The sequence below is a fragment of the Choloepus didactylus genome, chromosome Y (genome assembly GCF_015220235.1).
Source record: "Choloepus didactylus isolate mChoDid1 chromosome Y, mChoDid1.pri, whole genome shotgun sequence".
NCBI lineage: Eukaryota > Metazoa > Chordata > Mammalia > Pilosa > Megalonychidae > Choloepus > Choloepus didactylus.
In genome coordinates, this window is record NC_051335.1 from 34788867 (window position 1) to 34860141 (window position 71275).

Here is a 71275-nt window from a genome sequence, read left to right on the forward strand (position 1 = left end):
CCTTTGCTACTTCAGGCTTACAGAATATAGTGCTTTTGTTATCATCAGAGTCTCAGGTTCTTTCCAAGAAAACCCTAGGTAAAAGAGAGAAAATGTGCTCCAGAATAAACTAATCAAGAAAATCAGATGCTTAGGACAGCTAAAAATAATGAGACATACTAGGAAAATTGAAAATATGGACCAGCAAGGAACAAACTGACACTTCAACTAAAGATACAGGAATTGAAAACAACGAATTAATAATCAAACAAAATTCCTAAATCAATTCAAAAATAAAATCAATGACCTGAGGGAAACTCATGGCAAAGGAGATGAAGGATAGAAAGAAGATACTAGGTGACCATAAAGAAGAATTTGCAAGGTTGAAACAACAAATGGCAGATCTTATGGGAATGAAAGGAAAAAATAGAAGAGATGAAAAATACAATGGAGATATACCACAGTAGATTTGAGAGAGAGAGAAAGGATCAGTGACCTGGAAGACAGGACATATGAAATCATACACCCAAAAGAACAGATAGGGAAAAGAATGGGGAAATAGGAGCAGGGTCTTGGGAACTGAATGGCATCATAGAGCACATTAATATACATGTTATGGGTGTCCCTGAAGAATAACAGAAGGGAAAAGGGGCAGATGGAATCATAGAAGATATACTGAAAATTTCCCAACTCTTGTGAAAGGCATACAATTACAGAGTCGGGAAGTGCAGCATACCCCAAATGGAATAGGTCCCAATAGACCTACTCCAAGACATTTACTAATCAGATTGTCCAATGTCAAAGAATAAGAGAGAATTCTGAAAGAAGTGAGAGAAAAGTGAGCCATCACATACAAGACAAGCACGATAAGACTATGTACAGACTTCTCCACAGAAACCTTGGAGGCAAGAAGCCATTGTATGATATATTTAAAATACTGAAAAAAAATACTGCCAACAGGATTCTATATCTGGCAAAAATGTCCTTCAAAAATGTCAGACAACCAGACACTGAGAGAATTTGTGAATAAGAGACCTGCATTAAAAGAAATACTAAGAGGAGTGCTACAGGCTGATGGGAGAAGACAGGAGAGAGAAGTTTGGAGAAGAGTGCAGAAATGAAGACTATCAGGAAGGGTTAAAAGGAGAGAGAGGAAAAGTAGGATATGACATACAAGATCCAAAAGACAAAACGATAGAAGAAAGTACTGCCCTTACAATAATAATACCAAATGTTAATGGCTAAACTCCCCAGTACAAGACATAGACTGGCAGAAATGGATTAAAAACAGGACCCATCTGTATGCAGTCTACAGGAAACTCACACAAAAATAGGCTGAAAGTGAAAGGTTGGAAAAAGGTATTTCATGCGTTACCACAAGAAGAAAAAAGTGGTAGTAGCTATGTTAATATCAGACAATTAAACTTTCAAATGTGAAACAATTTAAAGAGACAAAGATGGACACTATATATTAGTAGAATAGCCAATTCATCAGGAAAACATAACAATCATAAATAAGCACCAAGCCAGAGTGCCCCAAAATACATGAGGCAAACTCTGACAACACTGAAGGGAGACGTAGATACCTCTACAATAATAAGTTGAGACTTCAATACACAGCTGTCATCAGTGGATAGAACATCTAGATAGAGGATCAACAAGTAAAGAGAGATGTTAAATTGTACAATAAATGAACTAGACAACGGAAATTTATAGAATACTACACCACACAATAGGATACATATTTTTCTGAAGTGCTCATGACTCATTCTCTAAGATGGACCACATGTTGGGTCACACAGCAAGTCTCAACAAATTTAAAAATATTGACTTTATACAAAACACTTTCTCAGCTCATAATGGAATGAAGTTGTAAGTCAATAACAGTCAGAATGTCAGAAAATTCACAAATATATGGAAGCTAAACAACACACTCTTAGACAACTAGTGTTATAGGAAGAAATTGCAAGAAAAATTAGTAAACTCCTTAAGCCAAATGGCAATGAAAACACAACATATCAAAACTTATGGGATGCAGCAAAGGTAGTGCTGAGAAGGAAATTTATTACCCCAAATGCCTATATAAAAAGAGAAGAAAGAGCAAAAATTGAGGAATTCACTGTTCACTTGGAGAAACTAGAGAAAGAACTGCAAACTAACTGCAAAAAACAGAAGGAAAGAAATAGCAAAAATTAGAGCAGTAATAAATGAAAATGAAATCAAGAAAGCAGTAGAGAGAATCAAGAAAACCAGAAATTGGTTCTTTGAGAAAATCAGTAAAATTGATAGACCCTTAGCTAGGCTAACACAAAAAGAGAATGGTTGCAAATAAATACAATCAGAAATGAGAAGAAGGGGGCATAACTACTATCCCCACAGAAAAAAGGAGATAATGAGAAGATTACTATGAGCAACTATATGATAATAAACTTAGACAACTTAGACCAAACTGGGCAACTTCCTAGAAAAGCATGAACAAACAACATTGAATAGAGAAGAAATAGATGACCTCAACAAACTAATCACAGGTTAAACAGAATGAGTCAGTCATCAAAAAGCTCCCCCACAGAAAAGCCCAGGACCAGATGGCTTCACATGTGAATTCCACCAAGCATTCAAGAAAGAATTAATACCAATCCTGCTCAAAACTCTTAAAAAAAAACTGAAGAGGAGGGAATATGAAGCCATATCACCTTAATACCAAAGTCAGACAAGGAGACTACAAAAAAAGAAAATTATAGACCAATTTCTTTAATAAATATAGGTGCAAATATCCTCAACCAAATACCTGAAAGTTGAATCTAGCAGCACATCCAAAGAATCATACACCATGAACAAGTGGGATTTATTCCAAGTATGCAAGTTTGGTTCCATAGAAGAAATCAATTAATGTAATGTACCACAACAATAAATCAAAGAAGAACATGACTGTCTTGTTCAATGCAGAAAAGGCATTTGACAAAATTCAACATCCTTTCTTGATGAAAACACTTCAAAGAATAGGAATAGAAGGGAACTTTCACCATGTGACAAAAGTAATATATGAAAAGCCCACAGCTAACATCATACTCAGTGAGGAAACACTGAAAGCTTTCCATCTAAGATCAGGAAGAAGACAGGGATGCTCATGGTCACCATTGTTGTTCAACATTGTGCTGGAAGTTCTTGCTAGAGCAATTAGGTAAGAAATAAATAAAAGGCATCCAAATTGGAGCAGAAGAAATAAAACTTTTGCTGTTTGCAGATGACATGATCCTATATGTAGAAAATCCAGAAAAATCTACAGCAAAGCTTCTAGAGCTGATCAATGAATACAGCAAAGTGGTAGGCTACAAGATAAAAAAATCAGTGGTGTTCCTATACACAATTAAAGAGCAACAGGAGGAGGAAATCAAGAAAAAAATTTTATTTACAATGGCAATCAAAAGAATCAACTATTTAGTAATAAATTTAACCAAGGCCACAAAACACTTATACACAGCAAACTGCAAGAAACTGCTAAAAGAAATCAAAAAGGACCTAAAAGGTGGAAGGACATACTGTGTTCATGGATTGGAAAATTAAATATAGTTAAGATGTCAATTCTGCCTAAAGTGATTTATAGATTGAATGTAATTCCAATTAAAATTCCAACAACTTAATTTGCAGAAATACAAAACCAAAAACCAAATTTATTTGGAAGGGTAGGTTGCCCCAAAGAGCCAAAAATATCTTGAGAATGAGGAAAGAATTGGGAGGTCTCACACTACTAGTCTTTGAATCATACTACAAAGCTACAGTGGTCAAAACAACATGGTATTGGCATAAAGATAGATATACCAACCAATGGAATTGAATTGAGTGCTCAAAAATAGACCCTCGCATCTACAGAGAATTGATCTTTGAGAAGGCAATCAAGCCAAAGCAACTGGGACAGAGCAGCCTCTTCAATAAATGGTATTTGGAGAACTGGATATCCATTTACAAAAGAACGAAAGAGGACTTCTGCTTCACACCTTATGCAAACATTAACTCCAAGTGTATCAAAGACCTAAACATAAGCACTAAGACCTTAAGACTCTTAGAAGAAAATATAGGGAAATATCTTAAAGATCTTGTGATAGGAGGTTGTTTCCTAGGCCTTACACCCAAAGCACAAGCAATCAAAGAAGAAATACATAAATGTGACCTCCTCAAAATTAAACACTTTCGTACATCAAAGGACTTTGTCAGAAAAGTAAAAAGCAGCCTATGCAATGGATGACAATATTTGGAAATTGCATATCAGATAAGGTTTTAATATCCAGAATATATAAAGAGATCCTACAATTCAACAACAAAAGACAGACAACTCAATTTTAAAAAGGGGCAACAGACATGGACAGACAGTTTTCTCAAGAGGAAATACAAATGTTCAAAAACATATGAAAAGATGCTTAACTTCACTGGCTACTAGGGAAATCCAAATCAAAACCACAGAGATATCATCTTACAGCTACTAGAATTGACATTATTAAAAAAACAGAAAATTACAAGTGCTAGAGAGGATGTGTAGAAAGAGCCACACTTATTCACTGTTGATGGAATGTAGAATGATGCAGCCACTCTGGAAGGCAGTGTGGCAGTTCCTCAGGAAGCTAAGTATAGCATTGCCACATGCTCCCTCATTTCCATTGCTAGTTATATACTGAGAGGAACTGAAAGTTAAGACAAGATGGACATTTGTAAACCAATGTTTATAGTGGCATTATTCACAATTGCCAAGAGATGGAAGCAGCCCAAATGTCCATCAAAGAACAAGTGGATAAACAAACTGTGGTATATACACATGATGGAATACTACACAGCTGTAAGACAGAACAAAGACATGGAACATGTAATAACATGGATAACATGGATGAACCTTGAGGATGTTATGTTGAGTAAAGTTAACCAGAAACAAAAGGACAAATGCTGTATGATTTCACTAATATGAATTAACATTAATGAGCAAACTTGAGAGTTAAAGCCGAGAACACAGGTTATCAGGCGATAGAAAGAGGGTAGAGATCAGGCATTTGATGCTGAAGGAGTATAGAATGCTCAAAAGGATTGATTATATAGATCCAGAAATAGATTGTAAGTACACTGAACAAAGATGTCTGTAAGTAAAGCTGAAAGAGGAGAGCTAAGGGCATGTGTGACATCAGAAGAAAAGATAGACAATACGGACGGGGACTATATAACTTCATGAAAACTAGAGTGGTCAATGATTGTGACAAAATGTACAAATATAAAAATGTTTTTACACGTTGGAGAACAAATGAATGTCAACCATGAAAAGTGTTGGAAAAGAGTTGGTATTAGGGAAAAATATCAATGCAAACTGGATTCTATGGCTAACAATATCATTGTAATATGCTTCCATTAAATGTAACAAAGGCAATATACGAAAGCTAAATGTCTATGAGAGGGGTATACAAGGGAGGGGTATGGAATTCTTGGTAGTGGTGGTGTTGTCTGACCTCATTATTTTATTTTATTTTTTTTTTTATCTTTTTTATTATTTAAGAATTTTTTTTGGAGTAATGAATATGTTCAAGTGATGATTTTGGCGATGGATGCACAACTATATGATGGTAGTTTGAACAATTGATTGTGTACTGTGGGTGACTGTATGGTATGTGAATATATCTCTGTAAAAATGCAGGGAAAAATATAAACAGAGGGATACAAGTGCTGGAGAAAACGTGGGAGAAAGGGACGTACCTATTTACTGTTGGTGGGGAAGTAGAACGGTGTAGCCTATCTGGAGGACAATGCGCTGGTTCCACAAGAAACTAAGTATGTTGGTGCCACAAGGCCCTGAAAACCTCATTGTGTGGTATATACTTGGAAGATCTGAGAACAGAGACATGAATGGACATTTGCACACTGGTGTTTATGGTGGCACATTCATGATTTGCAATGGATGGAAGTGGCCTAAGGATACATTGACTGATGAACAGAATGGTGAACTGTGGCGTATGCATACAATAGAATATTGAGCAGCTGTAAGAAGGAATGAAGCTGTGAAACATGCAACTAGGTGAATGGATCTTGAGGACACCATTTTGAGTAACATATACCAGGAACGAAAAGACAAACTATAATGCCTCACTAATATGGACCGACTGTTGTGTGTAAACTCTGAGGGTTGAATCTTGGAACACAGCTTATTGGGGGAATGCTGATTGCAGCATTCTGTAGATTGTAAGCTCTTACAGCAGTAACATCTATTCCTGAGTTATAGTGGTTGTCTCCAAATTCTGGGATGCTGAGCTCTTTGTGTATGACCTGGTTGTCTCTGGAACTTTGGGTATCTGTGTGATACCTGAGACTCAGAGCAAGAGCTCAGCAGCTATGATTGTCAGTATTATCTCATACAGTAAATGTTCAAAAAGCTGGAAAGGAGTTCAGGCTTCAATTAGAATTATGAATGAAGTGGATCTAGTTAGGACTAAGATAAACCAGACTAAAGGGAAAAGGATGTTATTGACTGTGTTTTAAAACTTAAACTTCTGTGTGAGATCAAGGGAAGAGTTGTTTATTTGTATAGGATATATATTTTCTGCAGCACACTAAAGAATTTAACTTGTACAGTCAGTTTATTCAAACAGCATAGTTGCACAGAACTTTACAGATTAGCTTGAAATCCTGATACATCCCAAAGTAATTTGGGCAAAGAATAAAAATATATTTGCAGGGCCCCCCTGAGGAACTGGGAAAAAATGTGGAAATGTTGGGCTTCCCCACCTGGGTTATTACTGAAATTCTCACAAACAATTAGGACTAACAGTTTAGTAGGCCGAGCTGCTGATCTTGTGGCTTGCCCTCATGAAGCTTGTTACTGCAAAGGAGAGGCTAAGTCTACTTATAATTGTGCCTAAGAGTCTCCTCCAGAGAACCTCTTTTGTGGTCAGATGTGGCCTCTCTTTCTCTCTGTAAGCTCACTTGACAAGTGAACTCTCTGCCCTCCCCTCTACGTGGGACATGACTCCCAGAGGTATAAATCTCCCAGGGATGAGCCTGGACCCAGCACCGTGGTATTGAGAAAATCTTCTTGACCAAAAGTGGGAAGTGAAATGAAACAAAATCAAGTTCCAGTGGCTGAGAGATTTCAAATGGAGTCGAGAGGTCACTCTGGAGGGAATTCTTATGCACGATATAGATATCCCTTTTTAGTTTTTAGTGTATTAGAATAGCTAGAAGGAAATACCTGAAACTGTTGAAATGCAACCCAGTAGCATTGATTCTTGAAGATGATTGCATAACTATGTAGCTTACATGATGTCACTGTGCAATTGTGAAACTTTGGGTCTCACACTCCCTTTATGCAGTGTATGGACAGATGAGTAGAAAAATGGGGACAAAAACTACATGTGGAATGGAGTGGGATAGGGAAGGTGGAATGCTTTGGGGGTTATTTTTTACTTTTACTTTTTTTCTTATTTTCATTCTTTTTGGAGTAAGGAAAATTCCAAAAATTGATTGGGATGATGAATGCACAGCTATATGATGGCACTGGTAACGGCTGATTGTGCTCTATGGATGACTGTATGGTCTGTGAATATATCTCAATAAAACTGAATTTATACACATATATATAAAATAGCCAGGACTATAAGACTGTTAGAAAAAAAATGTAGGGAAACTCTTCAGGACCTTGTGTTAGGCAATGGTTTCTTAGACCTCACACCAAAAACATGACCAGCAAAAGAAAAAATAAATAGATGGGACCTCATCAAAATTAAACCCTTTTGTATATCAAAGGACTTTATGAAGAAATTAAAAAGACAAACTACAAAGTGGGAGCAAATATTAGTAAGGGTTTAATTGACAGAATCTTTAAAGAAATCTTGTAACTCAAAAGAAAAAGATAAACAACCCAATCACAAAATGATCAAAATACTTGAATAGCTATTTCTCCAAAGAAGATATACATATAACAAAAGAGCACATGAAAAAAATGCCCAACATCATTAGCCGTTAGGGAAACCATAATGAGATACTACTTCACATCCACTAGAATGGCTACTATTAAAAAAAGAAAACAAAAAGTAAGGTTTGGAGAGGATGTGGAGAAACAGGAACACTCGTTGGTGGGAATGCAAAATGATGCAGCTACTGTGGAAAAAAATTGTGTGGTTCCTCAGGAAGCTAAATGTAGACTAACCATATTACCCAGCAATATCACTTCTAGTTTTATACACAAAAGAATTGAAAGCAGGGAATTGAAAAGAATTTGCACACTAATGTTCATGGAGGCATTATTCACAATTGCCAAAAAGATGGAAGCAACCCAAGTGTCCATCAACAGATGAATGGGTAAGCAAAATGTAGTTTATACACACAATGGAATAGTATGGAGCCATGAAAAAGAGTGAGGTTCTGATACATGGGACAACATGGATAAACCTTGAAGACATCATATTGAATGAAGCCAGAAACAAAAGGACAAATATTGTATCATCTCATTGATATTAAATAATTAGTATAAGCTAATTCTTAGAGTCAGAAACTATAATACAGGTTACCAGGAGCTAGGGCGGGTTAGAGAATGGGGAGTTAAAGATTAATTGGTACAGAATTTCTGTTGAGGGTGATGCAAAAGTTTTGGTGATGATGGTAGCACAATATCTTTAATGTAATTAACACTACTGCATTATATATCTGAATGTGGTTAAAGGGGGAAATTTTAGGTTGTATATATGTAACCAAAATAAAAATTTAAAAAAAAGAAGAGATCGAAAGCTTTTTAACTGACCCTACTGCCTTCAGCCACCAGGATTCCATCCATGAAGCATGGAGCAATAGAAGGAACACAGCCTTAATCAGCAGGAATATAGCATTATTCAAGTACCAAATTTGTAAAAGCTTCTGTTGAAAAGTTAGTAGTTGGTGTTGATGCGATAGCAGTGAGATGGCTGGTAGGCACTTTTACAGGTGCCATCTTTTTATCAGAAATTTAGTCTATGTGTCAAGGACCTTAAAAATATTTACAGACTTGCTTCAGTAAGCCCGCTATTGTACATCTCTTTGAAGGAGATGGTTTGAGATTCAGACAAAGGTTTACATACAAAGATTTTATATCACATTTCTTTGCTTATTAAAATTTAGATCAAATGATTGTATATACACAAAACAAGTTGTTTTATAGTCATCATATACCATGTTTGGAAAATTTTTAAATATTAGTAAGAAAGCTCAGACCACTTAATGTCAAATAAAAAAGGAATACATCCTGTTATTTATAATGTATGGTTTCAGTCATTATATTCAAAAAATAAAACCTTATAGGAAAAATTTTTTGAATCCCTTTTATCTAGCCCAAGAATAAACCAACATGATCGTGTCCTCTACCCAAAGCATAATCCCCTCCAAACCTCTTGACCTGGCCTTCCTCTAAGGGGAAGCCATATAGATCACATGATTGTCTTCCCCTAATTAGCAATTTTACTTAGACATGGCTTTTCTCATTTCCATATGATTAACATAAAGGGGCCTAAAATAGGGGCATCTGGGTGTGATATCTGTATACTTCAATCTTGCTTGGATACTCTGGCTGAACTCAAATTGTGTTCTTGTCTTATTCTTGGTCACAGGAAAAAGAAAACACTGCAGCCTGCTTATGGACTTGTCTCTTTCTCTCTAGGTCTCTCTCTTGAATTCATCAAATTAACACATTCTGTTTTTTTAACTAAGTTTTCCCATTTCCCTTGTCCATTTCCATTACACTTCCCTCTGATTAGCACTGCCTAATTAGGTGGACTCTTTCTATCTTAAAACTCAAGCCTTTCTCTAGCTCAGGACATATTTAGTTCATTATTTATTTGATTATTTCATTCCTTCCACTCTCTGTTTCCTCCTACTGGGACTTCTATTAGATAGATATTTGCTCTTTTAGATATGTCTTGAAAGTCTCCTAACTTTTCTGCCATAATCTTCCTATCCTTTTCTTTGGCACCATATCTAGGGATAAGGCTTCCAATTCATCCTCTAGTTCACTAACTTGGGCTACATATATGCTTATTCTGCAATTCAACCATTCTACTGGGACTTTTACAGTAATTATTGTTCAAAGTAACTGGTTTTTCTAAGTAATTCTTTTTCAAAGCTGGCAACTCTTAGTGGATGTGTGTTATCCTCTTACATTTTTTGAGAATCAAATGACATCTATTTTTAATTTCTCTTTGTTTTCCTCAGGGGTTGGTTCTTTTTGTGTCCTTGGTGTCTTGCATTTATGCTATTGGTTTTCCCTAAATATCTGGTGATCCTTGATTTTCTGTTCACAGATGTGTGAGGGTCTAAATCTGGTTCTCAACCTTGGTTGCTCATTAGAATAACTTTGAGAGTATTTTAAAAACTTTGATGTGTAGATCATACTATAGACTAATTAAATCAGAATTTCGTGAGGTGGGACCCAAGCACTAGAATTTTTTGTTTTATTTACTTCATTTTTGATATATTTTACATACCTTATAGTGCACAAATTGTAAGTGTATAACTGAATAGATCTTTACATATATATATATACGAACACATGCACCACCACTAAGATAAAGATATAGATCAAAGATTAACAAACTTTTCTGTAAAGGACCAAATATTTTTGGCTTTGTGGTCCAGCCAGACTCTGTCGCAAGTACCCCACTCTGTTGTAGTATAAAAGCAGCCATGGACAATACGTGAATGAATGAGCATGGCTGTGTTCCAGTAAAACTTTGTTTAGCAAGACAGGTGACAGTTGTATTTGGCCAGTGAGCTGTAATTTGCTAAGCCCTGATATAGACTATTTCTAGCACCCCAGAAAACTCCCTATTGCCCCTTCCCAGTTAATGCCTTCCCAAAACTAGCCCCTATTAAGTCAGTATTTTAAAGCTGTCTGAGTAATTACAATGTGGAGCTAAGGTAGAGAATCACTAATCTAGACTGATCGATGTTACTAGCTGTGTGTATTACCACAACATAGTAAAATTTCCTGTTACTTAGGCTTACAGAATATAGTGGCTTATGTTATCATCAGAGACTCAGGTTCTTTCCACTTTTCTATCCATAGGCTTCATCCTATGGATGGTTCTTCTCAGGTTTAGGATGCCTTTTTCTTTCAGGTGGGCTTAGCTGTTTTCTCATTTGCAATCAGAAAGAAGAAGAGAGAGCCTGGTGGAAATTCTTCCAAAAGAATGACTGAAAACTCTCCAAGAATCCCTTAGCCAATTTCTCATTTCTTGTTTGCATTCCTGAACTAATTATGGGCAAAAGGGGATGGATTATCTCAGACCAATCATGTCTGTTCCAAGAACTGCAAAGGGTAAATTTCACTCAAGGCATATATGATCAGTGTGGAAGGAGTGGATTCATAAACAAAACCCAGGGTTGTGTTAGAAAGGAGGAAGGGAGAAATGCATTCTAGGCAGGAAATCAATAATACCCACTCCATCTGAGCAGACATTTCTAAGTGGTATAAGTTAGGAAATCTATTAGAGAAGGGCAATGTGATTGAGTAATTCAGAGCCTGTAAAAAGATAGGTAGACTTGTGCATATTGTTTTACCATTCTATGCCTCAGGTTCTTCATCTGTACCTACCTCACAAGGATGTGTGAGAATTCGTTCATTTACAAACACATAGGCATGACTATGTGTTGGGCAGTATTCTAGTAGGAACTACTGTGGTCAACAAGAGAATTCCCTGTCAGAGAAAGCTTGCTTTTCAGGGTATGTGTGTGTATTTGCATTGGGAAATGGAGATAAACATTGGGAGAAAACCTAAAAATATAATTTCAGGTAATAATAAGTACTGTAAAGAAGGGAGAGTGGGTAAGAGGAGGTGTTTGAGAGACAGTGTGCACCTGGCAGGTGGAGACGTGAGGCAAGGTGAGCAGACCCTGGGAGTTGGACTGTAACGATGGGTGGGGGTGGGGATAAGACCATGCCGGGCCTTCTGGCCTCATTGAGAGATTCCAGTTTTATTCTGCACCTGCCTGGAAGCCGCTGGCAAGTTTTGAACAGAGGCATGAGCGGATCCGATTTATGATGAACAAGGTCACTCTGGCCACTATGCAGAGAATAGAATGCAGAAAGACAGGGGAGACGCAGGAGGGGGGTGGCAAGGAGCCACTGCCTCTCAAGGCTCTGACCTCACAGCACCAGGGAGCCTGCCTTGCCGTGTGCATTCAAGCAGGTTGGGGTGAGTGGGAACCCCCACTTCCCTGGTTCCACAGTAACATGTGCGGTACTTCAGAGGTGACATCCTGGCCACTTTTTCCCCCTTTCCCTTTCTCCTCCCCAAGGGTGAAGTAGTGACTGATGGGTGGGACTTTAACGAAGGCACTGAGCCTAACCCTCTGGTGCAGCCCCCTCCTCCCTTTCTGCTCGGGGGGGTCAGTCTGTCCTCAGCAAGTTACAAGAACACTTTTATGATGTGCTCCCCGCCAAGCAGAGAGGGGTCTGACCCAAGGAGAAAGCTGGGCATTGGCCAGCTATGCTGACACCTGGGTAGGCTCATCTTTGGAATTTGGGGGAGGGTCTGACAAGCCCGCTGTGACTGCCCATCTCAGCTAAGGCTTCCAACCCAGGTTGCATCAAGAATCGAGCCATTACTTCCGTCTGCAGTTGTCTGAGCTCAGGCGTCTCCCTCTCTCGTTCAGAACTCCATAGGGGGAGTTGCACCCTGAAATCCCAACTCTGAGCTAGTGCTGTGGTCATCACCATGACCACGACTTCCTAGGGTCCAGATGCCCTGGCCTGGCCCATGGAGGGTTTGGCTTGAGCATCGCTTAGGCCCTTGCTGCCCCAGCTGTGACCCAGGGACCAGGGCAGTGGCACCACCTGGGAGCTTGTTGGAGACACAGTTTCTGAGGCCTGCTGCAGACCCTTTCAATCAGAATCTGCATTTTAACAAGACTCCTGGGGGATTCATAGGCACTTGACCATGTGAGATGCACTGTAAATGTAGTGTTTCCCTGTCAAGACTCTGTCAAACTAAGTTGGTTAATTTTGGAAACCCTGAAACTACTTTGACATTAATATCTGGGAGCAAATTGTTAGTAAAGGACTAATGTACTATGCAGCACGGATAATCCCTGTTTTGGTTTGCTAGGCTGCTGGATGCAGATACCATACAATGAGTTGGTATTACCAATGGGAATTTATTTGCTCATAGTTTGAGGCCATGAGAATGTCCAAATCAAGGCATCATCAAGGTGATGCTTTCTTTCCAAAGACCAGCTGCTGGTGTTCCTGGGCTCCTCTGCCACACGGCAAGGCAAACAGCAGCATCTGCTGGTCTCTCCCTGTTCTTCCAGGTTTCATGGCTTTTGTTCTCTTATAAAGGACTCCTGTAATAGGACTAAGACCTGCCCTGGGCCATGCCTTAACTGAAGTAACCTCATGAAAAGATCCTGCTTACAAGAGGTTTACACCCGTAAGAATGGATTAGCTTTAAGAACATGATTTTCTGGGGTACATACAGGTCCAAACCACCATATACCCGTACCTTGGATTCAGCCTGAGACAAATCTCAAGCAAACATTAGAGCTGTTGTATTATGATAGACTAATACACAGAGGTGAGTTTGCTGGCTCTCCCCTGATTGAGCAGTCTCACAATGCCTTCCTGATTACTGACCTTGCTAAGTGAAGCCTCCCCTGCCCCTCAGCCCAGATCCTGGCTTGGCAGCTGCTGTCTCCCAAGTGCCATCTCTTGCTCTCCACTGTAGGAAATTGTGCCAGCCTTACTTATTGTAATCAACAGAGCAGCCAGCACACTGCCTTTTGTGGAAGCCAGAGGAGGAAGGGGAAATGCAAGCCTTAGCCACTCCCACCTTAGGAACTGGGGTTCCCTCAGAGGTCTCCTTACTTTGCCCCCCTGGGTGGCTTCTTGATGCTCCCCAAGTGGGGCCACCAACTTAGAACAAATCCTGTGACATATGAATTATTATCACAGCCATTTTACTAACCAGCTGAAGGGGTGGGACTCAGAGAGGCTAAGAGGATAGCTTAAGGCCAGTCAGCTGGTGAGAGAGCAGGACTAAATCATAGTAGTATCTGACTCAAGATTTCATCCTCCTACCATTGGGCTACAGCTCAGGCCACTTCCTGCCGTGTCGTCCACTCTCAGAGAAGGACACTTTCAAAAACAGACGGCAGCCTTCTCAAGGTTGAAGGGCTTGGAGAGTTTCAGTTGCACATATCTTTGTGTGTGTGAATGCTTTCCTCAGCAACCCCTCAGATTGATAGAGCTCACATCCGTAATTACTTCCTTATAGGTGTGCTGACCTCTGCCTCTTGGTCTCTCCCAAAATACCCACAGCAGACACCAGGATTGGCCCTTGAGTGTCTCTAAGGGAGTGGCTCCCCACAAAAGGTGAGAAACATGCTTCTAGTAATGCCAAAAAGATGACAACCGTTAGGGCTTTCTGTGGAGAGCCGTCTCCCGGGACGGGCATAGCGCATGCGCTGTAAACCTGCTCCAAAGTCCCCCCGCCCATCGAGTGGTGCCAAGATGGCGCCCACATCCTGCTTCCGGCTTCTGATGTATGTAACCACCCGCTGTATTCACCAATCATGCTTGTGTGCGTAGCGTTAGCCCATTGGATACACGCAAGGTTTATAAGAAAGTTCCCGGGCAAAGCTCGGGGAGACAGCCCACAAGGAGCCGTACCTGACGGCCGCATCGAGGTTGTTCTCCCCCGAGGTGTCTCGCCCCGGGTGGAACCTGTAAAGATGATGATTGCCTAGTCCCATTAAAAGTTCATCTGCTTTACCACCGCGAGTCCTGAGTGATCACAAGTGCTCCGGGTAAGACGTTGTCCGCACCCTCTCTCCCCTTATCTCTCTGGTCCCCATCGCCGGCCGACCGAGGACTCGAGGCGGGGCGGAGAAAGCGCCGGACAAGTGGTGGCCCGTACGGGGAACCTCATTCGCGTTCCCCTCGACCCGACGGAGACGTGCTCCCGGGATCCGTGGTTTGACCTCCGCGACTGATCACCGCGAGAAGGTAAGCACCCCCTTTCCATACGAGGACTAGGGCCCGTGGGCGTTCAGGTAGCCCCGGGGACTCGGAAGAGCTCTCCGAGTGATTAAGAGATAGTGCCGACTGCAAGCATGGGGCAGTCTGAAAGCTCACCCCTATTAACCCCCTTAAAGACCCTTTTGAAACAGCGGGGTATCTCAATTAAGAGAAGTTCTCTCCAGCGATTTCTTGATGATGTGGCCACTTTTGCCCCCTAGTTTCCTTGTTCTGGCAGCCTTAATCTGCCCTCTTGGATGAAACTTGGTCGTGATATAGACCGAGCGCGCCAAACGGGTGTCTGTTTGGACCCGATTCTAGTCCTTATATGGGAGACTGTTAAGGGCCATATCGCTCCCTCCACGTCACAGTGGAAAGGCCCTGACCCGGTGCTCGGCTGGGCCGGAGGCTCTGTTTGTGTTTTTCCCCAGGAACCAGGACGTCAACCAGTGTGGGTTCCGGAAAGACTGGTGGGAACCGTGGCATCACCTGGGGAGGCCGGGGAGCAGCTGTCAAAAACGCCAACGAATATACGGCCTGGGCCATTGGACCAAGCCTCCGGCCTTCAGGGACTTGAGAACATTAGGGAATTGAAGCCTGTTAGTTTCGACCTTTCCACACTGGGCGAGACTGTAAAAAATCTGTGGGACCAAGTCACCTCTTGGTTCTCTTGGCCCAATTTGACTAATTGGATTCTCTTGATGGTGGGACTATTGGTGGGATTAGTCATTGTTAAATCTTTGCTAGAACGCCTGTTTCAAGCGCGGCAGTACCGTGTTACCACTATGATGGCTATGTCCTCCACCTTTGATACCCCCAACAGCGACCATTCTGATGGCCATACCCCATCCTGGCCGCCTCGGGCGGGGCACTCGGGAGCGAGGTTTGTAGCTAAGCGCGCAGCTGTGTCCCGGGTATAACGGGCGACGCCAGCAGTCATAATTTTTGTCTCAGGTAGGTCCCTAAGGCAGAGTCATAGTTGTGGCCAGACTTGACTCTAGCCAATGCATAGGGACGCCTAGTGACGCCTCCGACTCTGGTTAATGCTATCCCTGCCCCCGCCTTTGTCCCCCAGTTGCAAGGCAAAGCACTGCAGGGAGAGTCATGTTGTTTCCAGCTCACGGACTCTCCTGTCTCCATATGAGGTGAGCATTCTGGTCGGTGCTAGAGGCTCCGCCGCTAAATGGCTGAGACCTAGTCCAGACTCCCCAAAGCACCGGAACAAATTGTGAGCCATCTGGGTTCACGGGAGCACACTCATCACTGGGGACACTGGGTCGATATAAATAATAAAGGGGGAGATGTGGAGAGCCGTCTCCCGGGACGGGCATAGCGCATGCGCTGTAAACCTGCTCCAAAGTCCCCCCGCCCATCGAGTGGTGCCAAGATGGCGCCCACATCCTGCTTCCGGCTTCTGATGTATGTAACCACCCGCTGTATTCACCAATCATGCTTGTGTGCGTAGCGTTAGCCCATTGGATACACGCAAGGTTTATAAGAAAGTTCCCGGGCAAAGCTCGGGGAGACAGCCCACAAGGAGCCGTACCTGACGGCCGCATCGAGGTTGTTCTCCCCCGAGGTGTCTCGCCCCGGGTGGAACCTGTAAAGATGATGATTGCCTAGTCCCATTAAAAGTTCATCTGCTTTACCACCGCGAGTCCTGAGTGATCACAAGTGCTCCGGGTAAGACGTTGTCCGCACCCTCTCTCCCCTTATCTCTCTGGTCCCCATCGCCGGCCTACCGAGGACTCGAGGCGGGGCGGGGCGGCGCCGGACAGCTTTCCAATTCCGAATCCATCACAAGGAGGCTTGCACAGTGTTTCACTCAGCACACCCTGTCCCCTTCCCGGTTACAGCTTTTCCCCAAATACTTTCTCTGTGTATGGAACAAATGAAGCTGGGTCAGAACTTTCTTCTCCTTGTAAGGTCACTGACACCTGTTGCCTTGTTAATTGCACATTGTCACCTTCATATCATGGGCACCTCACAGGAATTAAAAATCCATCCCAAAACTCTTAATCAGCCTCATCAAATAATTATTCAGTATACAAGTAGATTGGGCAACTTGGAGTGTAATTAACCTACTGTTAATTGACCTCCTGGACTGGTCAAGTACAAAAGCCCCAACCTGTCCTGGAAAACTGCCAAAGCCCTGTTCATGGGGTGGCCAGTGGCCAGGGCCTCATCAAAGGGAAAGGCCACAGGCTCAGTCTCAGTTTCAGTTGCTGCTGCTGGAGGCAGGACAGGAAGGACCCTCAGAGACCAGCCAGCTGAGACCCCACATTTTACATTTGAAAAACCAGGATCCTGGCATAGGAATGACTTGTTCATAATCTTGTGGCTGGTCAAGCTGCCCTGTCTCAGAAGTCAGGTGAAAGATTTTGCAGTTTCTCAGTGCTCTTGGGGGAGAGGTAGAAGAGCTGGTAGCAGTCAGATTCCATGCCAAATTCTGAACGAGGTCCTCACCTGGGAGAATGACTTTGGGGGTTAGAAGTCTTTAAGCAAGGCTTTTAGGGCTATGGGAGAGTTTTGTTTTCTCTCTTTTTCTCTCTCTCTCTAAATGACTTTCATTCCTCCCTGAGCCTAAGGCTGTAACCTTCAAGCCATGATTCCCAGACTCGTATGGTCAGGCTTTATGGCTAATTCTAGATTCACTGAGTGCTGACACATGAGAATAGTCATTTCAAACCTCTAACCACTTGGTAACACATGGTGGCATGTTCCCACAGCTGCCCACTTGCTTAGACCTACCAGCTCTGAGATCTCCTACCAAGTAGAGCCCTACAAATCACACAATGAAGTGGGAAATTCTCAAAAGATGGGAATATCTAGTAGTCCTTGCTCTTTGCCCAGCACTTGGGCCAATTTTTCATTCCCAGTGCCCACAACAGTCAACCCTGTACATAGGTTGAAATAATAAACTGCCAGATAAAGCTGATTTCACCATGCCATAACTTCTACCTGCTCCTACCTAAGCTGCCTTCCCTCTCGGGAATGGGGCTCACCCCATCAGGACCCCTTGCACATTCTGGGAGCCCACTTGGGCAACATGCTTACAACTAGAGTAGATACCAAAGATAACGATACCTTGTCCCTGCCCTAAAGGAGGTCATAGTCTAGAAGTAAAGATGGCAGACCACAATGGATCACAACTCTGGAATAGGTGCTAGATGAAGGGGTATGAAAAGTTCTCAAGGGATCATGGTGAAAGGATCTCTTCATTTCCCTGGAGCAATCAGGAAAGGAGGCACAAAGGAGTGGACCTCTAAGCTAGGCCTGGAGTAATGGGTGAGAGTTCAGTTGGGGGGATTAGAAAGGCAGTTCTGGTGGCGGGACTAGTAAGAAGAAAGGCACAGTGGCAGTATAGTGGAAGGCACACTCAGAGAATTGCCAGGAGTCCTGTCTGTCAGCAGTGCAAGGTAGAATAGGGGTGGGGAATGTGGCAGGGAATGAGAATAATAAGGGGATGGAACTGAGTGCTTGCCTTTTCTGATCCTGTATTCTGGTTAGTTATTACTGCACAACAAACTACCCCAAAACTCAGTGGCTTAAAGCAACAGCCATTTTACAATATCCCAGAGTTCTATGATTTAGGAGTTTAGGCAGGGCTCCACTGGGTGATTCTTGTACCCACATGACCCTCATTAACAGAGATCACTCAGGGGCACTCAGCTAGTTGGTGGGCTGGTCCGGAGGTCCCACCACAGCCTCACTTGCATGTCTGGTGTCTTGGTGTGGATGGCTGGAAGGCTGGGCTCGGCTGGGACTGATCACCTGAGCACCTGCCTGTGACCTCACCAGCATGGTGCCCTCAGGGTGATTGGACTTCTTGTGTGGCAGCTCAGAGTTTCAAAAGCTAACGTTCCAGCAATCCAGGTGGAATATGCAAGGCCTTTAAGGACCCAGCCATGAAAGTCACATAGTATCATTTTCCCAGGACTCTATTGGTCAAATGTCATAAACATGCCCAGATTCAAGCGGAAAGTGGGTAGACGATTTAAACCTCCAGAGTCTGCCTTACCACAATCAACCAGCCACGGAAGTATCCAGAGTTTTCCTAACTCTTGAGTCTCTCAACTTTAAGGACCAAAAGCCATGGGAGCTGAACCAAGAAGCTCATTCATTCCAGGGAGCCTGCTCTTGGAGGGCAGAATAAAGGAGCCCCAGAACATAACCTTTCCTTGCAGACCTGGCCACATCTCGTTTTCTGGTGGCCAGAAAAGAAAGTGGTAACTAACTCTTACAGCATCTTTTAAGCACCATTAGAAGGGATAAAAAAGTTGGTAACCCACTATAGGGAAAACACCTTGCCCTGGGAATCCGACATTTACTCTCTGAGGAACAATAGACAAATCTGTTTTCCTCTCCAGGCTTTACTTCTTTATCTACGCAGTGGTGATGAGTCATACAATCTATTTATGGCAGTAAAAATAGAACCTATACTATATTGCTCAGAGGCAGTAATATCCATTTACTGAAATCCAGAGGCTCTAGAACTGTGATCTTTGTTCCTGCTGAAAATACTGATAATTGTGCTCTTAGCATTCTCATGACTAATTGTTGCAGTGTTCCTACCTCTCCTTTGCTTGCCCATATGCCTTCCAGTCTTCCTTTGAGAATACCCCTTCCATATGACTCCCTTAAATGCAAGCTGAAGTTGTTTGTTCTCTCATGTACCTCATCTACTTCATGTACCTCGAGGTCCAGAAATGGTAGTAGTGTCATTTTTGCTCCAGATCATGGAGCAAAAATCATCCAGAACATGATTCCTCCAACTTCTTGCAAAGAAAAAACAAAAAGAATTACAAAACCTGCAATTGATACCATGCTCCATCTTTCCTGAACTCCCAGTTCCTTAACCTTCTTATTTCCAAAAACCCTCTCCTCATTTCACTTCAGCCACTCTCTCCCACAGTCACATCATAGACTGTGTCGTTTCCTATTATTGTCCAACCTTCAGAACCAGTGATTCAAGTATCCCACTCTCTGACCACAAAATCCTTTCTTTCTCGACTGATGCTGGCTCTACACCATATTTCGGACTCACAAACCACTGATTCCTTTGTCTGCCCCAATCTGTCAGCCCTTTCCCTCATCTGTCTTTCTCCTTACCCTATTTGTGTTGCATGGCTCAGCAGTTCAGTTAAATCCTTCCCAGTGCCATGCCTAAACTCTCTTTCCTCTCATTTTTTCCCCACCCAACTCATTGGGCCTGAAGTTCAGCAGCTGAATATGCTGGAGAAAGTTACATATAAAGAAGGTTGATTCCATTCTAAATTCATGATTATTAACCTTAAGCAGCCCTACCTCAGTCCCTGGCAGTTCTATCATATGCTTCTGGCCAACATACCCTCCCAATTATCCACAGCAACTTTTGCAAAAATCTGCTATCTTCAAACCTCTCACCCCCTCAACCACTCAGCATAGGACCTAACTTCCTAATACTCACACATACACAAAATAGAAACCATCAGAAGGATATTTCCCTAATTTCTCAATGTCAAACCTATAAAACTACCTACGTCAGCACCCATTTGTACCTGTTCCTTTCATCTACATTAGAGTAGATGATCATATTTCTGTCTTGGTTAAATCCCTCTCCCCTTGCTTTAAATCACACTAGGTCCCAATTTCTCATGACATTACTTTATCAATTATCCCTTCTCTTTCCTATATGTTCAGCTGTGGCCTCTTGTCTGGAATTTGACTAGTGGTACAGTTGGAGATGTGCTGACTTGGCTAGTCTGTTGTATACTTTTACTAGAAGCAAGTACAGTGTACTGCTAGAGCATAGTGGTTTAGAACAGTGTTGTTCAAAGTGGCTGCATGGGATTAATCTGTTTTGGTGTGAGAAAGAAAACACCTTCATGGCTGCCTGCCAATATTTTGAGCAGTACTGCAGTTCATGGGTGGCAAGTTAATTGGCACATTTTTCTTATAGTTTTAATGAGATATAATTCAGTTACCATAAAAGTCGTCTTTTTAATGTGTACACCTTAGTGATTTGGGTATATTCACAGAGCTTTGCTACCATCACCACCACCTGATTCCAGAACATTTTCATTACCCCGTAAAGAAACCCTATTCCCATTATCGGTCATTCCCCATTTTAACCTCAACTGTATTTTCAGTCCCAGACAAATACTAAACTACTTTCTGACTCCCATCGATAGGCCTATTTTGTATATTTCATATAAACATAATCATATAATATGTGACTTAGTGTGGCTGGCTTCTTTCACTAAGCATGTTTTTGAGGTTCATCCATGTTGTATCTATACTCCATTTCTTTTTATAGCTGATTAACGTTCTGTTATATGGCTACAAAATTTTGTTTATCCATTTGTCAATTGATGGACATTTGGATTACTTCCACTTTTTGTATCTTATGAACAATGCTGCTTTGAACACTCATGTACAAGTTTTTGTGTGGACATATATTTTCTTTTCCCTTGTGTAGATACTTAAGAGTGGAATTGCTAGGTCATATGGAAATTCTATGTTTAGCCTTTTGAGGAATTGTCAAACTGTTTCCCAAAGTGAATGCACCATTTTACAATCCCATCAGCAATGCATGAAGGCTCCAATATCTCCACATTCTCACCAACACATAGAATGGGAGAAATATTTACAAATCATAAATCTAGAATTGTATCCAGAATATAAAAACAACTTTTGCAATTAAAAAGATAAATAATTTAAAAATGGACAAAGGATCTGAATAGATATCTCCCCGAGAATGATATGCAAATAGGCAATAAGCTTATGAAAAGATGCTCAACATCATTAGCCATCAGGGAAATGCAAATGAAAATCACAATGAGAAATCATGTCACACCCATTAGGATGGCTAAAGTAAAAAAATATATCATCCAATTTTAACTCAACTAACCCTCACAAAGTAGATAAGTGCCTCAAAAAGTTTCCTGCAATGAAATAGCATATTGAAGATAACACTAACAATGCAATCATGAATGACAAGAAAATGGCACCACTGAAATGTCAAATAATCTAGGAATACGCCTTTTGTAGGCTACATGACAAGCTAATCAGATGTGAAAAGAAATTGGCAAAAAATTGAGATTATCAAGACTATATGCAATTTGATATTAAATCACTATTGTTAATGAGGAACCTAGCACTAAATGTTTATTATGCCTTGAAAAATTAACTAATGACAGGGTAAAGCCTTTGGGATTTGTAACATATTTACAGGTATTATTTAACTCACCTTTATCTTATCCTTTTTAAAATTCTATCTGTAAATACATTTTATAATATAGATATATAATATGTTCATAATATAGATAATTAGTACCTGGTGTATGTATGTAATCTATAAATAGATATTCCTAAACTGAGGATGCATGCTCAAAAAATTTTAACTGATAAACTGGGCAATCACAAAAGTTTAAAGACTACTGTCCCAGAGCACAGATGTGGACTTATATCCTTGCTGAACCCCTTTTTACCCAGTTGACTTGAACAAGTTACTTAGCCACTCTCAGCTTCACTCCTCATCTGAAAAATGGGAATACTGATAACATCTACCTCATGGAGTTGTGAAAATCAAATGACATAATGTACATTGAACAGCACAGTATCTGTTTATGGTACATTCTCAATAAGTATCACATTGATGATGAGGAGGATTAATTCTTTCAAGGTAACAGAGAGGAATTACAGCCTAACAAAATAACAAACAGAATTGAATATGAGCCCTGATTGACCTTTGGCCCCACAGGATGTCCAGTATCAGTGCTGCCCTCTCACCTATGTCCTGTCTACTACTTTGTTCTCATCTTCCCTCCAAGGTTCCTCATCAGTTTTAGAGTTTCCAAACTTCATTCTTTCTGGCTCACCAGAGGAAAGGGAAAAGCACCTGTTACTTTATTAGGCAGAGCAATTTAATTTTCGTTGATCTTGCCTCTTCCACCTCCATTGTGCCCACTGGCTCCGTGTCTCATGGCTATGTGGTCTTAATAAGATGATTTTAAAAACAGATTTTTTCCAATAAAACTCAGCCTTCCTCCAGAGCCAACACACTCAAACTGCAGCCAGCTCTTAAAATAACAATTATATTCCTCCCACCATGAATGAACAAATAAATAATTGAATGACTGAGCCACCTTCTCTCCTTGCTGGAAGTCCTCATGGCCTCCTCCTTTCCAATCAAGTAAGCAGCCTTATTCTGTTACCTTTCAGGTCCCCTAGGAGCTGTCCTTCCTCATTCTGCCAACTCAAGCTGATTTGATTTCCTTCAGCTCTCTTCATGTCACTCAGGGCATTGATAGGGGTGGGGGGTGAGGGGGTGGTAATGAAGACTGTCCAGTTTATAGAGGAGGAAGTAACAGGATGTGGTGGCTTTAACTGTGTTTCAGGGAATAAGAGCTTCATGGTGTGGGTTTCAGTTTTCCTCTGTGTGCCGGTTTGGGTATATTATGTCCTCCGGAAAAGCCATATCCCTTAATGCAATCTTGTGGGGGCAGACGGATCAGTCTGCTGATTAGGGTGGAACCTCTGATTGAATTATTTCCATGGAGGTGTGGGCCCCGCCCATTCAGGGTGGGTCTTAATTAAATCTCGAGTCCTATAAGAGAGCTCACAGACAGAAGGAGCACAGAGCTGCTGAGAGAGACTTTTGGAGCCACTTGGGGGCTGATAGAGATGCTCAGAGATGCTTGTAGATGCAGACAGAAGGACGTTTGGAGATGCTAAGATGAAGCCCAGAGTTTGCCCTAGAGAAACTAAGAGAGGATCTCCAGACACTTAGAGAGAAATGCCCTGGGAGAAAGAAGCAAGGATGCACAGGAGCTGAGAGAGAGGAGCTGAAACACAACCCAGGAGCAAAAGAATAGCAGACGCCAGCCCCATGCCTTCCCAGCTGACAGGAGTGTTCTGGAGGCCATCAGCCATTCTTTAGTGGAGGTATCCTCTTGTTGATGCCTTAGTTTGGAAACTTTTATGGCCTTAGAACTGTAACTTTGTAACCAAATAACCCCCCTTTATAAAAGCCAATCCATTTCTGGTATTTTGTAGAATGGCAGCATTAGCAAACCGTAACACTCTGTAAATGAAGGATAGAACCAGATTAGAGAGGGAGCTTTGCAAACCATATATCCTATCCCAAAATTTCTCACTTGCCTCCTTGTGCTCCCATCCCCAAATCACCCCTCAAATATTCACTCTAGTGGAGGTTCACCACCTTGGTGATTCACGGATCCTGATGAGGAGTGCTTTATATTCTGCTGGTGTGGTGGTATAGGAAAAGGGTTAAATTCTACCGAATTCTATTATCTGTGAGTTAAACCAGAAACAGGAAGGTTCAGTGACTTAAAATTGGCCACCCACAGTGGGTATCCCTGGATGGGGAAATTAGAGTAGTTGTTATTTTCATCTTTTACATTTTTATACTTTCAAAACTTACATAGCTCTCTTGTGATTTTCTAATAAGTCACCATATACTAGCAAGTGTAATATTCAGGATGTATCCTTATATATACAGTCTGATCTCACTTTTGCACAGACATTTGTGTGTATATATAAGAAAATATCTGAAAAGAAAAGAGCCCAGAATGCAACAGGATTTTTCTCTGAGTGGTGGGATTGTGGTGATTTTGTTTACTTTCTCCAAACTTGTTGACATGCTCTACAATTTTTACAGTAAGCACTATTTTTTAAGCAGGGAAAAAGACATCATTTTAATATTAAACCAAAAATCCCTGCTTTGCTACCAAGAGGTTATCAAATGGACTCCATCCCTACCCCACCTTCTACCCCCTCCTCAGCAATGAGTTCAGATCCAGTGTCTTCCTGTTTGGTGGTAGCTGTTACCTCTCAGCTGTGGGACTAGTGGAGCCTGCCAAGCCTGGGCTTTATTATGTGTTTATAGAGTCCTGGTCAGAGTTCATGAGTGCACTCCCTCACTGCCTTTCTTTTAGTTCACTCAGTTACACACTAACACCAGAGGGCAAAGACAGTGCACGCTGCAGAGATACTGTGCCAGGATTCGACCTTTCTGGTACCAAGCCCAGGCCTGAGGCCATTTTCAGCCATCCAAGCATACTTCTGCCTGGAAAGATTCTACCTCTGCAAATTCTGTAGCAACTGTATCTCCAAAGAAGGCAGACATTTGAGTGCCTGTGTAACACTGCCTCCTGAGCAACAACTCTCCACTCTCTGAGTAAGCACTGAGTTTCCTGGAGAAGAAAAGTCCTTCATTTCTGGCACAGTCTCTCATGCCCTGAAATCTCCCTCTTTTCCCCTTTTGGCCCTCTGGATTGATGCTAATATTGATGCAAATTTATAGGGAGCTCATGATGCCACCACAGGCCTCAACTCACTCTGGCTCACATGTAGCCTTCAGCCCTACTTGTTCCTGGCCTTACTCTCAGCCTTTGACCATACTTCCTACATCATTCAGAAAAATAAAAGTAATCAGAAGAGAATTTCCATATGATACCCCCACCATACCTAAACCCTACCACCAACTGTACCCACATACACAACGCCAAAACCCTACCACCAACTGTACCCACATACACAATTTTCCTACTTTCACTATGAACATGATTCTACCTAAAGTCTTTCTCTATGTGAATTAGACAAATTTGTCTCTTTCATACATCACCAATTCATCGCTCTCTATTTTCTGTTTCCATTCAGTATACAAACATGCTGTTATTTTTCCCAGATCAGCAAAACTTTCTCTTTACCCACTTCTGCTGCCAGGTATTGTCCTGATTTTCTGCTTGCATATACAGCAAAACTCCTTGTTTACATTGTGTACAGTATTATGTCTACCTTGCCTACACTGTCTAAAACTTCTAATGTTTAATTTTTTTCCTGAATATATTCCAATCAGTCATTTTCCTTCTGTACCACCACCACCACCACCCACACACACACACAGAAACTGCTCTTGATAAGGTCACTGCTGACTTCTCAGTATTTGTCTTACACGACTTAGCAGCAGTCTTTGTCACAGTTAATTACACCCTCCCCCTTAACTCAGTTTGCAATTTGCTACATACTGTTGGTTTTTCTACTACCTCACTGGTGGCTCATTCTCAGTATCTTTTGTTGCCGCTTCTTCCGCATGAACTTTACTGCTGAAATGATCCAGGAAATAGTCTCTGAACCACCTCTCTCCACCGACACTAGTTTCCTAGGTGATTTTAACTAATCTCTTGGTTTTGAAAACCATCTACATACCCCAAACTCCCATATTTATATCTCTAATGCAGTCCTTTCTTCCAAACACCATACTTGTATATCCAGTTTTCTACTCAACATCTACACTTGGAAGTTTAATTGACATCTCAAACTCAACATGTACAAAATGAAACTTCGGATTATTCCTCCTCTACTTTCTCCATCTCTAGCCTTCCCTATCTCAGTTGATGGCAATTCCACAATTTCTGTTGCTCAGCACCCAAATCCTGGAATTATATTTGATTCTTCCTTTCTCACACTTCATATATAAGCCATCAAGCAGTACAGTTGTCAATACCTTAAAAATATATCCAGAATCAAGTGATTTTTTAAGACCTACATTGCTACCACCATGGTCCCAAACCATCATCATCCCTTGCTTGTAATGACACACTGACCTCCTAACTGGTCTCCATAATGCCTTCCATTCTCATCCCAGTAGTCTGAATGGTCTTTAAAAAACTAGGTAATAACTTCCAGATGTGACAGAGTAACTGGTACTAGACAAGCTATCCAGTTGTAAACAACCATAAAACTGGACAAAATATGAAGCAACTGTTTTCAGACATTAGGGAAGAGGCAGCACAGGACTCTTGATAATTGAGACAGGGAAAACTCAAAGCAAGCCTCAGAATTCACCTGACTCTCTGCCTGGAGACACTTTCCCCATTACTGTGCAATGATCTGGAGTCAAGGCAAATCATGGCAGTCCCACAGTGTGAGAGGAGAATACAGAGATCAGGGTAGCTGAAGTGGCTAGCATCTCAGAGTGCTGCGTAGAGTGTAGGACCCCAGAAGCCCATGTAGGGAACCCCTATGAGTCCTTAGATGAGAGTTGGGCTGCACATAAACAGAGTGAAATTACCTGAGACTTAAAAGAAAGTGGCTTATACAGGAAGAAGATCATAACAAAGATATTAGAGCTTGAACAATGCTGGGGGACATTGGAGCTCTTGCCCGGTAAGAAGCAAGAGATCTCATCAACACCTTGGTAACACCTAGATGTTAATGCTCATGAATATCCAGGTGAGACACCAGAAAGACTGTGCATAAGGAGTAAGGAAGACATCCTTTACGGAGGTTCACTCTAGACCCACTGAAACCAGGTCTAAAACCAAGCCTTGACAAGTTCTGCAGGGTAGAAAAAGTGTGGAGTCTAAGTCTCAACAAATTAGAGGTACATTTAAAACACCTCTGACTTTCCACAGATCCACCTAAATAATGCATCCAGATCACTCAAAACAAAAATTACATCTCTCCAGAGGAAAATAACAGAATTCAGAGACTCTACAATATATCATCCACAATGTCTATTGTACAGTCAAAACAATATATGCAAAGCAAACAGGAAAATGTGACCCAAAGTCAAGAAAAGAGCAATCAATAGAGACTGATCTTGAGCTTAATAAAACTGAAAAATCCATAGCAAGATTAATCAAGAAAAAGGAAAGGTAACATAAATAACTAATATCAGGAAAGAAGGTGTGGCTAAGACTTTAAATCCTACAGACATTAAAAGTATAATGAGGAAATATTATATACAACTTTATGTCAATTAATTTTTTAATGTAGATATGACAAATTTCTTGTAAATACAACTTAACAAAACTGATGTAAGAAGATATATACAATATGAACAGCCCAAATCTATTTAAGAAATTTCATTTATAATAAAAGAAACCTTTCCACAAATAAAAGTGCAAACCTACATGAAATAACTGGTATAGTCTTTCAAACATTAGAGAAGAAATAACATCAATCTTACACATATTTTTTTTCAGGAAACACACTTCCCAAGTCATTTTATAAGGCCAACAAAACCCTCCATGGAAAGAAAAATGTAGACCAATATTCCTCATGAATATAAATACAAAAATCCTCAATAGCATAGTAGCAAATTGAATCCAACAGTATATAAAAATGATAATACCTCATGACCAAGGAGAGTGTATACTAGAAATGCAAGTTTGATTTAACAACTGAAAATCAAGATAAGCCACCATATTACAGAATAAAGAATAAAAATAATATGATAATCTCAAAATAAGCAGAAAAAGCATTTGACAAAAGTAAACTCTCACTCATTATAAAGGCTTGCAGCAAGCAAGGAATAAATGGAAGCATCTTTAACGTGATAAAAGACATCTATGAAAAATCTATAGCTAGTATCATACTTAATGGTGAAAGACTGAATGCCTTCCTCTTAATCTCAGGAACAAGGTCAAGGATACTTTCTTATACCACTGCGCATTCAATATTGGACTTGAAGTCATAGAGGAGTAAGACAAGAAGAAGAAATAAAAGCATACAAATTAGAAAGGTAGATGCAAAACTGACTCTATACACAGACAACAAATCTGTGAAGAAAATACAAAAGAATCTTGGAAAAAAAAATCACCAACCACCAGAATCCATAAGTGAATTTAACAATATGCAAGTAGCGATTGTATTTCTATGTGCTAGCAACGATTAGAAAGTAAATAATAAAAGTCATTAACAATATTATCAAAAATATAAAATAATTAGAAATAAATGTAACAAAAGTGTGCTAAGACTGCACATTAAAAATATCCCTGAGAGAAATTTAAGATCTAAATAAAAATAGAGAAATAACATGTTCCTGGAATGAAAGGCACAATGTTAAGATATTCATTATCCCCTAATTGATTTCCAGATTTAATGCATTCTTAATCAAAACTCCAGCAGGTGTTTTAAAATTTTTAACAGAAAGTAGTTAGTCGATTCCAAAATCTTTTCAGAAATGCAAAAGAACTAGAATAGTTAAGATCGTTTTGAAAAATAGAGCAACATGGAGGACTTACACTACCTGATTTGAAGATTTAAAATCAAGTTGAAGCAGTGAAGCAGTGTGGTATTTGTGTAATGATAGACATAAAAATCATTGGAAGAGGAGAGAGAGTCCAGAAATACTCAGACACATACATTCAACTGACATTAGGCCAAGGTATCAAGACAATTAACGGGGAAAGAAAGTCTTTTGTTTTTTTAATTGTGGTAGAACAACTGGGTATCTGTATGGAAAAAAATTAACCTTACTTCTTACTTTCACTATACACAAAAATTAATTGGAAATTGAGCATAGACCAAATGTAAAAGCTAAAACTTTAAAACTGCTAGATGAAAACTTTGAAGAAACTTCCCCTCACCCCATTGCCTTGGAATAGGCAACAATGTCTTAGTCAACTCACAAAATAGCACTCACCATAAAAGGAGAAAAATAATAATTTGGGCTTACTCAAAAGTAAAAGCCTCAACAAAGAACACAGTTGGAGGTCTTATTCTATAAGATTTCAAGACCCACTATAAAGCTATAGCAATCAAGGCAGTTTAATATTGCTCTAAGGAATTACATGGAACAAAAGGAAGAGCCCCTAAACAGACCCACGCTTACATAGTTGTTTGATTGACAGCAAAGATTCCAAAGCAATCCAAAGGGGGAATAAAAGACTTGAAAAAATGGTTCTGGAACAAGTGTATATCTATACTGAAAAAAAAAAATAAACCCCAGCCCCTACCTCATATCATTAACAAAAATTAATTCAAGATGCATCACATTCCTAAATGTTAAAGCTAAATCCTGAAGAAATTAATAAAATGGACTGGATCAAAATTAAAACTCCTATTCATGATAAAATACCTCTAATAAAGTGAATAGGCAAGTCACAGACTGGAAGAAGTATTCACAAAACATACATCTGACAAGAGTTGTATTCAGGAGATTATCTGCCTATCTATCTATCTATCTATCTATCTATTTATCTATCTATCTATCTATCTATCTATCTATCTATGTTTCTATCTATCTATGAATCTGTCATCTCCTCCAGCTCAATGAGAGAAAGACAGTCAGCCCACTTTAAAAAATGGGCAAAAGATTTGAGCATGCACATCACAAGAAAAGATATATAAATGGCTAAAAAGCATTTGAAAAAGTACTCAACATCAGGGAAATCCAAAATAAAAGCAAAAGGAAATACCACTATGTACTCGCCCAAAAGGCTAAAATAAAACTAATGGAGAAACTGGCGCTATCATACATTGTTGATTGGAATGTACGCTGCAGTCGCTTCAGAAAAAAAGTTTCTTATAACTAAATGTATTCTTACCAAATGACCTTGCCATTCTACTCCTAAATACTTATCCAAGAGAAATGAAAACAATATATTTCACAAAAAAAGACTTGTTGAAGGATATTAACAGCTTTATTCATAACAGCTCAAACTGAAAAAATCTAAATGTCTCTCAATAGGAGAATGAATAAACAAATTATATCCATACTAATGGAATACTACTTAGCAATAAAAGGAATGTGCTACTTATACACACAAAATCATGAATGAATCTCAGAAAACATTTTGTTGAGTGAAAGGAGACTTACACAACAGAGTACATGTGATATGAATCAATTTATATGAAATTCTGGAACAGGCAATGTAGCCTGGAAAAATGTTAGAATGGTGGTCTTCCAGATGGTGTAGATTGGGATTCACTGGGAAGGAGCATGAGGGAATTTTCTGGGTTAATGGTAATGTTCTCCAATCTTGCTAGGAAACTGGCTTACTTAGGTATAAGCGTTTGTCAAAATTCAGTGACCATGCCCTTTAGATTTGTGCTTTTCATTGTATGCACATTTTACATCAAAAGAAAAACACTGTAAATAAATACTAAATTCTAGTTAATGGAATGTATAATTCACTTAAGAGAAAATTACTGATGCGTCTAACTTACTTTGAACCAAAAATAAGATGGATTAATGGATTGGTAGAGGGATGGATAGATGCATAGATATGTGATAAAGCAAGTATAGTAAACAAAGTAAACATGTGTTTGCTTTGCTGTATGTTTCAAAATTTTCATAATAATGTGTTGGAAAAGAAAATTTCTGCTCTTCCAAAGACCACTGAGGAAATCAGTAGATCAGTCAAGGGAAAATATTCACAATACATATATCTGGCAAAGGATTTATATTCAGAATATATGAAGAATGCTTTCAGTTTGCTAATGATAGAAAAGCAACCTGATTTTTAAAATGGGCAAAACTCTAATCAATATCACTGAATTATATATATGAAGGTGGTTAAAATGGGAACTATTGTGTTGTATATATGTTACCACAGAAAAAAGTTTTAAAAAATGAGCAAAGACATTAGCAGACATGTCAGAAAATAAAATATATATAAATGCCCCCTAAGACATGAAAAGGTGTTCAACATCATTATTCATCATAAAATTGCAAATTAAAATCACAATGAAATATCTCTACATCCCACTAAAACAGCCAAAATTAAAAATTAAAAAAATGATAGCCAAACTGCTAGTAAGCATATTGATCAACTGGAACTCTCATACACTGCTTGTGGGAATGTAAAATGGTAAAATCATTTTGTAAAACAGTTTGGCCAGCCATTCCACTACTAGGTACTTACATAAGAGATTTGAAAATCTATGTCCACACAAAAATTTGTAGGCAAATTTTCATAGCAGTTTTATTTGTATTTGCCAAAAACTGAATGAATAAACAAACTGTGTTGTATCTATAGAGTGGAATACTATTCAGCTATGAAAAAGAATGAACTACTGCTACACACAAGGCCATCATAAAAGAGTATATGCTGTGTGATTCAAGTTATGAGAAATTCTAGGATAGACAATGATAATGCATAGTGACTGAAATTAGATCGGGACATTATCTGCGATTGGAAGTGACAGTAGGGGATTGACTTCAAAATGGCATGAAGGAGCATCTTGGGGTGATGCAACTATACACATTTTAAAAATCTCATCACTTGAAATGTGTGCATTTATTGTATGTAAATAATACCTCAATGAAGTCAGTTTTAAAAGCACCTAAGCCAGATCATGGCACTTCTCTACCAAACAATTGCTCCCCATTTTCTCTCATGCTAAAAGCTAAAATCTTTCCGATGGCCTGAAAGTCCCTACGTGACCTGTTCCTCCTTCCTCCCAAAATATTGGACCTCAACTCAACATTCTTGGCCTTGCTCCTTCCACTCCTGCCACACTTGCTCTCCTTGCTTTTTCTGGAACACGTCAAACATACTCTTACTTTAGGAACTTTGCACTGACTATTTCTTCTAACTGGAATAATTTTTTTTCCCAGATATCCACAATATGACTCAGCCCTCATCAATTTTGGGTCTTTGTAGAATGTTACCTTTTCAATGAGGCCTTCACTGATGATCTATTTAAAAATGTGTGTACACACACTGATACACACACCTCTAGTATAGTTGTGTGACCGGCACCACAATCAACATACAGAACATTTGCATCACCCCAAGAAGCTCCTTCATCACCCCAAGTAGCTCCTTACCATTCTAAAATTTTATTTTTTTAACCTTAACACTCATCACCTTCAAATTGTATACGTTACGTATCACATGTGTCAGTCATTGTCAGTCTCACCTTGCTGGAATGAAAGGTTGACACTGGCAGGGATTTCTATATGTTTTGTTCACTGCTGTGTTGCCAGGGCCTGCCTGCTACAATGCTTAGGGCATAGCAGGCTCTCAGTAAATATTTGTTGAATGAAGAAACAATCTTCAGGCTTAGGTGAGGATCTTCTTGGAAGGGAAAATGTGGGAGATGACAATTAACAAACTGTCCCCATAGACCTGGTGGGTGGGACACTAGTTGGGCTTCTGTGTGACTACTCAGTGGCTCCAAACAAGCCTTTAATAGTCCAGAGAAGGGTGAGGGGATTGGGAGGCTGCATCCTAATCTGCAGCCTGCCCTGGGGGGCAATATCTCAAAATATAGAGTTGGATTGCAAGTTTGAGATAGATGATTTGCATGTAGGGTCTCTGGGTCTGCAAGAGGGAAAAAAGATCATTCTCTGAGGACTAGCCTCTAGGAGTCCCCTGAATTTGGTAAATTAGTGTGCATCACTTGACCTGGTGATTCTGAGGAAAGGGGCTCAGGCCAGGACAGTGTGCTCTGACGGAGGTAAAAAGGGAGGGAGAAGTATGGTTCAGAAGGGCAGCCTGGCTAGCTGCTAAGACATTTGACAAAGGAGGATGGCAGAGCTCTGGATTGGGCCTCAGGTAATGGGAATCAGACTAGTGGGCAGTTGGGTAAAATCAGAAGCTCCATGGCTCTTGGCTGAACAGGTTGAAGTTTGCAGGAAAAAGACTCTCATGCACTAGAGTTTGAATCACAGTGTGACAACTCTGGCTATGAAGACTCTGGTAAGTCACTTTTCTTCACCAAGTCCCAGTTTCCTCATCTGTAAAATGGACTATTCATGCCAGCATGCCACGGCTACTCTATGGTTAACATGAGGATGAAATGAATATGTGGCTGGGAGGCATTTTAGAAACTGTGAGGTCTGTGAAGATACCAGAGACGTTTGTCTGCAGGTCGTTTCTGGTAGCACACTGACTAGCTGGCCAGCCTGAGCAATTGGATGCATTTGAAGATGGAAACAAGGACCCTGGTTCAGATGAGTCTCTGGTGTAATGTGACCAACTATTAATATGTAGTCCTCTCTTGAGCTACCAGTAACAGAATCACCTTCTCCAGACTTACCATACCAAAATATCTAGGGCAGGGCTCAAGAATCTTCATATTAACAAGTTTCTCAAGTGGCTCTGATGACTGTGGGAGTTCAGGACCTGCCTCATCTGTCTGATTACATATGGAATTTCCTTATCTTTTTGGGCTTATTTCTATCCAGTACTGAGTTAGCTCTGATGTTCTTACTTGTCAAAGAGTACACCAGTTTCTGGAATTCTTCAAATCCATCTCTACCTGTCACATGGGTCATCTTGCCTATAGCTGGGGATATGCAAGCTGTATTACTAATCATGAGGAGATAGTCTGATTGATGGATAACTAGTCTGTTTTCCAGGTAGCAGCTGTGGGTGAAACGTCAGAACTGTTCAGTAAACATTGCTGAGTCACCTTCACGATCTTTGTTATGTACCCCCTCAGAGAGGATCAGCTGGGGAGAGATTTCAGCCTTCAGACTTTGCTAGGTTTCTGCTGAAGGTCTTCAGAGGCAGACAAACAAATAAATATTTTCTGTCTTTCAAAAACAGTGCCAGCTCACGTCTCCCGACTGTACAGGTTCAGCACCTGGGGGCCTAGGGAAAGGAGGGAAAAGAGACGGTGAAAGGCATGAGGCACAGTGCTTTTATGATGGCTTTTGCAGAGGAATGATTGCCAGCAATTTTTACTCAGAGTGTTAGCTGAAGGGAGCACTGGCTAGAGGCAGTTCTATGGTCCTTTGCTCAGCAATTCTTTTGAGCTTCCCAAGCAGCAAGAATTTGGTGGAGGGAAGATCTCTGTGCAAGGTCTATAAATATGGCAAATAATTTCCAGAAAGTTGGAATAGGGCAGAGGTAGCAAACATTAATTCTAGTCGCAATTTTACCACCGACTTGCTGGCCCTCTCTGGGCCTTCATGCCCATGTTGTTACATCAGTGGGTTTGGAATCTGAGCCCTGTATGTCAGTAGGGGCATTTTAGGATTCCATCACTGAGCTACAGACTTATAAACAAGTCTGCTCCAGCCTTCAGAGGCAGCTTTCTAAAAATATCAAACAACCCTCTTAACTTTACATCATTCCCCTCTGTGAAAGCTCTCCAGATATTTGTTTAGTTTCTTTTCCAGCTCCCTAAAATTTAGTGAAATAAAGCATGATTTCCTTTGGAAAAAAGCAGCCTGGAGAGTTTGGAGACAGCCTCCACCCCTGGGTCTTCCCGCCACCAAAGACTTCTTAGTACTTCAAAGCCTGGGCCAACCTCGCCTCTGCGGAGGCTACAAAGTCTTTAGCAACGTAGTGGGACTCAAGAGAGCTGAAAGCCTGAAAGATACATTTCAGATTTTCAAAGAGTATCACAAATTCAGGGTAAGGCCTGGATACCTTCTGCCTGGTGTTGTTTTCTCTCCCTAGTGCCAAGTGTTAATCATTGACATGACAGGAAGTGCCATATATAAGCACTTTATTCTGAATGAGGCCAGGTAAAAAGGTTATGACCACAAATCTTGAGGGAATTAGTGGCTTCTTCCTTTGGGCTTTGTTAAGTGGGAGTTTCCAAATTTCGGATTCCCTACTGAACAGAAAATGAAAAATCCTACCTCTTGCATTAGTTGTGGAAAAACCTAAAAAGAGAACTAACCATAGAGTGGATTAAAGAAATACACATACATATATATATATATATATATATATATATATATATATATATATATCATGTAATAGTCCCATGTGAATATCTAGATTTAAATCTGCATTGGTCAGGATTCTTCAGAGAGGCAGGGGGAGGAGGGAGGGAGAGGGAGAAGAAGAGGAAGGGGGGGATAGGAATTGGCACACATGACTGTTGTGGAGATTAGAAAGTCTGAATTCCTTAGGGCAGGCTGCAAGCTAGAAAGTCTGATAAAGATGATTCTGAAATCTGGCAAATCCAAACTCTGTAGGGAGTCTACAAGTTAGAAAGTGATGAAGTTTAATTCCCCAGAAGAACTTGGTTGGCTGAAGTAGAGGCAGAAATTCTTCTTTATGACATCTGAAATCCTCACTTCTCCCTTTAAGGCCTCAACTGATTGGATGAGGCAACTCACCTCAATGCTGAGGACAGTCTCTTTTGTTGACTGTAGATGGAATCAGCTATAGATCCAATCAACTGACCATAGATGCAAATCCATCTATGAAATACCTTCACAGTAGCAATCAGGCCAGTGCTTGCTTGACCAGACAACAAGATGTGCATACCTAGCCAAGCTGACACATGGAATTAACCATCATAGTATCACAAGGGCATTCTGGAATCCAGTTTTTGTTTCCTTCTTAGTCATTGCTCTGCTATCATTTTTATCCCTTAGGACTGGTCATCTATGTGATCCAAATTCAGTGGCCACCACAAAAGGGTTCCGACTTGCAATAATAGATAAGAGAACACCCATTCTCTTAAGGTCCTGGCCATGAAGGGGCCCACATTACTTCTGCTCAGTGGGAATTTTATCAGTGGGAATTTAGTCATATGGCTATACTTACCTACAGAAAATACTGGAAAATGTAATCAACAATAGCAGCCATGTGTTCTCATAATTCTATTATGATAGAAGAAGGGAAAATGTGTTTTGGAGGACAATTAATAGTTTTTACTATAGTCCACCTATCTTTCCACCTCAGTATTTGTGTGCACCCTTCTTTGCACACCAAAAATACAGTCTCTACTAGGGAGACAACCCAAAGCCTCATCTGAATACTGCATCCACTCATTGTCCAAAATCTCCTTGTGGTAAAATGTTGGAAAATATGTCCTTTTACAGGACTTCCTTAGGGCTTAAACAATCAAGACATTTGACAGAGCAGGGTTATGGTTTCTTTTTCTTTGTTTGTAATAATTTTATTGAGATATAATTCATATACTGTACATTCACCTACTTAAAGTTTATAATGCAATGGCTTTTAGTATATTCACAGATATGTGTAATCATCACCACAGTCAATTCCAGAAAATTTTCATCACCCCCCCGCAATAAAAACCCCTGTACTCTTTAGCTGTCACTGCCCAACCCCTCCATGCCCCACTCTTACCCAACCCCCAGCCCTAGGCAACTTTTACTTTCTGTTTCTACAGAGTTGCCTATTCTGGACATTTCATATAAATGGAATCATATATATGTGGTCTTTTGTGACAAGCTTCTTTCACTCCACATAATGGTTTCAAGTTTCCTTGATGTGCACTTCATTCCCTTTTATGTATGAATGATAGTCCATTGTATGGATATAATACATTTTGTTTATCTGCCCATCATTTGATGTAAATTTAGGTAATTGGGGTTTCTTTACCAAAAGGATTCTTTCAAAAACTTGGAATTATGTTTATGGATTGGAAGATTCAATGTAGGAACAATGTCAACTCTCCCAAAACTGATTTATAGATTCAGCACAATTCCTAATCAGATTTCTAGCAGTATCAGTGCACATGCATGTGTGTGTGTGTGTAAACTGACAATATGATTCTAACATTTATATGGAAATACAAAGGTCCAAGAATAGTCAAGCAATCTTGAAACACAAAGTTGGAGGTCTTACACTACTGGATATGAGGACTATTATAAAGCTATATTAATCTAGAGTAATGCAACAGAATAAAGGACCTTTTATTCTCATTTGATTTATGACAAAGGTGACACTGTAATACCAGATCAATTTGATAACCACTTGGAAAAACATAAATGAATTTACCCTTACCTCCGATTATATACCTAAATCAATTCTAAAGGGATTGCAAGTCTAAATGTGAAAGATAGAATGATAACACTTCTAGAAGACAATACAGGAGTACATATTTGTTAGCTTTGGTATAGGAAAATATTTATTTTAAAGGTCGTAACAATTCAATAGAGAGGGAGAAGATATTTGCAATATACCCAACAAAGGACTAATATACAGAATATATAAACAACTCTTAAAAATCAATAAGAAGGCAGGGCAAGAGGGCGGCATAGAGAGGTGTGGAATTTAGTCCCCTAGAACAACTTGTAAATAGCCAGGAACAACTAGAAAATAGTCTGGAACAACTGATGGGGGTACTTCTGTGACCAGAAAACATCATACACCAGTCAGGAATGGGTGGAACAGCTGAGATCACAGCACAGAACTGTAAGTAAAGCTCCCCAAACTGCAGAGCTGGTGTCCTCCCCCACTGACATGGCAGGCTGAGTTGTAATACTTCACTGTGGGAAAAAGACGCAGTCCCTGCCAGAAGCAAGGGAATGTAACTCAACCAAGCTCCAATTGTGGATTTAACTAACAAATTTGGACTACTGAATACAAGCTATGAGCACAGATAAACCAGGAGCAAACAGAAAAGGAATCCTGAGGTTTATCCTGGCAGAGAGGAGGCAGGCCTGATGGGAAAAAAATTCATAAATAAATAAAAACAAAGGCTTTTGGAGTTTGCTGAACTCCGAATACTGGAGAAGGGCTGTGTCCCAAGAAAAGGGGGACACAGAACCGGGTAGCAACTCTGGTTCTTCCTGGTGATCTGGAAGGCTGGGGACTGGCTCTGAAAAGGGGACTTCTTGCTTTTTTCCTTTTTTCTCTCTCATTATAAGAAGCTCATTAAAGAAAGCCTCAGGCAGTTTTCAATTGTCAGCATTGACCCAGGAATGGGTGAAGTTAAGATAGAGAGACAAAGGAAAAACTCAAGTGTATGGGTTTTTCTTAAGGCTTATCTTCCCTAAGAAAAGGGGAGGGCAGGGCCAAGCTCAAGGGGTGGCCCACCCTCAGAGAACTCAGACCCAGGGACTGGGGTGGGGCAGAAACAGCCTGAACTTGGATTATGACACCCTCAGTCCCTCACCAGGTCAGGGTCCACTGAGAATTAAATACACTGCACCTCTTTATGCCAATGGGGAGCTGCGGGTTGACAAGTACCACATGCTGGGCAGGATAGGAAAAGCACAGAGACTAGAGGCCTCACAGGACAGTCTGACAACCTGCTGGAGCTCATCCTCAGGGAAACTTCATACTGAATACAGCCTCCTCCTGAGACCTGGGCCTGTCTGGTCTGGGAAAATCTGATTGGGGTAATCAAGGAAACCAGATGCCTAGACAACAAAAAAATTACGAGTCACATTCTCAAAAACAAAGATATGGCCCAGTCAGAGGAACAAACACACTTCAAATGAGATGCAGGAATTGAAACAACTAATTATTAATCAAACAAATCTCCTAAATCAATTCAAAAATCAAATCAACAAGTTGAAGGAAGATATGGCTAAAGAGATGAAGGATAGTAAGAAGACATTGGGCAAACATAAGGAAGAACTAAAAGTTTGAAAAAAACAAATGGCAGAACTTATGAGAATTAAAGGCACAGTAGAAGAGATGAAAAACACAATGGAGACATACAACAGTGGATTTGAAGAGACAGAAGAACGGATTCACGAAATGGAGGACAGGATGTCTGAAATCCTACACACAAAGGAAAAGATAAGGAAAAGAATGGAAAAATATGAGCAGAGTCTCAGGGAGCTGAATGACAACATGAATCACATGGATGTATGTGTTATGGGTGTCCCAAAAGAAGAGAAGGGAAAAGGGGCAGAAGCAATAATAGAGGAGATAATCAATGAAAATGTCCCATCTCTTATGAAAGACATAAAATTACAGATCCAAGAAGCACAGCATACCTCAAACAGAATAGACCCAAATAAACCAACTCCAAGAAACAATAATCAGATTATTAAATGTCAAAGACAAAGACAGAATTTTGAAAGCAGTAAGAGAAAAGCGATCCATCACATACAAAGGAAGTTCGATAAGACTATGTGCAGATTTTTCAGTAGAAACGTGATCCATCACATACAAAGAAAGCTCGATAAGACTATGTGTGGATTTTTTAGTAGAAACCATGGAGGTGAGAAGGCAATGTTATGATATATTTAACATACTTAAAGTGAAAATTGACAGCCAAGAATTCTATGTTCAGCAAAACTGTCCTTCAAAAATGAGGGAGAGTTTAAAATATTTTCTGAGAATCAGACACTGAGAGTTTGTGAACAAGAGACCTGCTCTACAGGAAATACTAAAGCGAGTGCTACAAGCAGATAGGAAAAGAAAGGAGAGAGAGGTTGGAGAACAGTGTAGAAATGAAGACTATCAGTAAGGGTAAAAAGAGATAGAGAGGGAAAAATAAAAATAAAATAAGATATGACATATAAAATCCAAAAGACAAAATTGTAGACAGTAGACATTACGTTGAGTGAAATTAGCCAGAAACAAATGGACAGGTATCATATGGTCTCACTAACTAACATTGATGAGCAAAATCTGAGAGTTGGGAACACAGGTTATCAGGAGATAGAAAGAGGTTGGAGATTGAGCATTTGATGCTGAAGGAGGATAGAAGGTTCAACAAGATTGATTTATAGATCCAGAAATGGAATGGATAGCATAATAGTGTATGATGGTAACACAATATTGTAAGTACTCTGAATAAAGATAAGTGGGAGTACAGGTGAAAGAGGAAGGCTAAGGACAGGTATGACACCAGAAGGCAAGACAGAAGATAAAGGCTGGGATTGTATAACTTAGTGAAACCTAGAGTGGTCAATGATGGTGATTAAATGTACAAATAAAAGAATGCTTTTAAATGAGGGAGAACAAATGAATGTCAACATTGCAAGGTGCTGACAACTGGATGATTTAGTAGAAAAGATACAATCAATGCAAACTAGAGTCTGTAGTTAATGGCCATTTACAATTACCTAAGTCTTTACCTTTCACAAACCTGAGACTTTGAACTTTTCTGTTCCCTTCAATCTCAACTTGCAGATGTGGAAATTCTTACATGAGATCACTTCTTTTTAAATATTTTACTAAAAGCCACAAGGAACAAACATCACAAACAAACCTTCTGATTCTTTTCAATCTCTTTCTCTAGAGCTATAGTCTCAGTAGACACTAGACTACATTCAAGTTATTTTAGATGACAGAACTTACATGCTTTGCCATGGTGTGAAAAGAGTCACCAGATTTCAAGCCTATACTATTGTTTTAGTTTCCTAGGCTGCTCAAACAAATACCATGAAATGGGTCAGGTTAAGCAAAGGGAATTTATTTGCTCATGCTTTTGAGGCTGGGAAATTGCACAAATCAGAGCATCATCAAGGTGATGCTTTCTCCTGAAGACTGTGACTTTCTGGGGCTGGCTGCTGGTGATCCTCGTTTCCTCTGTCACAAAGCAAGGCACATAGTGATGTCTCCTGGTCTCTTTCTTCTCTTCCAGCTTCTGTTTCAGCTTCTTGCTTCCTATGGTTTTCTCTCCCTCTGTCTGAATTTCATTCCCTTATAAAGGACTCCAGTAATAGGATTAAGACCCATCCTGATTGAGGTGTGTCATACCTTAGCTGAGTTAACCTACTTACAATGGGTTCACATCCACAGAAATGAATTCAGTTTAAGAACATGTTTTTCTGGGGCACATAGAGCTCCAAACCACCACAAATATTGATATCTTTTTCCTCAACACCTGTTAATTTTTGTTAGAAAAGCACACTACTTCAAGATACAATTCCGTTTTAGTTAGGGTAAAGCTAAGTTGTTGTAACAGAGATCTGCCAATAAGATTACTGAAATAAAGCAGTTTACTTATCTCTCAAGTAGTTCTTCCCCCGTTTAAGTCATTTAGGAATCCAGGTTCCTTCCAAGTTGTTGCTTGGCTATCCATTAAGTCATTAACATCATCTGCTGATGCCCATGGAGGGGGTAAACCATGGTCTTAAGGTTCAGGCCAGGAAGTGGCTCCCATTACTTCTGCTTACATTGCGTTAGTGATAACGTAGTCACACAACAAAATCCAATTGCAGGATATTCTTGGAAATGTTGTCTAGCTGAGCAGCCATGTGCCCAGGTATAATATTATTATTACGGAAGAAAAGGAAACTAGATTCTGGTGCACAGCATTTAGTCTTGGCCTTACCCATTGTCACTAGTGTCTTCCACATCCAGAAGTTAGGTTGAGCTCTTCGTATGCATTTATACTTAAAGATCCCAGTGTAGTTTACCTTAGCAAGCATTTCCTCAGCTATTTTCATGCTTGACCTTCCTAACAACACTGTAAGCAGGCAAGGGGTGACTTTGGGGTCCCAATGGAAAAAGAAGCAAACAAGTCTCAAAGAAGTTATTGCCCCCACAAGTGGCAAGCCTGAGATTTGAACTTCCAAGTCCAAGCCCCTGTAATTTTTTCACTATCTTATGTTCCATTTTTTTCATCTTTCTAAAAATTATCTGCTTATTGTTCTTAGCTCCCTTCACCTCCTTTGCTGCTTTGCTTACTGCCCACTCCCCATACTTCCCAGCACATGTTAAAGCCCCAGCATGAAGAGGATCTTCTTTACCTTATTAGTTTGATGGCATGTATTCCCAAATGGAATTCCTGGTAGAGCTAGACCAAGATATTTTCTGGCCTTTACACAATTGCTGAAAACAAGTTAAGTCACTCACACTCAATGCCATGCTCTCCTTTCTGCTCTCCCTCACTGTATGTTCATCATTCTTTTAACTCTGAGTCCAACACACATTTCTGAGCAACAATCATTATGCTCCCTCAATATACATACCCACAGGCCACTTATGTGGCCACACTTGTGCCTCAGTAGTTCCTTCTTCAAACAGGGGCCAGAGTACTATTCTTAAAGCTATGTCTGATCATACTTCTCCTCTTCTCAAAATCTCTTTAATGATCCCCCATCTTATTCAGAGTGAAAACTAATGCCCTTCCTATGTGTCTCAAGGCACTTCAGAATCTGGCTCCTGTCACCTCCCTAATTTCATCCCCTACCACTTTCCCCTTTGCCCACTCTGCTCTAGCCACACTGATCCCATTGCCATTTATCCAACACATCCAGGCATGTTCCCACCTTAGGGCCTTTGCATACTTCCTTCCTCTCCCTGGAATGTTTCCCCTTCAGGTATCCACATGGCTCATTCCCTCCAATTTTTATCCTTATCAGTCACAGCATTCTATTTAACATAATAACCTGTACCTCCAGCAATCCCTTATCTCCCTCCCTTGCTTTATTCATCTTCATAGCATTTCCCATCTTCTAATATAATATATAGTATAATTATTTTTTAATGAAACTTCATGCGGTCTGGGACCTTATCTGCTGTGTTTATTTCTATATCCCCAGCCTCTAGTCCCTGACACATAGTAGGTACTCATAAAAGATTTGGTGAAAGAAGTATTAGGCCATGAACAATGACAACACAGCTGAGAGAGGAAAAAAGCCTTCACAGAAACTGAAATTGCCTTTACAAAGCCTATGTCCCAAATCTCCTGCACTTTATTCAGAGAGGAGCGCCTCAGTATTTCCATCAAAGCCTGCAAACTGCAGTTTACATAAAGTTCTATGAAATGTATAAATCTAAATTCTAATCTCAAAACAAATGAGAAATAGAAGAAGTGGAAGCATTCAGGAAGCAGACCCATTGACAACCATGAGAATGGCAGTTGACAGATTGACAGCAAAGGAAGGGAAGAAACACTGTCAAAAGAGACACACTGACTCAAAAAGCACATCCATCTAGGGCCATCTTTCTGTATGAGTAAAATGACTACATCTTAGTAGCCCCCGAGAAAAGTACCATCAGAGCGAAGGACAGGAAGTGAAGTATAAGAAATAGGAGTCATTAGGAATAAGTTACATGTGTCTGAGTGCTTTGTTTTGCTAAGGTAAAAAAAAAAAAAATCCAAATAGGTCTGGTAGAAAATTTTCCTTCCTCAAGTGGTTTAAATAACTCTTTACAAAAGCCCTGTTGCTATAAGTGGTGAACTTCTGTTAGATTCTTTCATGTCTAGCATGCATGCACTGTGAACCTTCACTGGGTTGGTTTGCCAATCATGCAAATCGCAGCCATTCCCCATGACCTGCTGGACAAGAAAGCAGACCCAAGGAGAGGATGAAGAAATGTGTCTGAGTTTATTCTTCCCTGTAACATTTCCTGGACATGGGGGGCCAGGACCTTAAACACAGGCAGCCTAGGCCCTGGGCAGGGTCCCAGACCCAGACAGAGAAGCCCAGGATGGGTCCAGTGAGTCAACAATCTAGGGATGCAGCCAGGGTCTGAATGACAAGGCACAGACATGAGAGTCAAAAGAACAGGGAAGAGGGACTTGAGTAGGTGTGGGAGGGGAGCTAGAAAAGGCAGTCTCAGCATCCTTGGGGCCAAGAGGCAAGGTCCAAAGGCAAGTGGAAAAACCCCCATCCTAATGATCAGAAGTCTGTTAGCCCAGCTGCAGGCACCTCAGTCTTTCTTCCATGAATGCTCCAGGGCTCCTTCCTCTGTCCAATTCTCCTCTTGCACTCCATAAGCTTCCTGAGGGACCTCCACCATTCCCATGGCTTCAACCACCATTTCTGTGCAAAACAAATTGGCTATGGGAACTGTGTAGCTTCTGGCATTAGGGGACCTGAATCTAGCCCAGCTCTGTTACTTCTGGACTGTGTCATCTTAAGCAAGCCATCTAATTTCTATGAGGCTCAGTTGCCTCAACCGTGAAGTGGGAAAAATAATGCCTACTTCATAGAATTGACGTAAGGATTAAATAAAATCATGAAGATGAATATGCTTTGTAAAACATAAAGTGCTCTACAGAATTATTCTTAATATTAATCAGTCAACCTCTAACCTCAACTTGTGTGCTAAACTCCAGCCTGGTTTCCTGGCAATTTCTACTTGGACATCCCACATATATCTCAGACTCAGAATACATGTAGCCCACATTTCTAAAACCCTTATCTTCCATTCCAATCCTTCCTGCTCTTTTTCTCTGAGTCCATATCAATGAAGGGTACCAGGGGCACTTGGGAAGAGGGGAGCGTGTCTGCAAAACTGAATTCTCTACAGGTTCTTCCCTTCCTCACCACCCACATCCAATCTGTCCCCAACCACCAGCTTGAGACTCATACATGAAGGATTATCAGTCCTTCTTCTGCATCCCATTTGTCCTCTCCTAGGTCAAATTCTCAGTATTTCTTTCCTGGAATGTTGCTATGGCATCATAAGAAATCTAACTCCTCTGGTTTCATGCCCTACCTATCAATTCTATCCTTGACATCACATTCAGACTGACATTTCAAACACATAAATTGATCATGTCAAACTCCTCTACTTAAATCCTTCAGTGGCCCCTTCTACACCTAGAAAGAAAACCCACACTCAGCACTAGGGCACTAGAGACACATGCCAGTTTCACATCTCCCCCAACTCTTCTGATTCCTCCAATGTCCTTGCCACTCCAGATCAGAAGCATCCAGAACAGACCATGTCCTTTTCAACCTCCTTGATTCTGTTCCTTTCTGATATACCTTGAAACTTACCATAGAATCAGATCCTTCTTGGATTTCTGGCAGTTCACAGTCAATTTGACATCAAGGGCACTACATACCCCTGCCCCAACATAGCTTTCTTTAGCTTACAGTGATTTATTTTTCCCAGCACAGACTCAGGTTAAGCATAAGATAACTTTAGGTCCAATTCTTCTTGCTCCAGTTCTACCACTAAAAAAAAGGAGTCAACTACATTGTGATGCCTTTGAAAAATGGTCCCTATGACATTGTTGAGCCATCAAATTAAGCAATCCAACACCCTACAGATCTCTGGACTTTCTGTTACAAATGTTCTTGTCATCTGAGCCAGTTTGAGAAAGAGATTCCAAATTTGTAGCTAAAAGCATCATAAATGATCCAACTCAGTAGCTGATTTGAGCAATAACACAAATGTGTGAAGTATGCAAGAATGCTATCATCGTTCTCACATTAAACAAACAAACAAACAAACACCAGAGATTGAAACTCATAGAAGAGAAGTGATTTGATCAAGAGCACACTGAAAATTCTATGACTGATTGCATTGATTGTGACAATACTAATGAAGCTCAGGGGATCAAATTAATAAAACCTATTCCCTTCTAATGTGTTTCTGTTAAGCTGCTGTGGGATGGGAAACCTGAACTCCTCAGGATAATTAAAACTATATGTAGACTGGAAGCGGGCAAGATGGTGGAGTGGTGAGGAGCAGAATTTCCTCTCTCCCCTAGAGCAGCTGGCAATTACCCAAGAACTACATGAAACAGTGCTTCCGGGGTCTCCAGTAACCAGTCACACATTGGACACAAGTTTGGAATTGGAGGAAAAGCTGAGATCGCAGCGAACATTTTAAGTTCCCCGGACCAGGGGTCTGGCACCCCTCCCCACCCAGACCTCACAGACTGTCTTGCTGCCAGCTCCCTGAAAGGGGTGGGGGGGACAGCAATCTACTGAGGGCAAGAAGGGAGGCTCAACCCAGCCTCAACTGCAGAATTAACAAATTAATTAACTAACTTTGGGAGCTGGGGTGCTAAAGAAGGGCTGGGCTCCGAGAAAGTGGGGGCACGTAAAAGCGGGCACCCATTCCCAGACTCCAAAAAAAGCCATTTTCCCCCTACATTTTGTCCCTTCTGGCTTCTCACTGATCCCTTATCTTTTTACGTTTCAATAGCCCCCAGCAGGGGTAGAACTGAAGCGGTTGGAGAGTAATTATCAGACAATAGCCCAAAGCATATCTTTGAATGCTCTATTCTGACACTGACAAAACTTCCAGGCTGGGGAAAGACTTTTAAAAGAGACACTTTTTTTTTCTTTTTTTCTTTTTCTTGATTTCTTTTCTATTTTTTCTTTTTTTTAATCTAAAAGTAATATATGTGGTTATTTTCTATCGGAAAGCCCAGGTTGAGGGGCTAGGCTGGGCTTGGGGGAGACAGAGTACCCACAGTGTTTTTGAATGCCGTATTCACTATTGAAGGCCTCCACCCCCGTCTTTAATTGGCAACTCAGGCTGACCAAGGAATCTACCCGGAGAGGCCTGAAAGAGGAGAGGGGAGAAGGGAATAGTGCCCCTGAGAGACAGCTGGAGTTCTGAGGATTGGGAGAGTGGAGGGAGGTCCAGCTCAACTGGCAGTCCTCCTTCGGAGAATTCAGACCCCAGGGGCTGGAATTCAGATTCCAGCTTCAGTCAGCCACGCCCCTGACAGGATCAGAGTCACTAGGAGAACTAAAGGCTCCATACCTTCTTACACTGGTGGGGGAGCTGCGGGCTGGCCAGCACCACCTGCTGGACAGGAGAGGAAAAGCACCAATTCTAAAGGCCTCATAGGAGGGTCTCATTCTCAGAAAAACTCCATACCCTCCCAATGAGACCTGGGCCTCACTAGACTGGAAAAATCTGACTAGGGTCAACCATATCTGAGGAGACCCACTCACAAAAAGGTTACATAGAGGCAGAGCAAGAAACAGAAAAAACAAGAGGGGAAAGATTCTGGTCAACTAAATGGAACCTAAGTTAGAGTAGAGATCTAGAATAGGTTGAACTGAATAACAGAGGCCAGAGAACAAAGTCAACCAACAAGAAAACCACTAGGTAAAAGACAGAAAACAACCTCCAAAATAAACTAATCAAGAAAATCAGATGCCTAGACAACTTAAGATAACAAGCCATACCAGGAAACATGAAAACATGGACCAGTCAAAGGAACAAACTAATAGCTCAGCTGAGACACAGGAGTGGAGGCAACTAATGCTAAACAAATTTGATGAAATGAAGGAAGATATAGCAAAAGAGCTGAAGGATATAAAGAAGACACTGGCTGACCATAAAGAAGAATTCATAAACTTAAAAAAACAAATGGCAGAACTCATGGGAATCAAGGCTGCAATGGAGGAGATGAAAAACACAATGGAGGGACACAACAGTAGATTTGAACAGGCAGAAGAAAGGATCAGTGAACTGGAAGACAGGTCATTCGAATTCATACACACAAAAGAACAGCTGGTGGAAAAAATGGAAAAATATGAGCAGGGTCTTAGGGAGCTAAGTAACAACATGAAACGCACAAATATATGTGTTATGGGTATCCCAGAAGGAGAAGAGAGGGGGAAAGGGGCAGAAAGAGTAATAGAAGACATAGTCACTGAAGATTTCCCAACTCTTATAAAAGACAGAAAATTAGAGATCAAGAAGTACAACATACCCCAAATAGAATAGATCCCAATAGACCTACTCCAAGACACTTACTGGTCAGATTGTCCAATCTCAAAGACAAAGAGAGGATTCTGAAAGCAGCAAGAGAAAAGCGATCCATCACATACAAGGGAAGGTCAATGAGACTATGTACAGATTTGTCTGCAGAAACCATGGAGGCAAGAAGACAGTGGCATGATATATTTAAGATACTGAAAGAGAAAAACTGCCAGCCAAGAATTCTATATCCAGCAAAACTTTCCTTCAAAAATGAGGGAGAGATTAAAACATTTTCAGACAAACAGACACTGAGAGAGTTTGTGAATAAGAGACCGGCACTACAAGAAATACTAAAGGGAGTGCTACAGGCTGATAGGAAAAGACAAGAGAGAGAGAATTGGAGAAGAGTGCAGAAATGAAGATTATCAGGGAAGGTAAAAGGAGAGGAAAAAATAAGATATAACATATAAATTCCAAAAAACAAAATGGTATAAGAAAGTACTGCACTTACAGTAATAACACTAAATGTAAATGGATTAAACTCCCCAATAAAAAGACACAGACTGGCAGAATGGATTAAAAAACAGGACCCAACTATATGCTGTCTACAAGAAACTCACTTTAGACACAAGGACAAATGTAGACTGAAAATGAAAGGTTGGAAAAAGATATTGCATGCAAACAACAACCAGAAAAAAGCGGGAGCAGCTATATTAATATCAGACAAGTTAGACTTCAAAAGCAAAACAATTAAAAGAGACAAAGAAGGACACTATATATTAATAAAAGGGTCAATTCATCAAGAAAACATAACAATCATAAATATTTATGCACCAAGCCAGAATGCCCCAAAATTCATGAGGCAAACACTGCGATCACTGAAAGGAGAAATAGATACCTCTACAATAATATTTGGAGACTTCAGTACACCACTCTCATCAATGGATAGAACATCTAGACAGAGGATCACTAAAGAAACAGAGATGTTGAATTGTATGATAAATGAAGTAGGCTTGACAGACATTTTTAGAACACTACATCCAACAACAGCAGGATACACTTTTTTCTGAAGTGCTCATGGAACATTCTCTAGGATAGACCACATGTTGGGTCACAAAGGAAGTCTCAACAAATTTAAAAATATTGATATTATACAAAACACTTTCTCAGACCACAATGGAATGAAGTTGGAAATAAATAAAAGGCAGAAGGTCATAAAATTCACAAACATATGGAGGCTAAACAACACCCTCTTAGAAAACCAGTGGGTAAAGGAAGAAATTACAAGAGAAATTAGTAAATACCTCGAGGCAAATGACAATGAAAACACAAGTTATCAAAACTTATGGGATGCAGCAAAGGCAGTGCTGAGAGGCAAATTTATTGCCCTAAATGCCTATATTAAAAGAGAAGAGAGAGCAAAAATTGAAGAGTTAACTGCTCACCTGGAGGAATTAGAGAAAGAACAGCAAACTAACCCCAAAGCAAGCAGAAGGGAAGAAATAACAAAGATTAGAGCAGAAATAAATGCAACTGAGAACAGGAAAACAATAGAGAGAATCAACAAAACCAGAAGTTGGTTCTTTGAGAAAATCAATCAAATCGATGGACCACTGGCTAGGCTAACAAAAAAAAAGAGAGAGCAGATGCAAATAAATGCAATCAGAAATGGGAAAGGAAATATAACTACCAACCCTGCAGAAATTAAGGAGATAGTGAGAAGATACTATGAGCAACTATATGCTAATAAACTAGACAACTTAGATGAAATGGACAACTTCCTAGAAAAGCATAAACAACCAACATTAACTCAAGAAGAAATAGATGACCTCAACAAACCAATCACAAGTAAAGAAATTGAGTCAGTCATCAAAAAGCTCCCAAAAAGTAAAAGCCCAGGACCAGATGGTTTCACATGTGAATTCTACCAAGCATTCAAGAATGAATTAGTACCAATCCTGCTCAATCTCTTCAAAAAAATTGAAGAAGAGGGAAAGCTACCTAACTCTATGAGGCCATCATCACCCTAATACCAAAACCAGGCAAAGATACTACAAAAAAAGAAAATTATAGACCAATTTCTTTAATGAATATAGACGCAAAAATCCTCAACAAAATACTCGCAAATCGAATCCAGCAGCACATTAAAAGAATTGTACACCCCGACCAGGTGGGATTTATTCCAGGTATGCAAGGCTGGTTCAACACAAGAAAATCAATTAATGTAATACACCACATCAATAAATCAAAGCAGAAGAACCACATGATCATCTCGTTTGATGCAGAAAGGGCATTTGACAAAATTCAACATCCTTTCCTGGTGAAAACACTTCAAAGGATAGGAATAGAAGGGAACTTTTTCAATATGATAAAGGCAATATATGAAAAACCCACAGCTAACATCACACTCAATGGGGAGAGACTGAAAGCTTTCCTGGGTGAGAGGGGAGTCAGAGGAATCTTACCACTGGGCAGCACAGCAGGGAGATTCTGGGTCAGGGAGTTCCAAAAGGCACCAGTAATTTACAGTGTTTTTATACCCCCGGGTTTACCTTATATATAACTAGCAAATGTTGGCTACAGTTCCATGGGGTATGCAAAGCAGGCGGACTCCAAATGGCTAAAAACATCCTTATCTGGACTATGTTTAAAACATTTGGATGTATAAGAATTTGAGTTTAGTGCCAGCTGGCTTTGGACCAACAGTTCCACCCTGCTATGAAGTAAACAACTCTGGACCAATACACAGGGGCCATATTTGGCTAATTTATATAACAGAGATAAATAATGGTATTCAAGTAACCTGTTATCAAAATACAACTACAAATATCTAGTTAAAATCCAATAGAGGAAAGCACATTCTTCTCAATACTAGCTTCTTTTTTCTTGTAGAAATAGTGCAACGCACTATCCAGATTAGCAGAACCTAGGTAACTAATTTACTAGGCAAACAAAAATACCAGTTAAATCCATACATTGAAAACATTACTGTAAATTTTAAATTCATATTTCATTTTGGAATACCGAGTTAGGGCTACAGACAATTAAAATTGCATGTTTCAAGTTTAGATACAGATACGTAAATAAAAGAGAATAGTGACTTGAAGCTATGAGGCTGAAAATCACATTCTTCACAGCCCTAAATTCTTGTTTATTGTTGGAATAATGAGTTAGTACTGTAGATGTAGAGTTGTATATTGATAAATATTTAACTAGCATTAGGAAGAGATAATGAGAATAAATATTTGATGTCAAGATGTTGTAAAAATTTCCTTCTCAACTATAAGTTCTTATTTGGTGTAGGCATCATGAGTTAGTTCTATAGATAATTATTGATACTGAGGTAACACCGGGAAGTGAAACACTTACCTCTGAATTCTAATGTGTCACTTCTTTTGGATATAAGGAGTCAGATTCATAGATAAGCAGTGGTACATAGATAACTAGTTACATACATAGATAACTAGTTACATACATAGATCCAGAGCAAAAAAGAGTGATTAGTTTTAGTCAGGAAGCTGAAACATACATTATTTAAAAATTCAGTTTCTTATTTCAATTTAAAATGATGCTTAAGTCCTAGGGATAACTAGTCCTACTTCAGTAACTACTTTACCAGATATAACTACAAAAATCAAAGGATGAATCCAGGAGATGGAATGTCATCTCTCTCCATGCTAAATCTTACCTCTTTTTGAAGTAATGTGTTAATATTACAGGTAAATACTAGTAGCTAGGTAACTAGCTACCTAGAGATAACTAGAGATTACTATTTGGAGACAGCCAGTGGAGAACACATTCTTGACAACTCTAGTTCCTTATTTTTTATTTAAATAACTTGTTGTTAACATTCCTGTTAGCAGTCCCTACACACCTTGCACTTAGACATAACTCGAAAAACTGGTTAAATTCACCGAGTTGAACACCTTGTAATAGTGTCTGCATTTGTTACAGTTGATGAAGGAACATTCTTATATTTGTACAATTAACCATAGTCATCATCCACAATAGGGTTCACTGTGTTATACTGTCCCATGTCTTATCTTCTCTCATTCCAGTAACATTAAACGACCCTAAACTTGCCCTTTCAACCACATTCACAAACATAATTCAGCACTGTTAATTACACTCACAATAATGTGCTGCCATTACCACTATCCATTTCCAGATATTTACAGTCAATCTAAATAGAAATTCTATACAAATTAAGCATCAGTTTCCCATTCTCTACCCCCATTCTATCCCCAGGTAATCTAGATTCTAGATTCTAACTCTACAAGTTTGCTTATTGTAATTAGTTCATATCAGTGAGATCATAAAATATTTATCGTTTTGTGTCTGACTCAAAACGATGTCTTCAAGGTTCATCCATGTTGTTGAATGCATCAGAACTTCATTCCATCTTACAGCTGAAAAATATTCCATCATATGTATAAACAACATTTTGTTTATCCACTCATCAGTTGATGAACACTTGGGTTGCTTCCATCTTTGGCAATTGTGAATAATGCCACTATGACCATCAGTGTGCAAATGCCTGTTCGCATCCCTGCTTTCAGTTCTTCTAGGGATATACCTAGTAACAAGATTGCTGGATTATATGGCAATTCTACACTTAGCTTCCCAAGGAAACACCAGACTTTCTTCCACAGTGGCTGCACCATTTTACGTTCCCACCAGCAAGGAAAGTGTTCCTATTTCTCCACATCGTCTCTAACCCTTGTAGTTTTGTGTGTTTTTTTTTAACAGTGGCCATTCTAGTCGGTGGTTTTGATTTGCATTTCCCTAATGTCTAGTGAAGATGAGCATTTTTTCATGTGCTTTTTAGCCATCTGTATTTCCTCTTTGGAAAAAATTCTCAAGTCTTTTGTCCATTTTTAATTGGGTTGTTTATCCTTTCAGTTGTTGAGTTGTGGGATTTCTTTATATATTGTGGATATTAAATGCTTACTGGATGTGTGGATTCCAAATATTTTCTCCCATTGCCTAGGCTGCCTTTTCACTTTCTTGACACATTCTTCGAAGCACAGAAATTTTTAATTTGGAGGAGGTCCTGTTTATCTATTTTTTCTTTCATTTCTTGTGTTTTGGTGTTAAGTCTAAGAAAGCATTGCCTAACACAAAATCATGAAGATGCTTTCCTACATTTTCTTCTGGGAGTTGACGGTCTTGGTTCTTACATTTAGGTCTTTGATCCATTGTGAGTTAATTTTTGTATAAAGGGTGACATAGTGGTCCTCTTTCATTCTTTTGCATATGGATAGCCACACTCTGTTCTATGGGCATGCTCTTTGTGGGCCCTTTCCTTGCCACCCTCATCCATCCTGGCTTCCTTGATACTTCCACAGCATTTTGGAGGTGTCTCTGGTCACATTTCCCACATCTGCCCTGGAGAAGCTCTTCTTCAGACATGACTAGAATGGATTGTGACAGCCTCATATTCAGCCAAGGGTCTCTTTCTGCCAAAACCAGAAATGCACAGGCCTTGTTCTACTGATGATGGGAAAGGGGAGAGCCAAGCAATGTGGCTCTATGGGGAGAAGAGGGCATCCAGCAGGACGTGGGAAGGAGGGGCCACATGAGCAAGATGAACACAGCAAATGAAAAAAGAAAACGAGAAAGGAATCAGCCTCTTCTTTCTGGGAATGGAGGGGTGGGTCACAAAAGGGCTGACCAGGAGTCATTCTTTATCACATCAGTAATGGAGGTGATTTAACACTGTCGATGTGTCTATAGTCCTAGGTTATGAATAAAAGGTATTGGTTTGGTTAGATGTCACCAGATGCCACCTGTTACCTGAAGGCAGTGGTCTAAGAAGAGGGGTAAAGCTCCTTGTAGGCTTTCACATTCCTCCCATACCTCAGGATGTGAAGTGACAGGGAGGTGGTAAGATTTGGCTCATTCGTAGGACATGGAAATAAAGGATGGCTGTGTAATTGAGGTGTCAGGGATGGAGATGAAGATTTCAGAATCATTTATTCGCCTAATGTTTATGGGATGCCTACTGCATACAGGGACTGGTTGATGATGCTGAAGTCAAACACACTAGCAAGGTTGCCAGTCTCAAGGATGAAAGACACATGCTGATCCAATAACTTTGAGGGGATCTGGTTACAAACTTGGTGAAATCCCAGTAGAGAAAGTTCAAGAAGCTAAGAGAAGGTCAAAGAGGCAGGGCCTGAGACAGCATCTTGGAGGCCTTGGTAAGGATCTGGGACTTGATAGTAAGGGTAGCCTGGAGCCCTGGAAGGGCTTCAAGCCAAGAACTAACACGATCAGATTTGTAGTTTACAAAGCTCACTAGGACAGGACATAAGGGAAGGCGATACAAGCCAGGGAAGCTCCACATACATCCTGGAGCACCTGCTCCTTGCTAGTCCTGTGCTCAGCGACGATGGCCCAGAGATGGGCAGGGCTTCTTTAATTACCATGCCCTAAAAGGGTAGAGAGGTGCATCCTGGGGTCTGACCCTCCCTGGAGAAGGTCACTTTAGGGTATGCCTTTCTTTACATTGCGCTCTCTACTTGTGTTTTCTTCCAGCTCCCCAATTGCCAGAGAATCCTATCACCAGGTTTTCTGGAAAGCCATTCCAGTCCCCATTGCTTCCTGCCCTCTCTCAAATCGCCCAGCCCTAAAAGACGTCAGAATCCCTCTGGGCATTGCCTACTTTCTGCTGTGCACTTTTAGCTGCTATTGTTTCAATTCAGGCAGGAAGTGGTAGGGGCCCGGATGGCATCTTGAGTGGGTCGGAGGAGAGGAAAAGGACTCTGAATAGGGGAACAAGGAAAAGCGGCCTGGACCTCACTCCTCCAAAACTGGGCCAGCACAAGGAAGACCGTGGCCCCGAATGAGTACCAGATCACGGGCAATTGAGCAAAGCATTCCCTGATCAAAGATCAATGCTGAACTGAAGGCCAGAGGGCCAGAAGAATGCAGCTTTCTGGGGAGAGGGCTGGCGGGAGCCCTGCTGCAGCTCTGTTGTAAAAGCCCACTTCTTCCTTCTCCACAGGTGAGGTGTGGACAAGTCTCACTTGTCTTCAGGGTCAGAGAACAGAACTGGCTTCCCTCCTGCCCTGTGATACTGCCATGTCCTCGGGAAATGAGAGACCATCTTTTGCCAATTTCTTCCTAACTCTACACTGTAACAGTGGTTCTCAAAGGGGGATTCTCGAGGCCCTGTCAGAGACTCTTCAAGGTTAAACTATTTTTGCTCATCCAAAGATGCTATTTGCCTTCTGCACTGTGTTCCAGTTTGCTAATGCTGCTGGAATGCAAAACACCAGAAATGAGTTGGCTTTTATAAAGGGGGGTTATTTGGTTACACATTTACAGTCTTAAGGCCATAAAGTGCCCAAGGTAAGGCATTAACAATAGGGTACCTTGACTGGAGAAAGGCCATTGGCATCCAGAAAACCTCTGTTAGCTGGGAAGGCACATGGCTGGCGTCTGCTTGCTCCCAGGCTGTGTTTCAAAATGGCGTCCTCCAAAATGTCTGTGTCAGCTTCCAACGGCTGTCTTCAAAATGCTTCTCTAAGCTGCGGCTCTGAGGTCCTTCTGGTTGTGAGCCCCTTTATAGGACACCAGTGAACTAATCAAGGCCCACACTGAATAAGCAGGGCCACACCTCCATGGAAACAGGCAGAGGTCACACCCTAACCAAAAGCATCACTCCCGGTTGGATGGGTCATATCTCCATGGAAACAACCTAATCCCAAGATTCCAACCTAATCAACCTTACCCCACAAGATTGCATCAAAGAATGTTGATTTTTCTGGGGGACATAATATATGCAAACTGGCACACCCTGTTTAAGGTGATAGTGAAAAAGCAAATGGTAGGGTAGAATTCTGGCATTTACTACAAATCAAGAGACTGGCCCTTAACTGTACTTAGTCATCATCGAATTCTTTACCACCACACACCCACAGTTTTTAAAAAGAAAAGTAACTTTACTTCAGAATGTCATTAATGAAGCAATAAAAATGATTAGTTTTATTAAATATTCACCCTTGAGCACACATCTTAATATTGTGCATGACACAATAGGAAGCATGCATAAAGTACTTGTAATACAAACCAAAGTATAATAGTTTCCAGAAAACAGCACTCATGATTAAGTTGTGAACTGAACTAGCTTTTTCTTTTTCTTTTCTTCTTTTTTAATGCAACACCATTTTCACTTAGGAGAATGATAGGCAAGCTGTGGTTATTCAGACTTGTACCTTTTCCCAGGCGGCTTCTTGAACAACGAATAAAACAAAGCTGTCACTTCAAGGAAAAAATACTGACAGTATTTGTTGTTGATAATCAATGTCAAGCTTTCAAGAGAAAATTAGAATTTTGAAAAACTTGTATCCGCAACTGTGATCTCCAAAGCTTCCCAATATTTAAGAATTTTTATCATGAGATTGATAATGATATTAAGGTGTGAATTTTTTTATAATAAATGAGAAAATATGTGGGTGATCTGCTTAAGTCAGTGTATTAGTTTTCTCCTGCTACACAACAAATTGCCACAAATTTAACAGCTGCAAACAACACACAGTTATTACCTCAGATTCTGTGGGACAGGAATCTGGGCAGGGCTTAACTGGGTCCTCTGCTCAGGGTCCCACAAGGTTGTACTCAAGGCATGAGGCAGGTCAAGCGCTCATGCACAGGCCTCATTCGGGAAGGACCCATGCTCCCTCAGGTTGTATGCAGAATCCATGTCCTTGTAGCTGTAGAATTCATGGCAGCTTGCTTCTTCAAAGCTGGCAACATAAGAGAGTCTCTGCTGCTTTGTGTCTCTGACTTCTAGACCCTCTTTTTAAAGGGCTTAGCTGATTAGGTCAGCCCTACCCAGAACAATTGCTCTTCTGATTAAGTTAAAGTCAACTGATTAGGGACTTTAATTATGTCTGCAAAACCCCTTCTCCTTTGCCATATTCTATAGTATAGAAGCCAGCCACAGGTTCTGCCCACACTCAAGGAAAGGGGAATTATACCGGGTAGGACTTATTGGGATTCACCCTGGAGTATGTCTATAACACTCAGTGAACCAGTATTTTCCAAAGGACCACTGTATGAGAGCACAAAATCACACCTGGGTAAAAGAGCCATCCCAAGTGCAAAACAGACCCATAAAATGTAACAAAGTGTGAAACTTTCAATGATTCTGTTTCACAATTTTACATTGCAACCAATCTTAAAGAAATGACCACTTATTGAATTTTCTGTAGTATCAAAGAAGAATGTCCACAAAAGCTACTAAAGTATTTCTCCCTTTTCCAATGACATATCTATGTGAAGTCCAGTTTTCCTCCTATACTTCCATCAAAACAATGTATCTCAACAGATTAAATACAGAAGCAGATAGAATCCAGCTATCTTCTATGGAGCTACATATTAGACGTTTGCAAAAATGTAAAGTAATGCCACTCCTCTAATTTTTTTGTTTTGAAATATTTTAGTTATTTTTCATAACAATATATTATTTCTGTTACTGTGCAAGGGTTAGCATTTTAATTGAATTTTTAAATAAATATTTTTTAACGGTCTCAGTAATGATTTTGAACACAGTATCAGTGGACATAACCCACATAAATGAAAGTATGCTTCCTCAAGACTTTTAAGAGTATAAAGGGGTTCTGACACCAAAACGTTTGAAAACTACAACACTATATATGTGGCATCAGTTTGCCAACTTCCTTGGGAGGAGAAATTTTCATGGATAAGGGGCAGCTAAAATTCCAATCAGAGAAATAAAGTGGTCTAGTTAGAGGTCCACCAGGTGGGATTCTAGAAGCTTCATTTCTGTTCCGGGCTCAATAGTTCGACTGTGAGCAGATCACTGTGCCACTGTGTGCCTGCCTTCCTTTCTCCATGACCCAGGGATCACTCGATCTGCCCACAGCTTCTCTCATCCAGCGGACCAAAACCAAGTCACGCTGGCAGTAATCTGTAGCATGTCTCTGGCTTGCATCTTCCCTCGATATTTTCAGGACTGCCAAGTCGCCTCAAACCGAGTCCAGAGCAGCGGCCGGGGAGGAGCGCGCGAGGGCGGGGCCTGGGCGCGCGACCTGCGGGGACTGCTCGGCGCGGGAGGCAGTTGCTCGTGGTGGGCTGGGGGCTACGACGGACGAGGGGCCGTGACCGCGACGAGGGAGTCCAGACCCCGCGATCTGCCGTCGGGCGCTCCTCTATTACTGGGCGGAGGCAGCTGGGGTATCTGCTGGGCCTGGGGGTCGGGCTTTGCGCCCGAGGTGGAGGAGGAGCGGCAATGCCTGGGCGGCAGGCGACGGGGAACTGCTGCTGCCCGCGGGGCTTCGGACTCTTCCGCAAAGACGCTGGGGTGCTGCAGCGTGGAGGAGGCGGCGGAGGGGCCAAGTGTTTTAGAACACTCTCAACAGGGGAGCGCTTAACTATAGAAGTTGCGAACCTAGTAGCAAGTGAGGCAGGGGAAAACCCAGGAAGCAGTCAACGCCCACTTGCTGAGGAAGAAATTGTTGACCTGAGAGAGAGGCATTATGATTCTGTTGTTGAAAAACAGAAAAATTTTGATAGGAAAATTCAGAAAGAGTTAGCCTTACAAGAAGAGAAGTTAAGACTAGAAGAAGCAAGCAGCTTTATATGCTGCGCAGTGTGAAGCAGCCAGGGCAGCAAAGCAGTGAAAGCTCTTGGAGAGATTGGAAAAAATATTTGGCATTACATGCCTGGTTTTAAAAAATGATTGTGCAACAGAGTGATTCTGTGTATTGCCTTATGTTTCCAAAGCAAGAGAGGCAGGGGGTTGTGCGCGATTCCGTCCTCCCAACAAAGGACCAGAAGATGACTTGGAATCTTGTTTGAGAAATGTAGAGTCACAGCATGAAGTTTTTCAAAGTAGTAGACTCCTCAAATGCCACAGTTTTGACACCAAGCACAGAAAGCAGTGGTGACTTAATGACAAAACTAAATTGACAGTGGGAATGATGAGGGCACATCCTTAGATCTAGAGTGGGAAGATGGAGAAGGATGGAATAGAATGCTTCCAATGAGAGAATGTGCCAGAACAGTGGAAGATCTTCTCCATGCAGCACGTAAGTATAGCAGCAAGAAGAATGGAAGTAATCCCACCTCCACCTCTGATGATTCCAATGGGCTGGAGTGGGAGAATGATTTTGTTAGTGCTGAAATGGATGATAATGGCAATTCTGAGTATTCTGGATTGGTAAATCCTCTATTAGAACTGTCCGATTCTGGCATAAAGCAATCTGATACAGATCAACAGAATCAATAGGGTAAAATTGTGAGATCCTGTTTATCAAATGTTAAAAATCAGTGAGAATGTATAAATGGTTGTGCTGAACCTTTCTGTTAAGGGGAGGTAAGAAACCGTTTTGTAAGTGTTTATTAGAAAGGAATAGGAATATAGGATATATCTGAATTGCTTCAGAGTTAAGTGCAATCTCATCATCTACCTTCTGCATTTCAAGAGAAATTAAATCATTCTATCAAGCTACTGATTAAGTTTAGATTAACCTGTTTCCTTTATAGCATTCTTTTGATTTTCACTTTTTAAAATAGTTTTATTAATTTCACTTGGAATGCTTTATTAAGTCTATTTTGGTATCTGTAAAAATACTAAAGCATTTTTTAAAAATTCTCAGCAGATGTGAAATGAGTATGAAGAGGGTTTGCCAGATTCACATATAGAATATTGGTCCCTTTGCCAGAATTATTTATTTTTGTGGCTTACTAGAGATTTATTGTCTACTAGTAAGCATAATTAATATGAGTAGATGTCCCTAAAGGAATTCCAAAGTATTGTTTCAACACTTGTATATCCTAGTAGGTTGATATTGATTGAATATGAACAAAGGATAATATGATAAAAATAAGGTTTCAGAGTTTGGACATTTAAAGATGCTAATAATCAAAAGTAATATTTAAGAAAATATATATTTAATTTTCACTTCATTTTATATTGTCATTATAAATTAATATTGGCTTTAAGTTAATTGACTTATTAAATTTCCAGGTGTCATTTTAAAAAATTCTACATTTCCAATGAAACTCTACATTTCCAATCTTAAAAGAGAAATGTTTTAAATAGAACATATTCTCTGTACATGATTTATTAGGAAAGGGTAACTAAAAAGTGGTAATACAGGTATTTCCAAGTAAATAAAATCCTTTCTGGTATGAAAGGATACATTGATATTATTAAGGTTCCCTTTGCCTTGTAATACAAGGTGCTTTAACAGGATGGAACTAATTCTATCAATATATATGTAGCTACTGTGCTGGTTTGAAGCTGTTACGTACCCCAGAAAAAGGCATGTTCTTTTTATCTGTTCCTGTGTGTGCAGACCCTGTTGTGGGTGGGACCTCTTGGATGGGTTATTTCAGTTGAGATGTGACCCACCCATTCCAGGTGGCTCTTAATCGTTTACTGGAGTCCTCTATGAGAGGATAAAGGATAGAAAAAGTCCAGAGAGCTCGGAGAAAAACACCCAGAGAAGTCTGGAGAGAGTTTAGAGAGGAAAAAGCTCCAGAGAATCTAAGAGAGGACCCACAGAAGCTCAGGGAGGAGGCCATTGAAGCCAGAAGCTGAGAGCAACAAAATCCAGGAGAGAAGGACCAGCAGACACCAGCCATGTGCCTGCCCATGCGACAGAGGTGTCCCAGATGCCGGTGGCCTTTCTTCAGAGAAGGTATCCTCCTGTTGATGCCTTAAAATAATTTGGACATTTTCATGGCCTTAGAACTGTAAATGTGTAAGCTAACAAATTCCCATTGTAAAAGCCAACTCATTTCTGGTATAGTGCTTTCTGGTGGCTTTGGCAACTTGGAACAGCTACATTTTATGGTGTAGTATAGCTCTACTTTTCCCTAAAGTTTGTGTATCAATTTAAAAGGTCAACAATCCAAAACACTCCCTGGCATAATTGCTTTATTTGGTTTTGTTGAGGATTGAGTATAACTTTAGTAAGCAAACAGTTTTTCAGTTTTTTCCTTAGTGTTTTTTAAATGTTCTTTTTCTTTCAACAATGACAGTGCATGTTCTTAAAAACATAGGAAGGTCCAGATATAAATACTAAATACAGGGAAGAGAAATGAAACAAAATAGAGCTTCAGTGGTTGAGAGATCGCAAATAGAGTAGAGAGGTCATTCTGGAGGGCATTCTTATGCATTACATAGATATCCTTTTTTAGTTTTTAGTGTATTGGAATAGCTAGAAGGAAATACCTGAAACTATTGAGCTGTAATCCAGTAGCCTTGATTCTTGAAGATGATTGTATAAGAATGTAACTCTTAAGGTGTGACTGTAATTATGAAAACCTTGTGAGTGAAATTCCCTTCATCCAGGTATGGATATCTGAGTAAGAAAATGAAGACTAAAAATAAATAAATAATAAAGGGGAATAAGGAATATGAGATATTTTGGGTGTTCTTTTTTATTTTTATTCTTATTTTTATTTTTGGAGTAGACAAAATGTTCAAAAAATGATTGTGGTGATGAATGTACGACCGTATGATGATACTGTAAACCTCTGGTTATACACTTTGGATGATTATCTGGTATGTGCATATATCTCAATAAAAGTGCATTAAAAAAGTTCTTGCTGTATTAAAAAAAAATCACTTGGCCCTTTTAATATTTGAACTTCGAGGCAATGGCATCTGTAGTTTCATCTCTTTTTTTAATATCATAGAAATAAATACGACACTGACTGAATATGTAAATATAATACATTAGATAATGCTATTATTTACGTCTGTTCAACATAATTTAAGTTGTAACTTTGTCATTAGAAATATTTTAAAGGTAATCTAAATTCACAATGTCTGTGTAATGTTTTAAAGTTTATATACATAAAATGTATATTTTTGGTTTGGCATAAGCTACTGTTGATATTTTTCTTAGCATTTTGTTCATAAAGAATTTTTTGAAGGAATGGTAACCTCTCAAGGATTGTGAATAAATACATTTTTACATTAAAAAAAAACTGAGTCCACCATTTCTATGAAACCCCCTGTAATTTATGGCAGCATCACCCCTCTCCTCCCCACCAATTCATGGGAGTAAACCTGCAGGGAACACCACTTCCAGAGCAGGGTCTGAATCCACTTCATTTGGTTGCCCCATGCACAGGATCTGATGGTGCATGAACAGAATAATTGGGCTATGAGGGTTCCTTTTTCCAGACTCTGCCATCTGCTTTTCCAGAAGTACTGGGAGCCTGTCCAGTGATTGCTCCTCACTCTAGAATGATGGAAGGAGCTTGGGAGGCAGGCGTCCTGGTTTAAGTCGTAGCTGTGCTACAGGCCAGCCACATGACCTCAGTCAAATCATTGAACCTTTCTGTTCTAAAGGGCCATCTAAAGGCATCAAAGCTTGTGGTCAAGCCCCAGGCTCTGTGAACAGCAGCTCTTTGCAACCACTCAGACATTCCTAAAGAGAAGGAGGTTAAGGACCTGCCAAACCCCACTTAGCATCCAGGCTTATCTCCTTTACCTCTCTGTTCCTCACAGAAGGCAGCCTTGTAAACTAGGCTTTGAAGCTGGGATTTCAGGAAGTCCAAACAGGGGCAGAGTGGGGCCTTACCTCTCAGGGCTGGGCATGGGCATTGAACAGTTGAGGGAGGAAATGGTTCTTGAGGGAATGGGGCTATAGAAAACATATGTTTCTAATTAGGTAATGCCAGCTGTGCCAGATTGGATGTATTATGTCCCCCCAAATTCCATGTTCTTTAATGCAATCTTGTGCAGGCAGACATATTAGTGTTGATTGGGTTGGAACCTACTGATTTAGTGTTTCCGTGGAGATGTGACTCAATCAACTGTTGCAAGAACTTTGATTGGATAATTTCCATGGAGGTGTTACCCCACACATTCAGGGTGGGTCTGAATTAAATCACTGGAGCCATATATAGAGCTGACAAACAGAAGGAACTCAGAGCAGCTGAGTGACATTTTGGAGGAGCTGCAACTTACAGAGACATTTTGAAGATGGTCCTTGAAAGCAGAGTTTTGCTGATGCTTTGGAGGTACTAGCCCAGAATCTGCCCCAAGAAGTTGATACAGAGACATTTTGGAAAATGCCATTTTGAAATGCAACCTGGGAGCAAGCAGACACCAGTCGTGTGCCTTCCCAACTAACAGAAGTTTTCCAGACACCAATGGCCTTTCTCCAGTGAAGTTACGCTATTGTTGATGTCTTACCTTGGACACTTTATGGCCTTCAGACTGTAACTTGTAACCACATAAACCCCTTTATAAAAGCCAATCCATTTCTGGTGTTTTGCATAATGGCAGCATTCACAAACTGGAACACCAACTTTCAAATGAAGGTTGGAGGGGAGATGAAAGAGGGATGAATTAGGAATAAGTCCCCCAACACTGCACTATCACTGACAGCAGGAGGGCAGGAGAGCAGGCAGCAGGCATGCGATGAGCCTGTGACCCACAGGGGCTTGTCTTCTGAGCCACACAGAGCCTCTGCCAGGTCCAGAGCACTGCGTTTCTTAGGACAGTTTTCCTAATATCTGCTTCAAGTGCTTAGTGTGCCCCTCAATCTTCAGATGGAACAGAAACACACCCACCAGCCCCAGGAGTTCTGAGGCCAAGGACGTCCCTACCCTTCCTACCTCAGGGATGGGAACATGAAGGGAAGTCAGCACCACAGGAGAGCAGGGTGGCCTAAGCAGGCTGGGTGGGTGGGCACTAGCAAGTCTCACAGGTGTGGTAGCCAGAATAATGGCCCCCAACGATGTCCATGTCATAGTCCTTGGAACCTGGGAATGTGTTACCTTATGTGGCAAAAGGGACTTTGTGGATGAGATTAAGTTAAGGATCTCAAGATGGGGAGATGATCCTAGATTATTTGGGTGGTCCCAATGTTATCACAAAGGTTCTTTAAAGGGAAAGAAGAAGGCAGGAGAGTCAGAGGAGATGTAATAATGGGAGCAGAGTCAGGGAGATTTGAAGCTGCTACACTGCTGGCTTTTAAGATGGAGGAAGTGGACATGAGCCAAAGAACATGGGCAACCTCTAAAAGCTGGAATAGGCAAGGAAACGAATTCTCCCCTAGAGTCTCCAGAAAGAAAGCAGCCTTGTCAACACCCTGATTTTAGCCTGGTGAGACCTGTTTCAGAATTCTGACCTCCAGAACTGCAAAGTAATAAACATGTGTCTTTTAAGCCACTAAGTTTGCGGCAATTTGTTATAGCAGCCATAGGAGATGAAGACAATGAGCAACCAGACATTCTGGCTGATGGCAGCAAGACCTGGTCTGGAGCCTGGAGTGTTGATGATGGGCTTCCAGTACCAGCAAGGGCTGGGAGGAGATGTCAGGCTCCATCCAGTGGAGTCAGACTCACAGGGCACTGAGCCAGGGTCTGTCACTGGGCAGGGCTCAGTCGGGAAATGAGGCAGGAGTCTGGAGACTGGGGTCCTTTGAACCTGGGTTTGGATCCAAGTCCCACCACTTCTTAGCCATGGGATCTTGGCAACTGTGCCGGTTTAAATGTATTATTCCCCCAAAATGCCATGTTCTTGGATGCAATCTTATGGGGGCAAATTGATTAATCTTTTTGATTAGGGTGTGACCTTTTGATTGGGTGTTCCCATGGAGATATGGCCCACCCAACCATGGGTGATGACTTTGATTGGATAATTTCCATGGAGGTGTTACCCCACCCATACAGGGTGGGTCTGAATTAAATCACTGAAGCCATAAGCTGACAAACAGAAGGAATAGTGCAGCTGTGGATGACATTTTGGAAGAGCTGCGGCTAAGAGAGAACAAAACTCCCCAAGAGCAACATTTGGAGAACGCCATTTTGAAATGCAACCTGGGAGCAAGCAGATGCCAGCCACATTCCTTCTGAGCTTACAGAGGTTTTCCAGACGCCATTGGCCATCCTACAGTGAAGGTACCTGTTGTTGATGCCTTACCTTGGACACTTTATGGCCTTAAGACTGTAACTGTGTAACCAAATAAACCCCCTTTATAAAAGCCAATCCATTTCTGATGTTTTACAAAGTGGCAGCATTAGCAAACCAGAAAAGCAACTTATCACACCTCTGTGAACACTGGTTTACTCATCTGTAAAAGGGGAATAATGGTACCTCCTAAGGCCAAGTCATTAGGGGGAATAAATGAAGGAAAAAATGCCATATGCTTGGTATAGCACCAGCACACAGAGTGCTTAATAAAGGGGTAGCTGGTATTATTGTTATTTCTAGAACTGGAACAAACAGCACCAGGCTGACCAGGCTCCTTATTCTCACCCAGATCAGATGCAGAATTAGTCTCAGAGTCCTTGTGCAGTAGGGAAGCTCTGCTGGCTTGGCATAAGTGGTTGCAGCTGGGGGCAATGGACCCAGCAGGTCACCCCTCGGCCCTTTACTCAGGAGCTCCACAAGAGAACAGTAGGCTCTGGGGTTCATGTCAGGAGCCCAAGGTGCCCATCTCACTTACCCTAACCCTGGCTATCTGGTCCTGAGGCTCCTCTGCCAAGTGAGGGTATAAAGTGGAATTGGAGACTGGTGGTGGCTAGTTCTGGGGTGGCCCTAAGTAAGCCCAGGGGATAGGTGCACACCTTTGTTGACCCCAGAGTCCAAGGCAGCCTTCCTGGAGTGGGCAGCTCCTCACTGCTAAATGGAAGCAAATTCTGGGTTGCCAAGGCACTGCCATAAACTCTATCAGTCTGATTTACCTCACATCATCAGAGGTCCTGAGGTGGGGGCTCTGGGATGGTTAATGCAGTGGCCCCTTAAGGCCTTCAATGGCCAGGTTCCTTCCATCTTTCAATCTTTCTGTTCTTCGACCCTCAATGCATCATCTGTGTCCTTGATTACTAGCTTCCTTCATGGTGAAAAGATGACTGCTTATAGTCCTTTGTAACAAACATGTACACAGGACAAAGTCCAAATGATGAAGGAGGAAAAAGAACCCTTCTCCTAAAACACACCCCCATGTCTTGTGTGCCCAGGCTTAGGTCAATCTTGGCAAGAGGAATGGGGACCCACCTTCTGGGACTGGAGATAATGCAAGATTCCTCTGAAGCCCATTGGCCTTGTTGAAAAGGGTAGATCCTTGGGCAAAATCAGGGTCCTCTGAGGAAACGGAGAGAACAGATGTCATTTGGGCATTTTACCATATCCAATGTGCATAGACAAAAGTGGGGAAAATGCAGAAAATACCTTCCTCTGAATGAAAGAAGAGAAGTAGGAAGCTGACAGTCCAAGTGGCACAGAGATGTCAATTTGTGTGACACACACCCTCACCCCAGCTTCTTATCTTTCTTCACAGAAATAGGGTAAGAGCTGGATACAATAGAATAGAACAAAAATCCACTAGGGAAAATTCTTCAGAAGTAGAAGAGCAAGCATTATACACAATCTCTAGGTCAAGAAGTTTTGAGGAGGTGGGGCAAGATGGCAGCATAGGGAGGTGTGGAATTTAGTTAGTCCTCAGGAACAATTAGCAAATAGCCAGGAACAACTAGTAAATAGCCTGGAACAACAGTGGGGGACATCTGTGACTGAACACACATGGTACACCAGTCTGGAATGGGTGGAATGGCTGAGATCTCAAAAATAAGAATTGTAAGTAAAGCTTCCTAAACTGTGGAGCTGGTGCCCCTCCCCCACCAGCATGGCAGGCAGAGCTGAAACACTTCCCTGTGGGAAAAAGAAGCAATCTATTAGGAGAAAGGGAAGATAGCTCAACAAAGCTCCAACTGCAGTTTTACTTAATGAATTGAGGCTACTGAATACAAGCTACAAGCACAGATAAACCCAGAGCAATCAGGAAAGGAACCCAGAGATCTCTTCTGGCAGAGAGGAGGTAGGGTTGATGGGAAAAAATGCATAAATAAATAAAAACAGAGGATTTTGGAGTTGGCTGATCTCAGAATACTGGAAAAGGACTGTGTGCCAGGGAAATAAAACCGGGCACCAACTCTGGTTCTTGACTGGTAACTGGGGGGCTGGGGACTAGCTCTGAAAAGGGGATTTCTTTCTTTTTTCCTTTTTTTTTTCTCTCATTCTAAGTTGCTCATTGGAGAAAGCCTCATGCATTTTCAATTTGTGAGCACTGACGCAGGCAAAGGTGGAGTTAAGATGGTTAGAGAGACAAAAAAAGAAGTCAAATGTAGGAGATAAATCCCTAAAGATATCTTCCCTAAGAAAAGGGAAAGATGGGGCCCAGCTCAAGTGGCTGCCCTCCCTCAGAGAACTCAGACCCTAGGGCTTGGGTAAAAAAAATAGGAACAACTTAAGCTTGGCTTCTGACACTCTCAGCCCCCGGCAGTGACAGGGTCTATTGAGAATCAAAGGCAATGCACCTCTTTTTGCTGTTGGGGATCTGTGGGCTGATAAGCACCACCTACTGGGCAGGATAGGAAAAGCATAGTGTCTAGAGGCCTGTGAGTCTGACAACTTGCTGGGTCTCATCTTCAGGGAAAACTGATACTGATTACACCCTGTTCCTGAGACCTGGGCCCATCTGATCTGGGAAAATCTGATTGGGGTAATCAAGGAAACCAGATGCCTAGACAACAAAAAATTATGAATCACACTAGAGAAAACAAAGTTATGGCCCAGTCAAAGGAACACACTTACACTTCAAATGAGATACAGGAGTTGAAACAACTAATTAAAGATCTTCAAACAAATGTGCTAAATCAATTCAAAAATCAAATCAATGAGTTGAGGGAAGATACGTCAAAAGAGATGAAGGACATAAAGAAGACACTGGACAAACATAAGGAAGAACTTGAAAGTTTGAAAAAACAACTGGAAGACTCTACGGAAATGAAAGGCACAACACAAGAGATGAAAGACACAATGGAGACATACAGCAGCAGATCTCAAGAGGCGGAAGAAAACACTCAGGAACTGGAGAACAAGACACCTGAAATCCTACACACAAAAGAACAGAGAGGGAAAAGAATAGAAAAATATGAGCAACATCTCAGGGAACTGAATGACAACATGAAGCACACAAATGTACATGTCACAGGTGTCCCAGAAGGAGAAGAGAAGGAAAATGGGGCAGAAGAAATAATAGAGGAAATAATCAATGAAGATTTCCCATCTCTTATGAAAGACATAAAATTATAGATCCAAGAAGTGCAGCATACCCCAAGCAGAATATATCTGAATAGACCCACATCAAGACACGTAATTATCAGATTATCAAATGTCAAAGACAAGGAGAGAATCCTGAAAGCAGCAAGAGAAAAGTGATCCATCACATGCAAAGGAAGCTTGATAGGACTATGTGCGGATTTCTCAGTAGAAACCATGGAGGCGAGAAGGAAGTGGCGTGATATATTTAAGATACTGAAAGAGAAAAACCACCAACCAAGAATCCTATATCCAGCAAAACTGTCCTTCAAAAATGAGGGAGAGCTCAAAATATTTTCCGACAAACAGACAATGAGAGAGTTTGTGAACAAGATACCAGCTCTACAGGAAATACTAAAGGAAGCACCACAGACAGACAGGAAAAGACAGGAGAGAGAGTTTTGGAGAAGGGTGTAGAAATGAAGACTATCAGTAAAAGTAAAAAGAGAGAGAAAAAAATAATAATAATAAGATATGACATATAAAATCCAACAGACAAGGTGGTATATAGTAGATATTACATGGAGTGAAATTAGCCAGAAACAAAAGAATGGGTACTCTGTGGACTCACTAATATGAACTAACATTGATGAGCGAAATTTGAGAGTTAAAGTTGAGAGCACAGGTTATTAAGAGATAGAAAGAGGTTAGAAAATGGGCATTTGATGCTGAAGGAGTATATAAGGGTATACAGGATTGATTGTATAGATCCAGAAATGGATAGCATAATATTGTGTGAAGGTAATACAATATTGTAAGTACTCTGAACAAAAATGAGTGTGAGTACAGTTGAAAGATGAAGGCTAGGTGCATTTATGGCACCAGAAGGAAAGATAGAAGATAAAGACTGGGATTGTATAACTTAGTAAAACCTAGAGTGGTCAGTGATGGTGATTAGATGTACAAATGTAAGAATGTTTTTAAAAGAGGGAGAACAAATGAATGTCAACATTGCAAGGTGTTGAAAATTGGATGGTACAAGCTAAAAAAATACAATCAATGCAAACTAGAGTCTATAGTTAATGGTAACATTGTAAGATGCTCCCATTAATTGTAACAAAGGCAATATACCAAAGCTAAATGTTTATAAGATGGGTTATAAGGGAATGATATGGAATTCTTGGTGGTAATGTTGCCTGACCTTTTCATTGTATTTTACTTTATTTTTTCTTCTATATTTCATGTCTTTATTCTTAATATTTTTTCTCCTTTTCCTCTTGCTTTATAGAAGAAATGGAAATGTCTTCATATAGATTGTGGAGGTGAATGCATAACTATGCAACTATACCGGGAATTATTGATTGTTTACATAGAATGTATTGTATGGTGTGTGAATAAAACTGTTTAAAAAAAATAGAGGGATACAAGTTCTGGAGAAAATGTGGAGAGAGGGGTGTAAGTATTAACTGTTGGTAGGGAAATAGAATGGGGCAGCCCATCTGGAGGGCAGTGTGGTGGTTCCATAGGAATCTAGCTATGGGATTCCCACATGGTCCCGCCATCCCATTATGGGTATACACTTGGAAGAACTGAGAGTAAGGACATGAATGGACATTGCACACTGGTGTGTATGGCTGCAGTATTCACAATTTGCGACAGACAGAGGTGACCTAAGGGTACTTCGACTGATAAACGGAATTGTGAACTGTGGTGTATACATCCAATGGAATACTGAGCAACAGCAAGAAGAAATGAAGTTGTGAGGTATGCAACTAGGTGAATGGAGCTTGAGGACAGGATGTTGAATGAAATAAGCTGGAATCAAAAAGATCAACACAATAATGCCTCACATATTAGTGGAGTAACTATAATGTGCAAACTCTGAGAATTGAATCTGAGAGAATAGGTTATCAGGGGAAGGCTCATGGTAAAAGTTCCTAGATTGTAAGCTCTTACAGCAGTCACATATATTCATGAGTTATAATGGCTATTTCTAACATCTGAGATGCTGAGCTCTTTGTGTATAACCTGGTTGGTCCCTGGAACTTTGGGTATTTGTGTTATACCTGAGACTCAGAGCCAGAGATCTGGCAGCTATGAATGTCAGCATTACCCCATACAGCAAATGTTCAAGAGTCTGAAAAAGAGATCAGACTTCAATTAGAAATATGAAAGAAATGGACTTGGTTAGGACTAAGGTAAAACAGACTAAAAAGTAGAGGATGATATTGATTTAAAACTTCAACTTCCGTTTGAGACCAAAGGAAAAGAAGTTTATTAGGTGCAAATTCTATATTTTTTGTAGCACGCTCTATAATTTAACTTGTATGGTCAGTTTATCAAAACACCATAATTACATGGAACCTTGAATAGGGGGTGAGATCTGTGCCGAGGGCCGGCCTCAGCAACGGTCAGGGTCCTGATAGGGGGGCTGGAGTTGGCGAAAGAAGGAGACAGACACCTTGTGTGTCCAGGTACAAAGATGGAATCTCCGACCAAGCGGAGCATCAGAGCTTTATTTTTATAATTTTCTGTAACATACGCATTAGCATTCAGGCATGCAATACTAGAATAGTTTGGCTAAATTTTAGACATTATTTATTCTTACACAGTGATCAATGGGCTAGCAGGGACAGACTCCCTGAAGCGTAGCAAGACACAGTGTTCGGGCACAGGCATAGCAGTTCCTATTACTGAGTACCAAGCAACCTATAACTATTTTTTGTGTTCATGTTTTTGAATCTGTTAATCATTACCTTTTTGCTTCTTCTAGCTAACTCTTTGAAAGCTTGGAAAGGGGGATTTTGAGCAGAAAGGGTGACCTATTGATTTCTAAGAAAGGAGCAGGCATTTTCACTACGCTGAAGCTAATGCAGGGTTAGCTGCTGGCTCATTAAAGTAGCTAGGTGTGGGAGCATGTCACCATCACAGAGCCCAAAAGACGTCAAATGAGAAAAAGAGGCAGTATGAATATAAGAAACATTTAAGAAACAGCATAAGAAACAAATTCCTTTTAGGCAGGAGTCTTAGATGCCACTTGACGCTCCGCCTTGCGGAATGGTCACCACGACATGTACTGAAGGCCCAGGGACCGTGCCACTAGGCCGACTGCCGGGTGCTGAGTTGGCTGCCCACAAACTTCCTAAACCATACTTTTAGCCCCTTTTAAATAATAAATTTTATTTTGAAATAAGTTCAATCTTACAGGAACAGTTGCAAAAACAGTACAAACCCCATACATAGAACTCCAGCATACCCAAACTCCCCTCCCCCCGATATCCCGATCCATCACCTTTAAGATCCTGTCACACCACTGTCTCTTTTCTTTCCCTCCCTCTCTCCCCTCCCTCCCTAACACCCATCATCTATTGCTCTGTCCTCTGAACATATGAGAGCAAGCTGCACGTATCTTTGAACAAACAATATAATTCACATATACCTTTCCCATGGACAAGAACATTCTTT

General features: G+C 40.7%; 1 pseudogene; it reads left to right on the forward strand.

Moving 5' to 3' along the window:
• The first annotated feature begins 12034 nt into the window (after positions 1 to 12034).
• LOC119524093 lies at positions 12035 to 59026 on the forward strand (annotated as a pseudogene).
• Positions 59027 to 71275: the final 12249 nt, after the last annotated feature.